This window comes from Haliotis rufescens, unplaced genomic scaffold (genome assembly GCF_023055435.1).
Source record: "Haliotis rufescens isolate VD_foot unplaced genomic scaffold, xgHalRufe1.0.p SCAF_10, whole genome shotgun sequence".
NCBI classification, from domain to species: domain Eukaryota; kingdom Metazoa; phylum Mollusca; class Gastropoda; order Lepetellida; family Haliotidae; genus Haliotis; species Haliotis rufescens.
In genome coordinates, this window is record NW_025963780.1 from 3,153,405 (window position 1) to 3,225,493 (window position 72,089).

Genomic DNA, 72,089 nt, shown 5'->3' on the forward strand with positions numbered 1-72,089 from the left:
AAACTCTTTCAGATGTCTGTTCTTGACGATGTAATTTAGCTGATTCATGAGATTCGACACACTTATCCCATAACTCTACACAGCCATCCATATCCTCCCCCACAGCAGAAAAATCGTCTGACACTAACTGGTGAATCAAACTGTTACGACCAAACATAACAAAATACGGAGCAAAACCAGTGGTGCGATTTAACAACGAATTATGTGCTAATACAATTTCTGGCAAAACTCTGTCCCATGTTTTCTCACACTCTGCTGTTTTCACTAACGAAGTTTTTAATGTTCTGTGAGCTCTTTCGACTGGATTAGCTTGTGGTCTAGCAACTGGAGTATAACTACATCTATTTCCCCAATTGGAAGTAAACATACTGAACTCTTTTGATGTAAAGACAGTACCATTATCCATATGTAAAACCCTTGGCGGACAAAATATGGAAAACAGACGTTCCAAGTAATACATGCGACCTTTTTTCAGACCATACTGCTATTGTTCAAACTATACAACCCTTTGATTAATCGTCCCATCAAAACCACTTAATTTTGAGTGTCGGTTTGCAGATCTCCAGAGATGTAGATATAGATGGTGCTGTCCTTGGTATTTCTAGTTATATAAGGGATACATATTTTCAATGACCTATTTTTTTATCCAGAAATTACAAACATATGTCATGGAATTCACGTTTTGTGCGACTTTATCTAAGTAACGTTTCATTATTTCATATAGACATATGTGTATGCAATATGTATGGCTATTCACATCCTGAATGATCAAGTGAATTATATCTTCATGATTTAATAATTAGTGCCGTGGACCCATCCGTTAACAGGGTTTCTTTTCATCTTCGATTCAAATTATACAACGTTTTAATTATTCGTCCTATCCAAACCACTGAATGTTGAGTGTCAGTTTGCAGATCTCCTAACAGAGATGTAGATATGCTGTCCTTGGTATTTCTAGTTATATAAGGGATACATAATTATGAGAACTAGGTGATCGATGATGTGCTATGCATTTTTAACGAATGTGTACATGTCTTGTTAGTAACACAATTGTACAGACCTTAAATGAAAAGAGAACATCAATGTCATTTAGATGTTTCACCGTCTCCTTAATCTGCTGTATGTCCGCAGTCTCGTCCCTTCCCTCTTTGTGGGGAAGGAAGATTTCCACTCTGTATATAAGAGCATGTCTATCATCGGAACCGCCGAGAACGGACAGGGGGAGACACACCATGGTGATCACACCAGCGACGAACAGGAGCATTGTTATTTACAGCAAGTTGTTATATAAAGTCTCAGGATTCCGTGAGTTAAGCAGTGAGGCAAACTGGAATAATTATAAGTGATAATTGCCCTTTCACAATCTCGTCATAGGAACTCATGTTCTGAACAGAATTGTCATTTCCTAGCATCAACGGACCAGTCACGTTCTAATTTTGTAGATAATACGCATAATGAAATGTTCAAACAATATTTTCGAATTCCACTTTCTAAAATGTCACAATTGTTGTCCTCATTTATCGACAATGAATTATTACTCTTTCAGGAGATTTGGGGCCAGATCACCACAGCCATAAAAGCAATGAGCGCTTAATATTGTTATCTTATTTGAAAATATATATCTTGAAAAAGTGATGGAGACTGTCACAGAGTGACTTAACAGCACTCTGGACAACGCACAGTATTGAGAACATATCGTTTAGGAAATCTGGACTATTTAACATGATGTAATCCATGCGTAACAGCGGTCAGTTGTACCATTGTCTTAACACAGCATTTCACATTATGACATTTATAGCCTTAATCCATTTCCCCCTGGGCCGTGTCTGTCCAACCATAAGCCCCATGTCCAGGGCAACGCCATTGTCTCTTTGTCTGTCTACTGTTGTCCAATAGTGTATATATATGTTTACATCTTTACTGTTAGTTAGTCTGGTATTCCGACAGCACCTGTATGTACAGCCGCGAGAAGGATACGCCTGCTTGCTGGACTTCACATGTACATGTTGAGTTGGAATCTCCGCTCGACATATTTCTATTAGTAATTGTATTTTGTTTTATTGCCGACTAAAGAAGTTTGGACTCAACGTATTTTTCGTCTTCAATCTGAGCTAATTTCCCCGTCAATATACGCGTTGACAGAGACCATAACAAGGCTTAGTTTCAGGGACAAACCAAATCTGCAAGGCTCTAATTTGATGAAATTTCTGTAATCGTGTCAATGTCAACAATCATTTCTGTTTAGATGCACTTGCCACACAGCCAGAATATTTCTGACCCTACCTGTCACCCCTCTGGGTATCCCTCCTTCTCTCCCCAGTGTGGCACAGCTGACGCAACCAAGATTGTTGCTTTTGTATAAACATGACGCAATTTCAAATGCTAGGAATTTTCCACTTCTCCTTATCGAACAAAGTAACAAACCTCATCTAACGCTATAACTCTTTTCTGATTGAGACGGATATGCTTATATTAAACTTTAAAACTGCAGTCAGCATGTTCACAATCAGGGACACTTCCTAAAGCCTAATCCTAGTATACTGTGTAACTTGGATCACAGCTGGCATTCATTTAGACAAGAGACAGAAAGTTCCAGGGGTGTCAGTGGGGTTCACCCTCATCACATGTAAACACCAGTGGACAGGACAAGATTAACTGATAACAACAAACCAGAATCTCGCTTTTGAGCCATGCAGATTTCGCCAGACACTCGAGCGCTCACGCTCTATATACGATCTCTATTCATGTAAAGATGGCTTATTGCCTCAATACACCGAAAAAAAAGAAATAGTTGATAGATAAATAGCAATGTAAATTACCTTGTCAGTCTGTGGCAGTGTTGGGCGATTTCTATTGGCAGGTATATATGCATGGAAGTCTACGTGCTCATAAATATACACGTCAAGTATGCAGATAGGAAGATAAAATACACGCTGATCACCCAACATCACCATTAATACTGTTGTAAAATGAAATATATGACCTACTGGAACTATCGTCAGAATCGAATCGTGCGAGGTGACCAATAAAGGTGTTTGATAACATCTCAACCTGTTGCTTGAAAGGCACACACCATTTCATGGATATGAAGGATCTTTCTCATATGTCACACACAAACACGCACGCACGCATGCACACACACACACACGCACGCACGCACCCACGCACGCACGCACCCACATACACACACACACACACACACACACACACACACACACACACACACACACACACACACACACACACACACATACATACATACATACATACATACATATAGCTCTGAAGAATGATTGTTGTAATGCACGGTGGCTTTCTTCCAGTGCACATAAGATTAAATGCGTTAAAATTTATTACAAATATCATATACTCAGGAGCGATTACAGTCACCTGCAAAGGATGGGTTTCCTTATGTTACTTCTATATAACTCCCAAGTAGTTTGCGCGTACACATGGATGGTACATACTGAACATCTCAAAAACGGTAAGAAATGTGAGGCGTATCACATGCGAAACATATGTTGCAGACAGAGAAAGAGTCGGTTCTTTACAGGCAGTCGTTGTTTGTTTGTTTGTTGTTTAACGTCACACTCAGCAATATTCCAGCTTTAGGACGGAGGTCTGTAAATAATCGAGTCTGGACCACCGTTGTGTGGCAGGCGTACTGCTGGGCGGTATCAGTCAACAAATTAAACACACTTTTCTATGCATTTCGTGTGACTAGCGGATGCAGGACATTCTTACCTTGTTCTCGAACACATGGTGTCATTACTAATTTTCACTTATTTGTAACCCAGCCTAAGCGTTGTATGCGCCACTGTAAACGCATTCGACAATGATTATAAGTCAAACGTGCTGGTCTCTCGGCGACGATGCCACAACGTCGCAAACGGCGTTGAACTGTCTGTCTATTAGCACTGGTAGCATGATACGAGTAGCACTGATAGTAGCACTTATTATTTTATTGAATTGAATGTCTCTGAATAGTCTTTGTTTACTCCAACCCTGCATAGAAGCCTGCATCATCCAGGGTGTGGTCTGATATTCCGTACAAAGTCTCCGACATTTACCTCAATAGGCGACCCGTGAAGATTCCGGGGTGGAATATGTCTTCAGCAACCCATGCTTGCGGTAAAAGGTGACTATGCTTGTCGTAAAAGGCGACTAATGGGATCGGGTGGTCAGGCTCGCTGACTTGGTTGATGCATGTCATCGATCCCAATTGCGTGGATCGATGCTCATGATGTCAATCACTGGATTGTCTGGTCCAGACTCGATTATTTATAGATCGCCGTCATATAGCTGGAATACTGCTGAGTGCGGCGTTAAACATCAAACCAACCAACCAACCTTGATAGGCTTTGTGGTTGCATCTCCAGTGTTGACAAGTCTGTCGAGTTGTGCTCTTGTTGTACAAGTAACCTTCAAAAGGAACATGCTGTGTGCCTCATGACCCAAGCAGACAGACAGTTTAAGGATTTTACGACTGCTTCAGCCTTTGGATATGTCGCAGTCGGGGCCAGCCGGGTTTAAGTTCAGGGTGGTGTGTGGCGTCGTTGGTTTGTCGATGGGGTGGGGTGCAGTGGCTTTGGCCTTGACGTAGGGGCTGGTTAAAAGAGTTCTATGAATTAGCGTGGCTGGTTAAAGCGCACTTTTGGGCGCGGACGTCGTAGAAGACAGTCCGCGCTTGAAAGTTCAATCCCGATCCGAATATTGATTCGTGGGGATTTATAGATAGCGCTTATGAACAGGTAATTTGTCCCCGTATCCGTGGCCGGTTGCTTTTTATTGGGCGGATAAAATCGCCTGTTTGCACGTTCTGCCGTCCGTTCCTCGTTGGTTCCTCTCTCGTTTTTCAGCGGATTATAGCCTGGCTCTCAATCCCATTATGACACGGAACATCAACAAATCCCTACCAAGCGAACTTGTTGGAGTTATCCAACCACTCCTTGATTACAGAGTCGCCACCTACGCCCTAAATACGGACTTTACCTGTGGCACCAAAGTTTCCTAGTTGATCACTTTCTACACCCTACAGCCTAAAAAGCCCGGGAACGCCAGGGACAGGGCCTCAACCGACCCAAAGGTAGCCCAGGGGACCAACCAGATCTTCAACCAAGTACCTACTACTGTGGACATAGAACCTGGAAAATATTAACAAGCCCTCGCCTGACTAACTCTCGAATAGAAGTCCAGCCTCCACACCAACCCATCCCATTTATTGAGTGAGTGAGTTGGGTTTAACGCCGCTTTTAACACTATTCCAGTTATATCGCGGCGTGGCAGCTTAATGTGGGAGGAAAGCCCGAAGTGATGCAGGTCTCAGACGTTTACCACTTCGGTGAAACCCACGAGCACGGGTATGGTGCTGACAAACCTAGAAACATAATCGGGGCGAACCGTGATTCGAACCCACAATCATAGGTTTCTGGCGTGCCCAAGGGACGCAACTCTGCAAAGCGAATCGCGGCGCCTTAGACGACTGGGCCACCCGTGCCCCCTTCCCATTTACTGCTCATGGCCAAGATAAAAAAAGGAAAAAGAGCGAGTACGCCCACCCATTCCACCCTAATAGACGATTCCACCAGCCCTATGAAGTTCCCCCAACCCATCCACACACCCCCTCCCCCCTCTCCCCTCTCCTCCTTAACTGACTGTTAAAAACACCCAGACCTCATCCGGAAAGCAACCTAATCTATCTAGTACTCTACCCCAAACAGATCCACCCCATGGAAAAAGAGGACCCAATCCCTGAGACTCGCCAAGAGACTTATAGACTCAGCAGACCAAGTACTGTCCAACAACTATCTTCTTCCTACCCCACTTGTCCTCCAAGCTCCTGGTATTAAAATCTACAAAAGCTCCCACGAGCGCCCCATGTTTAAGTATTGGAGAAAACACGCTCACGAGGTTTTGGTAGACAGAGCATGCCCTGGGGAGAGGGAAAAACCAAGGGGGCGATGCTTATTAACCGAAAAAAGAAACTTAAAACAACATTTATCAACATTTTTATGTTTCGAACATACTTTCCACGAACCTTAGGAAACGCGCGTAAAATATCTGTTGCTGGCGTACGGATCTTGAAAAGGACATTCTAAAAACCAGTGAGGCTTATCAACACCTCTGTAGCCCCGTGGTACACTCACTGGGCTACAGATATGAAGGTTGCGAGTACGATCCTCGGGAATATAAAGAAAACATTTGACATTTGATTTTACATTTCATTACATGTTACAAGCTGAACGGAAGTTATATTAATGAAATACCCAGGACATTATATAAAATCCCAGGGACATTACAACGTCCCTGTTTATGAGATTACACTTTTTTTATTTTTACAACTTTTTTTCAAGAAAGTACTATAGTACAACCCCTTGTGCGAAATACGCGACATGCGGAAAGCTCTTAAGTCTCCAATTAGGAGAAGAAGAAGGTAATTTCTTTTCACTTGGCTTTGACACTCAACACTGACGTATCCTTCCAAGCGCGCATGATGGGGGACTTCAGCCAGGCTCTACCGAGGGAGTTAGTCTCCATCCTGGAACCGCTTCTGGCGTACCGGTTTGGGGACTTCTCCCTCCAGATGTCCCACAGTACAAATACCTCAACCCTCTCCATCGTCTGTAATCTCAATCAATGAAAGAGGCCTCTGGACAAGGCTCCGGCTAAATCCAAGCCTAAGGAGGAACTGACTCCCTCTGCTCCACGCCCGGCGCAGAAAGCCAGTCCTGAGAAGAAGAAGACCACTTCAGCCTCCAGCATGGATATTGAGGTAACCCTTCCTCCGACCCCCCAGCCCCCAGCCGCAGCGAAGGATCTCGCTCCCCTCGAATCCAGAGGGGAGGAGCCCTTCCGCTCACCTGAGGGCACCGGCCGCGGGAGAAAGAAGAGGAAGAGGAGAGATATCTCCTCTCCCGAAGCTATCTCCCGACCCCTACCTCGACCAAGTCCACGGAATCACAGACCGCCACACTAACAGGCCCCCTTCTCAACGTCAGTACCACCCGGCCAGACCGCGCCCTTCGAGGTACCAACTGAGAAGGAACATCCCCGTGTCGACTTTTCCCGGATTGCTGACCAGGGCACACTTCCACAAGGCGATCTTATGGGGGTTACGATCATCTCAGCGCTTAGATCGCTTTGTGCAACCAATCAATCAATCAATCAGTTATTCTCAGAAACCACAAAAGGTGGTACAAGAGCATATTAAAATATATAATTATGCATATGTACAAAAAGCAGACAAGATGGCAATTAATAACAACATGTGGTTACCTAGCATGTTTAATACTAATGGACATTTTTACAATAAATCTCGATAAAAATTTAAGATCCTGTGTGTTTGTTGTTGATAAGAGTTTTACAAATTTTATAATATTTGGCCATTCAGTATAATATGATGAGAGAAATGTTCGCCTCTCTCTTTTAAAATAAATACATCTGAATAAGTAGTGAAATTCATCAGCAATAGATGGGGAATTACATAATTTACAAGTTCTATTTTCCTTTGGAATATTTTTCCATTGGCCAGTCTCATTAGGTAAATTATGATTACAGGTTCGAAATCGTAGTATTGGAATTGCTATTCGTTTTGGCAATAGAAGATATTTATCGAGAACCGGAGTGTCCTTTAAATGTTTATAGTATAAGCCTTTAGAACTAGAATTAACGTCACTTCTCCATTTCTGGAGAAAGTGATCTTTAAGTATTTGCTCTACTTCTGACACTAGCCACTTTGTTGTGCAAATTGACGGATTGTTAAATACATAAGATAATCCAATACTGTCTAATATATCCATAACACATCTAACCCAGGGATTTGTTGATGCAATAGTCTTGTTCCCATTAATTGACAGATATTGATATAACAGCTGTGAAAGTTTATACACGCCAGTTTGATATGTTAATTTGTGCCAGAAAGATATCATTCGTTTACAAATTATTATTGCAAGTGGGCCCAGATCCTGTGACCAGCACAAAGACCATCCCGCCCCATTGACAACAGCCTTGGGAAACTGTACACCAGGGCACGCCCACGCCCACCGCTGGTCATGGTCCAATACATGGAGGCGGAGAGGTGTGAACACGATATTCACAGCTACCAGGACCTCTTTGTGTCCTGGTTGACTGTGATATCAAGACAAGCCCTGCGTACATCTCCAACACAGCCGCCCAGCTGACTAGCAGACTGTACCAGCCCATCAGCGACAACCAGGAAGCTCCTGGCCGGCCTACTCTACTAGTCACTCACAGGGCTCTTGTCCAACACACGCACACCAGCTGACGCCTTGCCTTCAACCGCTTGACCCCACCCCAACCAACCCAAGCCCACTTTTTTCCCACTTTATTATATTCATTTATTACACCCCACAGAACCAGTCAACGGCTCTTTTTAGAGCTATTCAACTGTTACAAAAGAAACTTGAAAACATTGAAAAATACTTGCTTTATCTAGAGTCATATATTTTATGACACTGCGTAACTCTGTGTGTGGTTGTGTTGTGTTGAAGTAGGTATGGTCGTGGTAGGTGTGGGGTGTTGTTGGTGTGATTGTCATGTGTGTGGATATATTGTGTTGTGTTGAAGTAGGTATGGTTGTGATGTGTGTGGGGTGGGGTGTGTGTGCTTGTCATGTGTGTGGTCGTGTTGTGTTGAAGTAGGTATGATTGTGGTAGGTGTGGGTTGTTGGTGTGAGTGTCATGTGTGTGGTTGTGTTGTGTTGAAGTAGGTATCGGTGTGGTAGGTGTGGGGTGTGGGGTGTGGGGTGTGGTGGTTGTGTTTGTCATGTGTGTGGATATATTGTGTTGTGTTGAAGTAGGTATGGTTGTGGTGTGCGTGGGGTGGGGTGTGTGTGATTGTCATGTTTGTGGTCGTGTTGTGTTGGAGTAGGTATGGTTGTGGTAGGTGTGGGGTGAGGTGGGTGTGATTGTCACGTGTGTGGTCGTGTTGTGTTGAAGTGGGGTATGGTTGTGGTAGCTGTGGGGTGTGGTGGGTGTGATTGTCATGTGTGTGGATATATTGTGTTGAAGTAGGTATGGTTGAAGTAGGTATGCTTGTGGGAGGTGTTGGGGGTTGTTGGTGTGATTGTCATGAGTACGGTTGTGTTGTGTTGAAGTAGGTATGGTTGTGGTAGGTGTGGGGTTTGGTGGGTGTGATTGTCATGTGTGTGGATATATTGTGTTGTGTTGAAGTAGGTATGGTTGAAGTAGGTATGCTTGTGGGAGGTGTGGGGGGTTGTTGGTGTGATTGTCATGAGTGTGGTTGTGTTGTGTTGAAGTAGGTATGGTTGTGGTAGGTGTGGGGTTTGGTGGGTGTGATTGTCATGTGTTTGGTTGTGTTGTGTATGGTATAGGTGTGGTGGGTGTGGTGTTCATGATGGGTTTGGAGTGTAGAGGGTGTGTGGTGGGGTGTGGGTTGTGGGTTGTGGGTTGTGGGTTGTGATGGGTGTGGGTTATGGTGGATGTGGTGTAGTGGGTGAGGGTTGTGGTGGATGTGGAATGTGGTGGGTGTGGCTTATGATAGGGTTTGGGTAGTGGGAGTGATGTGGTGGTTGTGTTGTCGGATGTGGTAGGTCTGGTGAGTAGTGGTTGTGAATCACTGTTGGTTGTGAGTTGCGAAGGGAGTAGAGTATATTGGTTGTGTGTTGTGGTGTATGTGTAATGTTGTGATGAGAGTACGGTGGGTTGGTGTGTGTGGTGTGGTGTGGTGTGGTGTGGTGTGGTGTGGTGTGGTGTGGTGTGGTGTGGTGTGGTGTGATGTGGTGTGGTGTGGTGTGGTGTGGTGTAGTGTGGTGTGGTGTGGTGTGGTGTGGAGAGTAGTGGTTCTGCGTTGTGGTAGGTGTGGGTTATGTTGGGTGTTGAGTGCGGGGATTTTCCATAGTGGTGTGAGAGTTGCGTAGAGGCTTTTCGCTTTGTTGGATGAGTTGCGTTGTGGATGTTCGTTTTGGTGAAAGTGTAGCATAGTGGTTGTTCGTTGTGGTGTAAGAGTTGCGTAGAGGCTGTTCGTTGTGTTGAATGAGTTGCGTTGTGGTTGTTCGTTTTGGTGTGAGAGATGCATAGAAGCTGTTCGTTGTGGGGTTGGGCAGTTGCGTTATGATTGTTAGTATTGGTGGGTGTGACGTGTGGCGTGTGGCGTGTGGCGTGTGGGATGTGTGTTGTAGTGCGTGTGGGTTGTGGTGGGTTATGGTGGGTGTTGGTTTTGGAGGATGTGGAGTGACGTTGGTGTTGGTTGTGAGGATTGGTGGCGGTGTGGAGCGTAGTGGTTGTTCGCTGTGGTGGATGTGGCCTAAAGTAATGTGGGGTGTAAAGTGTGTGTGGGTTGTGGAGGATGTGGAGTGTAGTGGGGTTGTGTTGTGTTGTGTTTGGGGTGGGGGGAGGTGCAGAGTGTGCTTTGTGTGTTGTGCGCAGTGCATTGTTGTGGATGCGGGTTGTGTCTTGTTGGTGGGGTGTGTGCTGGGAGTGTGAGTGCAGCGTGTAGTATGTTGTGTTTGTAGTGTGTGTGGGTTATGGTGGGCATGAGGCGTAAGGGATGTGTGTTGTGGTGGGTGTAAGGTGTTTGATGTGGTCGGCGTGGAGCGTTATGGTTGTGGGTCTTGGGTTATGGCGAGTGCTGAGTGGTGTTTGGTTAGTGTTGTTGTGTTGTGTGTTGTTGGTGTGTAGGTTATGTTGTGTGTAGTGGTTGTAAGTTGTGTGTAGTGGTTGTGGATTGTTGCGGGTGTTGCATGTGTGGTGTGTGTGGTGGGTATGGTAGATGTGGTGGTTGGTATGCCAGGCTTCTAATGAACCGATATATGTATGCGTTGTATATGTCAAATACAAAGTTCGACTCTTTATGAAATTCGTGTGAGTAAAGGGAATAATTAGAAATGACAACACAAACAATACAACTGCATTCAGAACATATTTTATGAAAAGCTTATCGACATCATAGTAGCAGCATCCTAAATGGTTGATTTATTTTTAAGTATCTTTGCATGAATTGAAAAAGACATGGACTTAGATTTCTGGGGCACAAACAATTCTTTATCTCCAATCCAAAATTTTCCTTTTTATGCTATGTTAGCTCATGTGTTTCACCAATGTCATGTCAAAAACAGACAATACACAATATAAACTATAAGGACAATACCATCCGGGTTCCTCCTAACCCTAACCCTAGCCCAAGCGCATAGGAAACCGGATGAACTTATAGAACGTAAAAATGAAAGAGAATTAATTAAAAAAACATATACAGAGCATACCTGCCACGAAATATATTATTTTGCAAAGCCATGGTACCTTTTAAATCTAGCAAGACAGAAAACGGACGGGTACATGCTTAAGTGCTGTGTGCGATGCGAGGAGCAGCGTGGTACTAAAATATTTATTAAAGTATAATTATAAAACTATAAAGGTTTATCATCAGTGTTATATAAACACCCTGCCAATAATATTTGGTTTCCACACATTGATAACGTCTCCGACATCCGCCGTTTTAGGCGTTCCACTCGTTGAAATTCTCTTGTATCATGTTCAGTCTATTATACCACGACCATGTAAATATACATTAATGGGTATATCATGTGAAGAGTCTATGATTAGTTCCATGGCTACAATTATTGTTTGCTGAATGAGTTCTGTCCTTCGGTATATTTGGTCAAATCAATCGTAAAGCAAAGCATAGATGATCAAGTTTTTCAGTCATGGATGTCTGACATTAATGCATCTTCAAATGGTGCCATGTATAAGGAATTTACAACGGAGTTGAAACTGGAACCATACTTTCACATTTTACCGAGAAATAGATGGATAAATTTATTACTTTTTAGAACGTTCAATCATCGCCCCCTATTGGGGTTAGACGCTGGGACTGTACCCAACAAACAGAAAGGAAATTCAATTAATGTCATCTCGATAAAAGGGAGAATGAATATTATGTTGTCTGTCTCACATTGTACCCATTCAAAAAAACTCATTTTATTGTACATAACAGCGTCATAAATTGCGTTATCAACAGCAGAAAAGCCAGCGTTTTAAGAAAGCTTAAGAAAACACGTCAATATGGGATTCCGTTTCTCCACACGTCCCAAGTACATCGTGTTGCTTTAAGTGTCTCTCTTAACAATTCATTCGAGTTACACCCTGTGTCTTTCTTACACAAACGTCATACGTAAAATAAGAGCACGATGACCTTCTAGTAGATAAGCAGTGTTAAGACAAAATACTTTTCAAACGAGTAAACCCCGGTCTCACTCGATACTTATTACGTTGGTCATTCGCTGTGCAGAGTTGCCTCCCTTAGGCGTGCCAGGACCCTAGAGTCTGCATCAGTTCGGGTTTTCTTCCCACGCCAAGCTGATTTAATTGAAATACTGTTCAAAGTGGCGTAAAACCAAACTCATTCCGAGATTTCTGTATAGAATGTTTTGTTAAGGGTTATCTTTTTATTAAATCATTTGGTAAATGACATTTTTCTCTGGACAACCAGTGGTTGATATCAGCATAGTTTTGCTTAACTAAAGGTTTGTGTATCTTTTCACACAGACCACACCATGGTAATGGAAAATAAGCCTTTAGCTTATCCTTTTCTCTCAATAGTTCTATGTAGGCTTTATCATTGTTTAAAAGAAAGTTCAAATAATAACCTAGCTCTCTTATGGTTGCAAAGTCTTTTGTGTCTATGATGTAACCACTTCCATAAAGGCTCTTGTAATTTGGGTCACCACGTACCACTGGAATCACATCATGCAGAAATGTTTTGAAGAATTTCTCGGTAACATAATTCTCACAAAAGGAATTTTCAAAAGCAAGAAAGAATTTATAGGATTTCAACTTTTCATAGCAATCTCTGCCGCATTTGCCATCACCACACCTCCCGAACACATCTATATCTACATACTTCTGTAATTCGTTGACGTATTTCTCTCTTTGGCTATGTGAAACGCAACGACTTACGAACCAAGCGACACTGTTCGTTTTTTCTTTCACCAACTTTTCATAATTTTTCCCTTTCAAACCGGATCGCCGTTTTCGTACCATTCCATAAGGCCTCCATATATCCGAATCTGGACGATAGCTTATTGTCCAGTTAAAAGCGTCTTTCCATTCGGAAGGTATGGTTAAATATGTCGGTGGTTCAAAGGAAAAGAGGGCAAACATCTGATTGGCTGATCTAGGTGGTGGCGCACCCTGGTGTAGATTAAATCCATCAACAAGCACCACATCTGCTTTAGCGAGATCTCGACGGTCGTATGATAAAGTACACATTTTGTATTTACAACCCCCGAACAGTTCTGAACCTTTTTGTCTTGGAATCCACGCTGGTGCATTGAACCAAACAACGTCTTTAAACTTCTTTGGTCTGCGTGTTGTGTGTGTCAGTGTCGTTACTTCTGTGATCTTTACGTTCAAAGAGGTCTTCTTGTAATCAGATGTGCTGACATTCTTTGCGTGAGTGATGACGTCTTCAGACTTTTCGTTCAATTTTCGCTCGATCCACTGGTTCCGAAGTAATGGACTTTCTTTAAGCGAATTTTGTTGAACTTTTTCTGTAAACTCGCCCTCATTAGGAGCAATTTGGTTAGCTGAACCTTTACTTTCGATTTGTTCAAGTCTGGATATTTCGCGGAAGCTGAGGACGAAAGTTGCCACTGCGAACAGCGTAGTCACGTACACGTGATACTTTCGAAACTTCCTGTATACAAACCGAATAACCTGAAATATAAACAAATAAGGATATAGCAAAAATATTGGGGCAATTGAAATTACCAATAACGACATTTATGGCAATCGCTTAAAGCTTCTTGAAGACAAAACAGTAAGATTTTAACGATGTGTTGGGATGGGGTGGAGTCATCGTCCCGAGGCAAGGGAGTTACCTGACTAGTAAAGTCCACCTATGGAGTTATGTACTAACGAGTCTATGCACAATCCAATCAAAATCGCGTAACGAAATCGACATGCGGTTCATAAACATAGCAACTGCCGGTCAGATTTCGACCGACTGCAGAATTTGTAGAGCATGTGTGCCGTCAAATGGGCGTCGACAGATATTTGCAAAGTATTTTCATGGTTTTCATCAAGGTGCGCAAGTGATTTGATGCACTTCGCGAGACAGGACCCGTTTTATCATGATTAAAATCGGGATTATCGATTAAACCGTCTGGACCAGGAGCCGGCATTTTGTTTGAAGCAAATGCAAGTGATATGAGAGGTGGAATCTGATTGGACCATAGGCGGGACATAGAAGGGACGTAAGTCGGGCCATCGAGCCACGAAATTCAAGCCTAGCTCGGCAAGGGTGGAAACTGGGCTTTCACAGTCAGTTTACTCCCTTGCCTTGGGAAGATCGGGTAGAGTGAGGGCAGAATAGGGTGTGTATAGGGTGTAGTTAGGGAAAGTTTCCTCATTTTTCATGAATCATAAATATCTATTAATGTTTAGAAGATATATTGATAGAAAAGAAGTTGTGAAAAGCTCATGGCATTTTGCGCTCTGATATTTTGAATTTTTATTTGTTGTTTAAGGAGAATAGTGATGATTGCAAGCGTAGGGATAACAACATAAACAACAGTTTAAACTTCATCTGCCAGTATTGGAAATTATCTATGGATTTAATAGCACAAGTTCACTTGGGAGGGGACACTCTCACAGACCGCAGTGTCTATATTTAATATAACATGCAGCTCATTTTATTATCACCCCCTCTCGGTTGGCCATACTCACGCCCTTTTTCAACTGCAGACAGATTAAATAAAAATATTGGCAAAGCCCTTCAACAACGGAGCACTGACAAGTCTGGGAGTCTGGGAGAGTTGTCTCCCTTATAGTTAACGAACATGAATGATGAAAGAGGTTGTAACTCAGTGAGTGAGTGAGTATGGTTTTACGCCGCTTTGAGCAATATTCCAGCAACATCACGGCGGGGGACACCAGAAATGGGCTTCACACATTGTACCCATGTCCGGAATCGAACCCGGGTCTTCGGCTTGACGAGCGAACGCTTTAACCACTGGGCTACCCGACCGCCCCACCAAACACGTCTACAGTTATATCATGATATATTGTCACTTGCACTTACCCTGTCCGAACAAGTGAACATTATCGTTTGCACTCTGAAAGACCTGAGTTTATACATTACATCATGATTTGCCCTTCATAATGTCGTACTCCTACCATAACACCTTATCATTTGAACATTAAATCCCCTCTCTTTGTACCATAAGAAAGATACAACAAAGAAGATAATTTGTCACAATAACGCATGTGTAGGCCATACGAATATTACGACACGCCCTCCACGGTCCCAGTACAAACACATCATCCCCTAGGAGTACAGGTTTACTCTGACTTTGAAGTGAATTTGTCCTTGTGTTTGTGGCTATGTGGTGAATGGCGTCTGCATGCCTTGTTGATCTCATTAAACAGACCAAGCAGACCCCTCAGGTGAAGTGAGCAAATTTTGCTTCTTGTGAAGAGTGAAGAAATTCAAACTTTACGTCACACTGTATTTCAGTCACAGTGTCGATCGCAGGGAAGAGGTGAGGTCAAGTGAAATGGGGATCCCTTATATATCGACGTGTATGTGTGTGGCTGCTTGTACTAGTTCGGATTTATCCTGGTTTTATAATGCTTGAGCACTGAGATACCATGCTGCAGTTTAACATGGATACCCCATCCAGACACTAAGCTGAATGCAAGCCGATCAGTCCATATCCCCTCAATGCCGAGCGCGGATGGGGTGTTACACTCCCACCCCAACCCCAACCCCCATCCCCTCACACACACACACACACTCACACACACACACACACACACACACACACACACACACACACACACACACACACACACACACACACACACACACACACACACACACACACACACACACACACACACACACACACACACACACACACAGAGACGTTCAATAAATTCATGTCCATTAATGCCTGTTAACCTTTGTCGTAAAGTGAATAATAGATAAGAAATCTCTGCTGAAGGCAGAGTCGATTGTACAATGGTACGGCTGAATCGCAATCAAATAGTGATGATACCAGGTGTTTGCGAAGAAGGTGAGCGTATCCTGTCCAACTGGTGGCACCCATAACAAATACATGTAAAGGCGAGTCAATTCTTCACCTGAACAAACACGGGAACATATGGTACAAGTCAAAACAAAGAATTGTATCAGACATCAAGGAATTGATTTCTCTTTAGGTTAAGTTCTCAACAGTGACTCATGCCCAAACGCGTTTGAACAGTAATGGATGGCTTTAAAAGCGCAGTATAAATGTAAATTTTGAAATTTGAAGGAAATAGAAACTTACCTTGTTTAGAATCACAACTATATGGATTACACAGTGCATACACGTAACCCGCTTAACAAGATTAGAACAGTAAACTACGTTTATAACGAACATGCTTATAACGAACTGACGGATATAACGAACTATTTTTTTGTCCTATCCATTTGCTATATATATTACGTACATTTGCTTATAACGAACTACGGATATAACGAATTAAAATTAGTGGTCCCTTTGAGTTCGTTATAACCGTAGTTTACTGTATTATCATAAGGTTAAAATGCATGTAAACAACATCAGAAAATCGTAACAAATTAAACCTTCAATGATGTAGTTGCATTGTACATACCGTTCGTGACAAGGAACTTTGTGTTTAGAAGGGGATTGATAGAGAAAGGATTTTTATATTACATAATGTAAATATAAAACGTCAACGCCAGAGAATAACCAGTCTCAATTATCCACCGAACAGGCGTAACAGTCAAAATAGCGGTGAAACTTATATGAAAGGATCACTGAGATTGCGATGGTACCAGGTGTTCGCTACAATCTATCAACACATTACTTACAATTTATCCAATACATATTTACAGTACATATGTAGTTCACACCAAAGGCATGGGTACAATGTGTGAAGACCATTTCTGTGTCCCCCGCAGTATGACTGCCGGAATATTGAAAAAAGTGGCGTAAAATCCAACTCGCAAACATGAAGTGTCTCACGGAGACGTTAAAAGGCGGCACTTGCTGTTATCCAATCTGATGCTGGACATTAAAACGAAGACTGTCCGTCTACGAATCAGTGTAATGTGTCTGAGTGAGGTATCCATGTTAAACTGCGGTATGCTTGTACCTCAACGAGCTCGTACAACTAACCCGGCATACGTCGCTGTGTAAGTGCATTAATCTTGAACTCGACATTAAAGCCCATTTTACCTCCCGGCTCGTATGCAGTCGGAAAGGACGGGCCAAATTCTACAAATAACCAGGTCAATATACCATAAGGTCCATGGAATTCGTTTCCTATTCTTCTCCTGGCATTTAATCGTTAACTGCTGCGCAAAAGAAAGCATTCACTTGAAAATGGAATTTTGCCAAAGAAAAAAACGTTTTAAAAAAGTAGCTGAAAACAGTCGTCAAATACTGCAAATTTAGGTACAAAACACAACTTTGATACTCATTTCAAATACATCATCAACGAACACTGGTATTCATTTCTTCTATGTTTCATGTTTAGCCGGGGGCACGGGTGGCCCAGTCGTCTATGGCGCCGCGATTCGCTGTGCAGAGTTGCGTCCCTTGGGCACGCCAGAAACCTATGATTGTGGGTTCGAATCCCAGTTCGACCCGATTATGTTTCTAGGTTTGTCAGCACCATACCCGTGCTCGTGGGTTTTACCGAAGTGGTAAACGTCTGAGACCTGCATCACTTCGGGCGTTCCTCCCACATTAAGCTGACACGCCGCGATATAACTGGAATACTGTTAAAAGCGGCGTAAAACGCAACTCACTCACTCACTCACTCACTCATGTTTAGCCACTATCAACCATGGGTGTATACTTTCTTTTGCCCGGCAATGTTTTACTTACTGGTAATTACTCCTGATACCTCATCCCGACTGGCTGACCATTCGGGAATAAACTGTTTAACATATTCCAGAACTTAACCACATCTCAGTCCGGAAGACCATTCATCGGAAAGATTGACAGAAACTAAACACTGTCAGCCTTAATGAGGTTAATAATTAGTATGCTGACGTCAGGTTAAACATTAACAGAAGGTGTGTGGTTGCAAAGTATGTAACATATCGTGAACCAAGAAAGCCAAGAAATCTCCCCTAAAAAGCAGAGGCCATTGTACGATTCCGACTGTATCATGAGCATGTGTTTGTGAATCACTATCAAATAGTGATGACACCAGGTGTTCGCGAACACTCAGTCCCTTTGATACATTTAACCGTACATTTACCTGTTGTGATCGATCGTCGTCAACTCGGGATAAGATTTGATCAATGTAACTTATCTGCACTATAAGTGAAACCCACGAGCACAGGTATGGTGTTGACAAACCTAGAAACATAATCGGGGCGAACCGAGATTCGAACCCACAATCATAGGTTTCTGGCGTGCCCAAGGGACGCAACTCTGCAAAGCGAATCGCGGCGCCTTAGACGACTGGGCCACCCGTGCCCCCCCTCCCCCACGCCCCTTTCTTCGAACACGAAACATATTTCGATGGTGGCTTTTACGTCGAGTTCACGAAATTTCATTATACAGATTTTAACTTGATACTTGCCAATATCATAACAATTACATACAATATCATGCAGGGTGACAATTTTTTGGTATAAATGGATGGAAACTGAACAATTATGAGATAATTAAACATTTCTTCATCACAATCGTTTAAGAACTTACCCCACGGCCCTCCATGTAAACAACCCGACTCGGCATCCTCTTGCAAGACTTACAAGATCGAAAACGGACTAACAGTCTCTTTTAACACTAACCATTAAGCAAGCTTACGTAAACTTAACGGAATGCAAGAAAACGGAAAATATCTTTGCATGGCTGAATTTGTATACGTACTGCACTCTTATAAACCTCTTGTAAACATGTTTACAAACAGCACCTGGCTTTGTTAGATGAAATCATTAATTCACCAGCTCAGTTATGAATAGCTTATTATAATAAATACAAACCGGTATTTCAAGCAAGGGGTGCGTCACAACTATACATCAAGTACCTGGGAAATATTTGATTACATCACTGGTCCCTCTTTACCTTTCAATCAAGTTTTTACCAGCAATGCCTGGTTAAGAAAATCCAGAAAACGTATCGTAGGAATTTACCTAACATGACACGTACCTTGTCAACATGATGCGCGATGCTATCCTATACTTTATTATAACCATGCAGTATGCATACGTCATATACCCACTCCGCACTAGATGTAACAGAACCGGTGGTCAGACTCAGTGACATAGTAAATCACTGGATCGTCGGGCCCAGCGTCGATTTTCTATGCAAATAGTGTGAATGGCGGGTTCGACCAGTAGAACAGGTCACGGTCTCCCTTTCGCGAACGCTTGTCATTATCAGTGAATTTCACAGATCCATTTATATAATTTTGATCACCATGTTGCCTTTTACGCCCCATTGAATCTATTTAGTCAGGTATTTGAGACTGATCATTCTCTGGTGTTGACGATTTTTGAGTTTCCTACGCTTGCCGTGACTGTCGATTGGTAATGTTTGCCGCAGTAGTCTTTTGGTAAAGTCTGCTGCAATATAGTTAATTGAAAATGCTTGTCTTAAGAGCCTACTGATAATGCTTGTCTTAAGAGCCCACTGATGATACTTGTCTTAAGAGCCTACTGATATTGCTTGTCTTAAGAGCCAACTGATATTGCTTGTCTTAAGAGCCTACTGATAATGCTTGTCTTAGGAGCCCACTTATATTGCTTGTCTTAAGAGCCTACTGATAATGCTTGTCTTAAGAGCCCACTGATAATGCTTGTCTTAAGAGCCTACTGATATTGCTTGTCTTAAGAGCCCACTGATGATGCTTGTCTTAAGAGCCCACTGATATTGCTTGTCTTAAGAGCCTACTGATAATGCTTGTCTTAAGAGCCCACTGATATTGCTTGTCTTTAGAGCCTTCTGATAATGCTTGTCTTAAGAGCCTACTGATATTGCTTGTCTTAAGAGCCAACTGATAATGCTCTGTCTTAAGAGCCCACTGATATTGCTTGTCTTAAGAGCCTACTGATATTGCTTGTCTTAAGAGCCTACTGATAATGCTTGTCTTAAGAGCCCACTGATATTGCTTGTCTTAAGAGCCCACTGGTAATGCTTGTCTTAAGAGCCTACTGATATTGCTCTGTCTTAAGAGCCCACTGATAATACTTGTCTTAAGAGCGTGCTGATAATGCTTGCTGCTCATGATGCTTGTCTTAACAGCCTACTGATAATGCTTGTCTTGAGAGCTTGCTGATATTGCTTGTATTAAGAGCCTACTGATAATGCTTGTCTTAAGAGCCTACTGATATTGCTCTGTGTTAAGAGCCCACTGATAATGCTTGCCTTAAGAGCATGCTCATAATGCTTGTCTTAAGAGCCCACTGATAATGCTTGTCTTAAGAGCGTGCTGATAATGCTTGCTACTGATGATGCTTGTCTTAAGAGCCTACTGATAATGCTTGTCTTAAGAGCTTGCTGATATTGCTTGTATTAGGAGCCTACTGATAATGCTTGTCTTAAGAGCCTACTGATATTGCTTGTCTTAAGAGCCCACTGATAATGCTCTGTCTTAAGAGCCCACTGATATTGCTTGTCTTAAGAGCCTACTGATATTGCTTGTCTAAAGAGCCTACTGATAATGCTTGTCTTAAGAGCCCACTGATATTGCTTGTCTTAAGAGCCCACTGGTAATGCTTGTCTTAAGAGCCTACTGATATTGCTCTGTCTTAAGAGCCCACTGATAATACTTGTCTTAAGAGCGTGCTGATAATGCTTGCTACTCATGATGCTTTTCTTAACAGCCTACTGATAATGCTTGTCTTAAGAGCTTGCTGATATTGCTTGTATTAAGAGCCTACTGATAATGCTTGTCTTAAGAGCCTACTGATATTGCTCTGTGTTAAGAGCCCACTGATAATGCTTGCCTTAAGAGCATGCTCATAATGCTTGTCTTAAGAGCCCACTGATAATGCTTGTCTTAAGAGCGTGCTGATAATGCTTGCTACTGATGATGCTTGTCTTAAGAGCCTACTGATAATGCTTGTCTTAAGAGCTTGTTGATATTGCTTGTATTAAGAGCCTACTGATAATGCTTGTCTTAAGAGCCTACTGATATTGCTCTGTGTTAAGAGCCGACTGATAATGCTTGCCTTAAGAGCATGCTGATAATGCTTGTCTTAAGAGCCCACTGATAATACTTGTCTTAAGAGCCCACTGATATTGCTTGTCTTTAGAGCCTTCTGATAATGCTTGTCTTAAGAGCCTACTGATATTGCTTGTCTTAAGAGCCAACTGATAATGCTCTGTCTTAAGAGCCCACTGATATTGCTTGTCTTAAGAGCCTACTGATATTGCTTGTCTTAAGAGCCTACTGATAATGCTTGTCTTAAGAGCCCACTGATATTGCTTGTCTTAAGAGCCCACTGGTAATGCTTGTCTTAAGAGCCTACTGATATTGCTCTGTCTTAAGAGCCCACTGATAATACTTGTCTTAAGAGCGTGCTGATAATGCTTGCTGCTCATGATGCTTGTCTTAACAGCCTACTGATAATGCTTGTCTTGAGAGCTTGCTGATATTGCTTGTATTAAGAGCCTACTGATAATGCTTGTCTTAAGAGCCTACTGATATTGCTCTGTGTTAAGAGCCCACTGATAATGCTTGCCTTAAGAGCATGCTCATAATGCTTGTCTTAAGAGCCCACTGATAATGCTTGTCTTAAGAGCGTGCTGATAATGCTTGCTACTGATGATGCTTGTCTTAAGAGCCTACTGATAATGCTTGTCTTAAGAGCTTGCTGATATTGCTTGTATTAGGAGCCTACTGATAATGCTTGTCTTAAGAGCCTACTGATATTGCTTGTCTTAAGAGCCCACTGATAATGCTCTGTCTTAAGAGCCCACTGATATTGCTTGTCTTAAGAGCCTACTGATATTGCTTGTCTAAAGAGCCTACTGATAATGCTTGTCTTAAGAGCCCACTGATATTGCTTGTCTTAAGAGCCCACTGGTAATGCTTGTCTTAAGAGCCTACTGATATTGCTCTGTCTTAAGAGCCCACTGATAATACTTGTCTTAAGAGCGTGCTGATAATGCTTGCTACTCATGATGCTTTTCTTAACAGCCTACTGATAATGCTTGTCTTAAGAGCTTGCTGATATTGCTTGTATTAAGAGCCTACTGATAATGCTTGTCTTAAGAGCCTACTGATATTGCTCTGTGTTAAGAGCCCACTGATAATGCTTGCCTTAAGAGCATGCTCATAATGCTTGTCTTAAGAGCCCACTGATAATGCTTGTCTTAAGAGCGTGCTGATAATGCTTGCTACTGATGATGCTTGTCTTAAGAGCCTACTGATAATGCTTGTCTTAAGAGCTTGTTGATATTGCTTGTATTAAGAGCCTACTGATAATGCTTGTCTTAAGAGCCTACTGATATTGCTCTGTGTTAAGAGCCGACTGATAATGCTTGCCTTAAGAGCATGCTGATAATGCTTGTCTTAAGAGCCCACTGATAATACTTGTCTTAAGAGCCCACTGATGATGCTTGTCTTAAGAGCCTACTGATAATGCATTTCTAAAAAAGCCTACGGATAATGCTTGTTTAAGAGCCTACCGATAATGCTTGCTTAAGAGCCTACTCATAATGTTTATCTTAAGAGCCTAGTGATAATGTTTGTCTTTAGAGCCTACTGATAATGCTTGCTTTAGAGTCTTCGGATATTGCTTGACATAATAGCCGTTTAGAATGAGTAGGCAATGTATAACATAGCTGATTGTGTCACCATATTATACCGATGCGTTGGATCGTCAACCTCGCCGGGCCCAGATATTACTGAGACGAAACATATTCATACAGAAATGTTAGCTATAAAGTATGACCGTCAGACAAGAGGAACTGAAGGACACACAATGCTGTATAGGTGAAATAGACGGGCGATTGGGCTGACACAGTGACAGTCAGGCAAGAGCGACTGAAGGATGTACAGTGCTGCGAGGCAGAAGGACGGAAGACAGTGAGCTGACACACTGACAGTCGTGGGACAGAAGGATAACTTATATCACTTTTTTACTGTTCATCGACAATGACTCCTCAGTGCCCAGGACTTGCCCAGGCACATGATCCATGACGTGACTATTGTTGGTACATGTATATGAATCTCGGCCTATTGATGGGTGTTTCAATACGCATTTTCGACTTCGCATCAATGGTATCAATAGAATAAACCAGGTCAATAGCTTGCTTGAGTCACACCCCTCATTGATGGATGGTGGTACCTTCACATTCACCAGGGACATGGTAGTGTGTCTTGCCATTGAGGAGTCTGTATTGCGTTTTGGGCGATACTTCGTGGCTAGCCCCTATTTTGTGACGTTCCCGGAAATGTACTGGGGTTGGTATTTGTGGGTTCACGGGATAATGTACACTGACACGTTGTACACGATTTAACCTGGAAGGAATATTAGCAAAGCGAGATAAAAGTTTCGGATTTCTATGATATATACTATATATGTTTGTATGGCATTGAATACAACGTTCAAATATTCCTTTGTGTGACGGGCGTTGTACGATTGGAGGGATACACCCTCCATTTTATTTGACGAGTTAGTATCACTCCAGCTAAGTACCATTCTTGCGTCAGTGGGTGAACAATCCCGCCTCTCACTCTTGCCTAAATTGTAAAATGTAAGGGTCATCCCATTCGTGTGGATTTGATCGAAAAACGTAAATTGTCAACGAAAATGCTTGAATTGTGGGCATATAGATGACATGGTTTGTAAAATCCTATTAATCACTAACTTAGAAACACCCTATGTCACTCACTCATCCTATCAATGTATCATCCTGTATGTATGTGTGTGTGTGTGTGTGTGTGTGTGTGTGTGTCTGTGTGTGTGTGTCTGTGTGTGTGTGTGTGTGTGTGTGTGTGTGTGTGTGTGTTTCTGTCTATGTGTGTGTATTATCGGCTTTAGATGGGGAAGTACATTATAACCACATCTGCATGTTAATTAACTGTTGGATATTTACATGAAAACAGGAAATATGATAATTGGTTGTAATGGAGAAAGACATGTTATATTGCTAATAACTACACGCTTATGCAGAAATAATTTGTAAAACTTTACATCTCGCTTGCCTGACACCAGCATATGTCCGGACTAGTACAAGCAGTCATATATATGCGAATTTGTCTTGAATTCGACGTTAAACCTCATATTTCCTCACCACTTCATGTAATATTTTCCGCTCACTAAATCTAACATATAGCTCACCATTCTTGTTCCATATATATTTCACTAACTTACTCTCATACATACTCTACCATCTTACTCTCACATTTATACCACTAACTTATCTCAGATATGCCACTAACTGAGTCTCATATACAGTCAAATACCATTGTGTCGAAGTTTAAGGTACCAACGTAAACATTTCGAGTTATCCGCGGTTAGAAACAACTAAAACATGATGAATAGAGAAGGAAATTGCAGGGACCAAGCTTTTATTTCGAGACAGCCGTAAGCTCATCACATCAAAGCTCGACACAACGGTGTTTGACTGTGTATAACCTTGTTTCACATTTAATCAACTAGCTTAGTCTCATGTATACCACTGATCTATTCTCATATATATATATACGAATACGAATCTCAAATAGATAGATAGATGTACGTTACACTACGTTTAAAACGAGTGGGTGAGTGAGTTGGGTTTAACGCCACTTTTAACATTATTCAAGTTATATCACGGCGTGTCAGCTTAATGTGGGAGGAAAGCCCGAAGTTATGCAGGTCTCAGACGTTAACCACTTCGGTGAAACCCACGAGCACGGGTATGGTGTTTACAAACCTAGAAACATAATCGGGTCGAACTGGGATTCGAACCCACAATCATAGGTTCTGGCGTGCCCAAGGTACGCAACTCTGCACAGCGAATCGCGGCGCCTTTGACGACTGGGCCACCCGTGCCCCCACGGTTAAAACGAACTGAAAGGGACCACTTCTTTTAGTTCATTATAACCGTAGTTCAATGTTAGATTTAGCGCCACTTGCTTTTGAGAGGGTGGGTGGGTTAGGGGGTGGGTATGGGGGTTGTAAAAACCGGTTGCTTCAAGTTATACGACTAACCTATTCTCAGATAGATATGATATATATATATATATATATATATATATATATATATATATAGATAGATAGATAGATAGATAGATAGATAGATAGAGTCCAAAAGTCCAAAAATAAGCTGTTCAATTTACTGTATGTATTTATATATATGATATACTTTCCACCTACCAAGTCTCACATATTCTGGTGTGTGTAACCTCTTTTGTGTCAAATGTATCGTGAAATGCCTGACTAGAGCTAATAGCCTTTACTGATAAATTCATAATCTTCCGCTTTACAAATCTAAGAATAGCTTCGCAAAGGCATCAAGAAAGGAGGAGACACTCGTCCACTCTCTACAAAACAATCTTACCTTCATTTTGCCTGACCATGCGCCGTCCAGTCTATACACAACACATACAGTCACCGTTCCTCTGTCAGGTCCTCGCCATTCCCCTGCTTCTCGCCATCCAATGTTCACTGTAGGATAGATGTACAGCAGCGATCGCTTGTCGACGTATTGTCAGTTCTCACTGAGTAGCACTGTCTGGTTACACTGACTATTATCTTTCTTCTTTACATCGTGGCAATTATGTGTGACGTTCGTTATGGACGAATGTTTCCGTTAGAAAATGAGAGATAAAAAATAAATATAGTGTTGTAATAACATGAAAGAGATTCAATTATCCCCAAATTTCTTTTCGTACCAAACGGTATTTGTGTAAACGGCTTCACGCACCACTTCATCACAATGCATACACCAACAAAGATTAAGGGGTTAAATTTATATCAGCAAATTATACAAAGAATTTTGGGTGTAACTTCGTGTTATTGTGACTTAGCTGGGCATGTCAATTGCTAAATATTTGATTTTAAAGTGTACTTGAATTCAATCACTGAGTGTCTGGTCCAGGCTCGATTATTTACAAACCGCCGTCATATATCTGGAATATTGCTGAGTGCGATGTTAAACAACAAACAGACAAACTAACATTGTCAAACTTTTTCATGAAACCTATTCAAGCGTAGCGACATACCGCGCCCTTCAGATACATCATATTAAGATCCTGCACCTGAAGACCCCGTTCTGATGGCCGTAGTTATAATGTACTTGGAAAAAATATAGAGGGCCGTTAGCTCTCCATGGTCGACTCATAATTTTCCACTGCGAGGTTTTCAGAGTTTTCAGAGTGTGACTGTTCAGTTGAGTTTACAACACGTCAGCGTTAGAAACCAAAGACTTGAATCAACCGGTTTAGTATTGTGTGGAATGTATCGTGAAATGCCTAACTACGTTTAAAACGAACTAAAAGGGACCACTTATTTTGGTTCGTTATTACCGTATTTCATTCGTATACCATTCACATTGGTGAAACCGGTTGAGTAAATTATGCAGCTCATCTTTGGACTATTGGACTTTTGTATTTTACATCACATTCACGATACATTCCACACAATAGAGGTCCTATACACCAGATACACCAGTATATGTGATCTACCTATCTGTCTGTCTTTCTGTCTATCTATCTATTTGAGAATAGGTTAGTCGTATATATATATGAGAATAGAACAGTGGTATACATGAGACTAAGTTAGTTATATGTGAAACAAGGTTATACACAGTCAAACACCATTGTGTCGAGCTTTGATGTGATGAGCTTACGGCTGTCTCGAAATAAAAGCTTGATCCCTGCAATTTCCTTCTCTATTCACCATGTTTTGGTTGTTTGTCTATCTATCTATCTATCTATCTATCTATCTATCTATCTATCTATCTATCTATCTATCTATGTAACATGAGTTGAACATTAACATTTAAACTTCAACATCAACTTATTTTATGGGCGTTTGGTGTGTTTTGTATGCTAAAGATGGACCATCCATAACAGACGAACAAGATGAATAATGTAATACAGCGTGCATCGAATACATTCACCATTATCCGTACCCTGTAATATAAACGAGCTCGACTCAATAAATGCGAAGCACACGTGTTATCATGAATATAACTCTGCAGCATTATTGCCAATGAACACGTCATACATCTACACAAGGCCAGAAAGAAGAAAGACGGGAAAATTCGACTGACGCTGTCAGAATCTCAGCTCGAGGTAGCTTGCTTCAGAAAATATTTTTAAACGTTTTGTGGTAGACATTGTGGAGGGCATTTCCAAGTTTAATGCATCAGTGACAAATATTGTGATGTCAAATACAATTCCCTAGTTTGACTTGTACTATATTTCCAATATTTTCAAGTGACCAAATGCCGCCTACAAGGTCAAGTGGTAGAGCGGAAGGTCGGGGGTTCGATCCCCGGCCGCGTCATACCAAAAGACGTGGAAAGATGGTACTTGTTGTTACCCTGACTGGAACTCAACATTACTAAAGCAAGGACTGGTCGGCTCGGAGTTAGTATCCTGTGATCTGAGTGTCTGAGTATTCATATTAAACTGGGGCATGGTATATAGGTGACCTGGACTAGTACAAGCAGCAACGCACACACACATACTGTACGCACTTTTATATACGTTGCTATATGACTGAAATAATCTTGAACGCGGCGTTAAATTCACCTCACCTCAGGTGACCAATTGACTTGCCTTTGCAAGTCGGAATCTGGTTGTAGTAGATGTTTCTTATGATTATGGAAATGTTTTTGTCGCTTTTATTCATGAGGAAAGCACATCATCACAACATCAATGACATCACAATATATATGTTTACCTGTTGGCTTCAAGGCGCGACTGTCAATATATGTGACTCTCTCTCTTCACCCACTCTTCCCTAAAGCGTATTAAAAACTTGAATGATAAACATTATCTTATTACGTTCATTTGTGTTTACTGCTGTATTTCTCCTGATCACACTAAGAAAATATGCAAATTCGAATACAGTAAACTAGGGTTATAACGAACTAAAAGGGGCCGCTCATTTTAGCTCGTTATAAGCGTAGTTCGTTATACACCATATATACAGCAAATCGACGGGACCCCCAAACACTTAATTATATCCGTCACTTCGGTATAAGCGTGTTCGTTATAAACGTAGTTTACTGTACTCATTTTGAAACCTACTGAGAGTCAAACGCTCGTCTACTAATCCCTGTCTACCACATGTGAGGAAATATATTTCTCTAACTTTTATTTTCATGCCCATAGGCTCATATGCCAAAACGTTTGCGTACTAGTAACAAGCAGAGATTGCTGCAGAGCATCAATTGTTCCCACCATATAATGTAAGGTGCAGAGGAAGGAAGTGTAAGCTATGGGAGGAGGGAATTGGTGTATAAGTTCAAATTGGTTGTTAATAATGTAGTTTTCTTTGGAAAGCACAATAAAAGCAACGGTTTCTTTAAATGGTCAACACAAGAAACATCCTGGGACGAAAACTGGGCCTGTCGGGCAGAATTTGATATATACCCACTATATGTACCAATAATAACAAAAATAATTGATTAGAAGTCATATATAGATAACACAACAAATATCATTCTTAAACATGCTTTGGCACCATGTATCAATATTTCTTTGCAAAATGTTGGTTGGGTTTAGTAAAATAAACTTTTTAAATAGTGAACACAAAAAAATGTAATGAATCCACTGTGAATAAACTTCATTTCAAATGTAAAAATGCACGCATTCATTAAGGGATTCCAATTTATCTAACAGCAAGTTAATAACATACAGGTTGGTCAAGTCATTTATACATATTGAGAATTATCTTACATATTGTAAAAACAAAGGTCATGGGTCACATTTCTCAAAACTTCGTTTAAGTAATCACGAACTAAAAATTGAAACTGGTAGATATAGAAAAACACCAGCCCAATTGGAACAGCGTCTCTGGGAAACGTGTGATGTCTCAGAAGATGAGCAACATTACCCACTGTTTTGTATAAAATACGACAAAGAAAGAGAATCACAAATAATCCCTAATCACGATAAAGAATTTGGTACACTCTGTTAAAAGGAACAGTTCTTAATAATTTTACCAACATTTATCCAGAAACAAGTTCCAAGATCAGTTACCATATCAACAATTACAAACAAATTCCTTGTATGTACAACACTACCATAGTTTTGCGCAATATTGTTTCCATATAATTATAATACACTTGCTTTGAAATAAAATCGTTATAATGTACCTCTTTTGTATGTTGAATGTACCTGTGTGTTTTAATTGTCACTTATTCCGCATATATTCTGTAGTTTGTGATATATTGATACTGTTTTTTTCATGGAATGTTACGCAATACATATCTCATCTACAACATCTTTGTTGTTTTCCTCCCACATCAAGCTGATACGGAGTACTAATCAAAACGGCGTTAAACCAAACTCACTCACTCACTCTTGTGTACGGTTCCGTTTGGTTAACTGGATTTGTGTTGGGATTACTTCCGGTTTAGATTTGAAGTATGTTTAGAAGAATGTTAATATATCATGCAACCGTATTATTGTTTAGGAAAATAATTGCAAACTACAGATCAACCTGTTGATTTCCTATACATCCAGGAACAAAGAACATATACGGGTGTTTAATCTCTGCAGGAAGTTAAAAAATACTGCCAAAGCAAAAAACCATGCTGAACCGTAAACCGCCGCTTTAAACGGTATGAATAATACATTACATACAGTGAACCACTTGAAGCAATTCTGTGCTCAACCATGCACAGCAAGCGCCATACATGTGATTATGAATACAACTAATTGCAAATTTCTCATATCAAACCCGTTGATTTACATGTGTTGTTTATTGACCAAAGTCGCACTTTATAGAAGCCTGGTATTTAATCGTTTTGAACATCCTCCCTGGAACCTTTCTCGATGGCTGCTTGAATAACATAGGTATACGATATATTGCGGAGGTAGTGCGCAATGGAGCTGTTCGGGTAAGGGAGATAATCACTCACTCTCAGTGATACAGCTTGAATAAGATACGATGTACAGCATTGCAAGGTCAGTGCGTGATAAAGCTCCATACTACGCCTATAGCTAAAGGAGATGATCGCTCAATACGCAATAGCTTATTCTTACAAAATATAGACCGGTAACTTTAGCGTTATAAGAGATATATATTTCCCCTAAACATTTTTAGCTATTTTAAAAACAAAATGAACACATTACATGGGTTATCTGCATTACGAAATGCAGTCTCAAGTCTCAAAATAGCAAGACGATTTTGAAGTATCTCGCTGGAAAAGAATAGCATCAACATTTCATGCACATGACTTGTATGTTTCGTTTCGGTAACTGCTTGGCTTGAAATTTCAAATAAACTAACATGTCGACATACATGCTATAAAATTAACTTTTCCCGTATAAGGGTGAGTGAAAACAGTTTTTCGCCGCTTTACATTATTTACACTTTTCACAGCGTGGGACACTAGAAAGGGGCTTGAAATATTGAAAGTATCTGGGGTATAAAACCCGAGATTTCGGCGTAACGGGCACAACTTTTACAACAAGGTGTTCTTGTACACTCGTCACAAACGCATGCAAAGGCAAGTCAATTGTTCCCCTAAAACCTCGAAAACATTGGGTATAAAGTCATTATACGGTATCCCATCCGACATCATGTTAACATCATAATTAAAGCTTCATATGAATAGTGCCATAAAACCAACAATAGTGCTATCTTGTACAAAAAGCCACACACACAAACGCACAGTCACAAAAACACACAGACGCAAACACAGAATCACAAACACACACAACTCACAGTCACACACACTCACACAGTCATAAACACACACACACATACAACATACAGAGTATAAATAAACACAGTCGCAAACACACACACAACACAAAGAGTCACAAACAAACACAGGCGCATACACAGTCATAAGCTCACACAACACAGACAGAATCACAAACACACACAACACACAATCAGAGACACAAAAAGACACAGACACACAACACAGTCATAAACACACACAGACATACAACACACAGAGTATAAATTTAAACACAGCTGCAAACACACACACAACACACAGTCACAAACACACAGAGACGCACACAAACAGCCATAAGCACACACAACACACATAGAATCACAAACACTAACAGCACACACAGGTCCTCAAACACATACAACACACAGTCACAAACACACGGACACGGGGTCACAAACGCACACACAGAGGGACACAAGAACAAGGACACAGGGTCACAAACGCACACACACACACACAGACACACACATCACACAGTCACAAACACACGGACACAGGATCACAAACACACACACACACACACAAACACACACACACACTCAGACACAAACCAGGGCACAGGGTCACAAACACACTTACACAGAGACACAAACACACACAAAACAGTCACAAACAAACGGACACAGGGTCACAAACGCACACACAGTGAAACACAAACACACACACACACGCACACACGCGCGCACACACGCGCGTATGCCCCCGTAGTAATAGAGTTTTATCGTGCAGGTAATGCTCTCCCATTCACAGCATGTTAGGCATTCAGAGAATATACACTCAATAGTTGCTTGCATGGCATTGTGCCGTCACTCGAAGCGCACTCACCCAACACACTGTGCTAATCACTGCAGGTGTAGGCATGAATCATTGTGTATGCTATTCTACTTACAATCAACATCCCTTACATTGGGGACCGACCAGTTTATGTTTATTATATATTCTAAATATAAAATAGTGAGTATGATATTGTGAATTTGGCACCAATTACATATGTAAAATGGTTTCTTCTTAATGGGTGAGGCGAAGGTTGAAATGTACAATATCATGCACATGACATTCATCCATCCATTCATCCATCAACCCATCCATGCATGACACAGACACAGGCACAAACACAGACACAAACACAGACACACACGCAGACACACAGACACAGACACACACACACAGACACACACGGTCACAGACACAGACACAGACAGACACAGACAGACACAGACACACACACAGACACACACACACACACACACACACACACACACACACACACACACACACACACACACACACACACACACACACACACACACACACACACACACACACACACACACGTTTGTGTGTGGGGGCATTAAGTCCCAAAACTGTCCACACATATTTTACTTACGATTGTCCGGATGAAGGCATTGTACAATCTGTCAATTATTTTATGAACGTTTCAGTTAATCTACATCGTGTGACACTTCAATAAAATATTTCTTCGTTTCTTCGCTTCGTTAAATATAACGGTGTTCAGATTTGGAACATAAAAACCGAATGTCAAAAAGTGGATATTGTGTCTGTGCTATAATAATAACGTAATTTTATATACAAATCTGTGATTTACCGATTGCGAAACGGAGGCCATTAAAACAATTTAACCAATCATTTCCACAGAATCGACTTGATAGTTAGTGACATTATTTCTGTCACTCTCTATGCGGACTGTTCTTTGCATGACATTAACTGCTGCGTGTATGCTGCTATTCAAACCCTGTGGTAACTCCATACAGTTTCTAAAGACAATGACAAAAGGGAAATAAACAAAATCCCCAAAAGAAAACCGGTTCCAAGTAAAACTAAATGAAACAAGGAAATATATATTCTGGAGAGACCTGTGCTTGAAATAACGTTCTTTGGAGCAATCAATGTCAAAACGCCAAAAATCAATTTGGAAAAAAGTAAAAACAAAATATAAAACAACAAAAGAGAAATTCCAAATCAAATTCTTAACAATCTGAAGGCAAAGTTAAATGTTTGAACAGAAAGAAAAAGAAAGTGGGACAAGAAAAATAGTTTCATGAAATAATATAAATTGTTGAACACTAATGAAAAACGGGTAATTAAATGCAACCAATGGCAGTGACGAGAAAAGATCCACCATGAATTCCAATGACAGTTGTGTTCTATACCTCGAGAAGGGTGGAGGATTACCATGATATTGCACACGACAAAATAATGTTGTGTTTCATTGCAGCTGATTGTTTGAAAAATAATTAAGAAGTCCAAATCTAATACTGCGCTAGGGCCTTATGGCATTCGAAACAAGTATTGGAAACTGTTCCCGTGTGCCCACACACCATCACTTTACTGTTTAAATCCTCTTGTGGATTTTCCGCCTTGGTTGTGCAAGGGTTCAACAACTCTTCTCTCAAAGATAGATCATTTTGACTGATCCGAACAACTTCCGCCCAATTACTTTCTCTGAACACACAATACAACATATTTACAGGGTCTTATTGATCTTGTGTCATCATACTGCGCTTCCAATGACATTATTTACTTGGAGCAGAAAAGCGCCAGGAATGGATGTTGGGGATGTACGGATCAATTGCTGGTTCAGAAAGAATCCTTGAAGAGGCTAAAACTTACCACAGTAACTTCTGAATGGCTGATGACAGCCGGACTTTGCCGAGCGGTGTCGGATATAAAGTCGGGGAGTGGAGAGGTCACTAGACCGTGACACGAGCAATAGAGCGCCGCGGTGACACAGGGTCACCCAAACCCTCTTTGCTGCATTTTTTATTTTAATCTGTTTATATTATTAATTGATGATGATGGAAACAAGACATTTCACAATTTTCCTAAACGAACCAAGGATGTGCATTTAGGACATAATCTCAATGTCAGTGGTGATTTTGTTGATGGTTCTGTACTGCTTGACGGCCCACACACAACACACACAACACAAACATCAAGCAACGCCAGAGAATACCAGTTATCAGTCTCGGTAAGCCGCCAAACAGATTCCCTTGGGTGTAAAAGGCAAAATAGCGGTGAAACGTGAATGGATCACCGAAAATGAAATTGAAAAAATGTTTCCGTGTTATTCATGTTTAGTGCTACAAGAATTACGTGTATACTTCGGTCCAAACATTCTCTAAATACCAGTATTCCATTCTGGTGCAGGATGCATGTAGGCTTGGAATGACTAATTCATATCTACAAATTTTGTGAAGAAATGCCAATTCCTAATAAGTGAGTGAGTGAGTTGGGTTTAACGCCGATTTTAACAATATTCCAGTTATATCGCGGCGCGTCAGCTTAATGTGGGAGGAAAGCCCGAAGTGATGCAGGTCTCAGGCGTTTACCACTTCGGTGAAACCCACGAGCACGGGTATGGTGCTGACAAACCTAGAACCATAATCGGGGCGAACCGAGATTCGAGCCCACAAGCATAGGTTTCTGGCGTGCCCAAGGGAGGTAGCCCTGGACAGCAAATCGCGGCGCCTTTGACGACTGGGCCACCCTTGACCCCCAAATCCTAATTAACATGGTCGACTGTCCATCAAGAATGTAGCAGTTTGAATATAAGGGATACATGATATTTGCCTTGAAATTGAAATCGAATACAATACGGTTGCCTCTTGATGTGGCTGATGACGGGTAAGGATTATATCATCTTTCAATACAGATAATTTGAAGTCCGTTCATATTTGAGACATAAAACGTCAACGCCAGAGAACAATCAGTTCCCATCATCTGCCGAACCAGATGTCATTTGGGTGTAAAAGGGCAAAACAGTGATGAAATGTAATGGATGCATCACTGAAAGACAGAAATGACACCCGGTGTTCGCGAAAAGGGTAAACATGTCCTGCTCCCGAAATTAGCACCCGCACTCACACATAAAAAAGTTAGAGCTTGCTGTTGCCCAACCCCGCTTCCAACCATACATCTGCCACACGGCGGCGGCTTGAAAACAGTCGAGTCTGCCCCAGACAATCCAGGGATAGTCACAAACTAAAATACGTCTTTAGAGATCCTGGACATCTGTCTAGAGAAGACCTATTGTGCTCCATGCACTGTATGCTTACTGAAGTAAACCAACGTGTTATGCTCCAATCTCCGCAAGGGGCGGTCGGGTAGCCTAGTGGTTGAAGCGTTCGCTCGTCACGCCGAAGACCCGGTTTCGATTCCCGACATGGGTTCATTGTGTGAAGCCCATTTCTGGTGTCCCCCGCCGTGATATTGCTGGAATATTGCAAAAGGCGGCGTAAAACCATACTCACTCCAATCTGTGCAATGAGTTGGCGAACAACTGATCCGATGAAGCGTCAGTAAATCCTATTATCACGACTTTTCATATTATCAACATTTTCTTTTGACAGCCGAGCATAAAAGTTTTAGAATATTATATGCAGGCGGGGGTAACAAAGCATTTTCACTTTCCACAATAATGCATCTGACATTACCCATTACATCCTCCCAGAAATTTCATATTGAGATAATGTCTATTTGTATATCATTTAACACAATATCTTGACAAAAAGTTTGGCTTCCATAAACATGTATAGGTTGCATTCACTGCACACTATAAAATGTTAGTTACTGTTGTGGAAATTGCAGCTCATTCAATTCAAATATTTTCTTGTAAACAAATTGATAACAGGCGCAGCCACTGAAGATTTAGTGTCTTTTTCAAGGAAATGTTTGAGTTTAAAGATTCAGATATTTCGTTCCGCAGCACGTTTAAAGATATAAATATTCGTCAAAATATGTATTCAAATTTACAATGACTCCCAATTCTCAGCTTTGCGTGTTAATACCAGTTCAGGTATAAACTACACGTAATAAGACGGATGCACTGTTTGGTGTGTAAGCCAATGTTAAAGCATGGGAGTTGTGATCACATTAACGCCAAGATCGCTTTGTAGAATGAAGATAATAGAAACATGGTCAAGATGCTTGAACGTTGATTTATCGAAAAATATCTGATCCGAAGAATTAGAACTGCAGTTGTGAAGACGTGAATGAAAGTTGTTTTTGCCGCAGCCAGCATTATTCCATTAATATCAAAGCAACTTCTAAACATCAAGTCAAATAGTCCTACGCAATCAACCGAACCTGACCACCCAATCCATTTTACGACAAGCTAAGGACCAATTCAATCTCAAAATCCCCGTGGGGTCTCATGCAAAAGCGTTCGCATTTCTGATATACCCCGCCTAGATGTTGCTGAAATATTTTCAAAAGCGGCACTCACTCACTCAAACTGAGAGTCTTGCCCTATGATTTGATACACTGGTCGGGCACACTGGTAACTGTGCAAAGATGCAAACCCTAGACGTGCCAGGATCCTATTATCTTAGGTTAATATAAATGATTCGTCCTAATTGTGATCCTTAGTTTGTCATCAATATTTCAATTTTGATCTACAAAAGTGGCAAACGTCAACGGCTTGCAAAACGATGGTTTTATAAGGACAGGGCCTTGGGTATACATGGGGGTACGAGTAAATCTTTCTAGTTTATTATCTCGGCAGTTTCATTCAATACAAGCTGGAACACAAGCCCCGCCAAACACTTTTGGGATATCAAAGTACCCCAGGTATACCGTCAGTGTTAAACGTCAGTAAAATCTTTCAAATCTGTGAAACAGAAATAATTCCAATTCTTTTATATGCAGCTGTTTGTTTGTTGTTTAATGCTGCACTCAGCAATATTCCAGCTATACGACGGCGGTCTGTAAATAATCGAGTCTGGACCAGACAATCCAGTGATTGACATCATGAGCATCGATCCACGCAATTGGGATCGATGACAGGCATCAACAAAGTCAGCGAGTCTGACCACCCGATCACGTTAGTCGCCTCTTACAACAAGCACAGTCGCCGTTCACAGCAAGCATAGGTTGCTGAAGACCTACTCTAACTCGGAACTTCGAGGGGTTTATATGGAGCTGACGTATGGGGTTTACATCAGTTAGACTTTATCGATAGAGTAAGTACAGTCATTTGCACGTAAAAGGTTATTGTGTGATAAGATAAACACATCAAAATGCAGTTGTATATAGTGAATGCTGTAGGTTTCCATAAAATATATGTATAAATGTCATGTGACATATACAAGTAAACATTATCTACTGTTCACGCAGATTTGCACTACAGGCCTGTGGCCTGTCGGTATTTCTGCAATAAAGACTTGACTTAACGTTGGACATCTGCATTACTTTAGACATCGGCATTACTTTGGACAACGGCATTACTTTGGACAACGGCACGTCAAGATATTGCTGAAATATAGGTCAAAGGCGTTATTCATCCTCTGATATTGAAATTGGATCGGATGTTTAATAAATGTGAATGAACCTTAAGGTTTTCATTGAATAAACGCTAATTGACAAACGTTGCACGGCTAAATTTTAAAAGTGGTCAATCGGCGTTACACCAAAGCCTTTTTGGTGTATTGTATCGATGTTCAAACGTTACCCGTGATCTTTGTGTATGTATCAGTCGTGGTGTCGTGTGCAAAAAGAGGTTCATGGAAATACATAAAAACTAACACAGGGCTTTATCTAAATCGATTTTATACTGATGCAACATGTGTTCATAATGGACATAACGCTGCGCAAGGTGTCTCGACAGTGATCAACCCTCAAGCTGAAAAGTGATAGTGAGTTACCGCGACGACTGTACTTTCTATGCTGAACATATTGTGAAAAGGGAAAGAATAACGGTGGTCTGTCGTTGGCTTGTTGGATAGCTAGTAAGGTAAGGATACGGATGTCATATTGTTTGCTTATTTCTGTACAGTGATACTAAAGTACATCTACACTGACTTTGTGTTCTTTTTTATTTTATACGTTTTTCACAACATAATGTTTTAAGGAGAGCCAGTATGTCCAGCGATCAAACAAAATTCCAGTATTTTCTGGAACAAATGATTTTAAAACATCACAATCCATAAGTTAGTGGAAAATATCGAATTATATTTTACTGGAATATATCGGATTAAAGTTTGTATTAAATATATTCGAAAGTAAGTGGAATATATATCAGATCATGTTATTGGAATATATATATATATATATATATATATATATATATATATATATATATATATATATGTCACGTGATCAGCAGTTCTGACAGTCGTGTGTTCGGTGTTTGTAGATAACCTGTGCAAATAAGTGACACAAGGACTCAAACAGGTAAACTTTTGCTATAATCGCGTGTGTGAATTTGGTGTGTCAGTTTTCAATTACTTAATGCTAATTTGCCTTATCCAATGTTTCTTGCATTCTTCTATATACACCCGGCGGGGTCGACAGAGGATGACAATTCAGAAGATAGTGGTCTCGACCTATTAGAAGATAAACCTGAAGAGTTAAAACATGAATATGGAGTTGATTCTTCGTTTATCATATGTGGAGATTTTAATGCTAGAACAGCCTCTGAACCAGATTATATTCTGGACTATGACCCCAAATATGTACCTGTTGATGAAAAATTATATCATGAAGATTCGTTTGTTAAACCAAGATTATCTTGTGATAATGTAGTAAACAATTATGGAAAGCAACTTCTTGCTTTGTGGAAAGCCATGAATATGCATATTGTTAATGGTCGTACAAATGGCGACACTCCAGGTAACTTTACTTTTATTTCAAATATAGGAACTAGTGTTGTTGACTATTTTATCATTAGTACTGCCTCATTTACTAATCTCCATGATATGACTGTATTGCCGCGAACAGAGTCTGATCACTTGCCACTGGAATGTAAGTTAGAAAACATTTTTGCTTTTCAAAGTTCGGATTGTAATTTAGTGAATATTCCTGTTGAGAGAATCTCAAGATTTAGACTGCGAGATGAGTCTCACTTGAAGTTTGATATCTTAATTTCAACCAACTCTTTGAGTTTGATGATGGAAGAATTTGTAATGTTATTAACTGAGGATGTCAATGCTGCAGTAGTTAAATTAACTGAATTATTTGGACTGTGTTGCTCACAAGTTGGTTATGACAGCACAGAGCACAGATAATCAACCACCATGGTTTGATGAAGAATGTTATAATCACAAGGCTGAAAAGTACAAATGTCTATATAAGTTAAGGAAATTTAAGTGCGGAAAGAACATTAATGATTATATATCGGCCAAATCCACCTTTAAACATTGCTTTAAGCAAAAAAAAGAGTTTATATGACAGTAAAACAGCTAATGATATAAAAGATGCCGCCTCCCAGAGTAACTGTAAACAGTTTTGGAAATCATTAAAACGCCTTCTCTATAGTGATAAAGGCAAATCACCTATTATCCCAGAAGTGTGGCATTCCTTTTTTAAGAATTTGTTAAACCCGAATCAACGAACTGATCATATGCTGTTTGATCAATCCGTTTCAGATTTTATTGAAAGCCATTCATGTCACGATTGTAACGAATTGCCATTTAATGACGAATTGTTATCTAGTCGTATTACTGAGAAAGAGATCCAGGTCACTGTTGCGGACTTAAAGTTGGGAAAAGCACCAGGAGAGGACGGTATACCGCCTGAATTTTTAAAACTTTCTAATAATTATTTTCTACCACTTCTAAGTCTTGTTATTTAACAAAGTTCTTGATAGCGGAGTGTTTCCTGAGGTATGGAATCTTGGGATGATAATGCCATTAAACAAAAGTGGAGTTAAAACAGATCCTAACTACAGGGTCATTTCTCTTTTGAACATATTAAGGAAGGTGTTTACGTCTATTCTAGAAAAAACACTTCAGAATCTAGATAGAGGTAAATGAGCTTATTTCCGAATCCCAAGCAGGTTTCCATTCTCAATATTTTACCACTGATCATATATCTTTATGCTGCATGCATTATGTTCCAAATATCTGTGTAAGCCAAAAGGCAGATTTTGTTGTGCATTCATTGATTTTAGAAAGGCGTTTGATTATATTGACAGGAAAAAAATGTTATATTTACTCCTTCAGAAAGGATGCCATGGTAAAATGTACAATTTGTTAAAAAGTATGTATGCATCTGTAAAAGCAGGTGTAAAGATTGGTTGCTTTAAAACTTCTTTTTTAACACCTCTAGTTGGGTAAGACAAGGCTGCGTTTTGAGCCCTGTCTTATTTATATTATGTATTAATGAGCTTGTGTTGGAAATGTATGTTGCTTGCGATCATGGTATATTTGTTACCCAAAATATTGAAGATCTGATGTTACTCTTATTTACCGATGACATTGTACTTTTCTCGTATACTGTTCGGGGCTTGCAGAGACAGCTAGATGTTTTAAATACACTTGCTTGATAAAGGTGTTAGGATCTACACCGAAACGTCGCACTAATTGTAATAAAGAAGTTGTTCATCCAAATGTTATTGTATTTAGAAATGGAGGGATAATCACCAAGTATGAAGCATGGACACTGGATAATGTGAAGATAAAGAGGGTGACGTACTATAAATATCTTGGAATAATGTTCTCCTCACAGTTAATATGGTCTAAAAGCATGTGAAACCCTTGCCTTGCAAGCACGGAAGGCAAGGGGGCCAGTTTTTCATTTGTTTACTAATAACAGATTTATTGATTTCTCGACTGCTTGGAAAATATTTGACAGTAAAATCACTCCAATATTGATGTATTATGATACAATTGAAAAGATACAAACATGCTATGTTAAACGTTTTCTTGGTGTGTGTAAATTTGCATCAGACAAAGCTATTCTGGGTGAAACTGGACGTCGTTGTATGTTTATAAATACGCAAATAAGGGTAATTAAGTACTGGATTAAACTTTTGAGAATGAATGCAAGTCGATACCCCTTCCAAAGTTATGTTATACTTAAAGTATTAGATGATAATGGAAAAGTCAATTGGGCATCGTATGTGGGGCAAATGTTATTTAGTAGCGGTTTTGCGTATGTGTGGTTATTCCAAGATGTTAGTGATAAGAAGATGTTTTTATCTGCATTTAGAAGACGCTTAAGAGATTTATATATTTCCAATCATGGTACCACAGTTTAGAGTCGTCTATTTTTTAGTGCATTGTGCTAATATTAAATCTCTTCTGCAACCCGAGTTATACATAACAGTACTCAGAGACAAACGATTAGTTAGAGCAATGTGTAAATTTCGAATATCTCTTCACAATTTTCGAGTCAACATTATTCGTAAAAGATCATTGTTAAATATACCTCATACAGAATCTATATGTAAAGAATGTGACTTTCATTTAGTAGAGGATGAAAAACATGTCTCTTTTTGTATGTAAGATATATATTCACTTGAGAAATACTTTTTTTTACCTCATTACAGAAATATTATAAAGGTAATATTATGTTTACAAATTTATTTAAATCAAGTGATATTAATGTACTACGCTTGATAGGTTTATATTTATGTAAATTATTTAAAATGAGATCGACAGAGATGTAACACTCTGGACATGTGACCTAAAATGTTATTTATCTTACAACTGTACTATGGGAATTACGAAATTAACTTGATTGCACCGGCACACACACAGACACACTGACACACAGGCAACCAGTCGAACATACAGTGAGGTGAACTGGGGCTCAACGTTCAACATTAATGCACTTATATATCGACATGAACGTGTGTGTGTGTGTGTGTGTGTGTGTGTGTGTGTGTGTGTGTGTGTGTGTGTGTGTGTGTGTGTGTGTGTGTGTGTGTGTGTGTGTGTGTGTGTGTGTGTGTGTGTGTACATATACTAAAATACATTGGGCGTTCTTTTAATAAGGTGATCTAAACGCAGTCTCTACGCTGGTGTGAGGACGCTATTCTTCCCTATTATAATTCTCTGGTTTTAACAATACCCTTACTCGTGGACTTCAACAAAGTGGTAAACCCTACGGCCTGCATGTAACTATAACTATAAAACTCAACGTCAGAGATTAACCAATCTCCCTTTTCGCCGAAACAAAGTTTCCAATGGGCGTAAAAAGGCAAATGGCGGTGAAAAATATATCAATGGAACACTAATAAGCAGCTGTGATGACACAGGTTTTCGTAAAAATGAACTATATACATCTCTATGTAGTAATGGTGATCTAGGGTCAAGAAGACAGCACACCCAAAGCATTAATCAAGTGACATATTTAGAACAGAAAATCAATATAACTGAGACTATTTGTGACATATTATATATGAATCGAGTTTGTATAAAATGATACAGTTACTATTTCAGAGAAACCTTTATCCAAACAGTTGAGACCTACTGTTACAAGGTGATTTCCAAATTGAAACGCAGTGATTAAACCTGAAATCGGTTCGCTCAGAACCAACTTGTGTAATCAGTAAATGACTAATGCAAATAAACTTTGATTACCCACTATATATTTTGGGTAATCAAAGTTTACTTACGACGATATGATACAGGGACAAAACATCATATCCTTAGTTCGATGGATTAGCTTTAATTATCAAAAAGGAACAAAGAGGTCTAAATATGCATAAATGGTATTGGTTAAATAACAAAATATGACCCAATCATTTGTCGGATCTTTGCGCTGACTGAAAACAATGTTATCATGAATGTTTGTGTTATTTTCGTGAAGAACGGAGTGGCATTAAACTATTTAACAAACTATTTTGATCAATTTACACTGATGATCACTGATCTCATTTGTAAGATATTTTGAAGTGTATCCATCTTGTTCATGTACACAACTATATTGTTCATCTAAAAGATGTCATAAATTCGGCCATTTTGATTAGACAAGAGGAAATATTACTCAGGATTGTAATGTTGAATTTGAATCATGACATTTGCTCGAAAAAGTCTTGAATTTATATAGATGTCAATATAAGAGGTAGGAATGCCAGAAAAGGATTGCAAATGATAATCATGCATGGAAAACAAACATTCACAGACACATCCCATCTATGTCCCATTTGGGCTGCAATTATCTGCCAACTCAGGACCCAGTTGGAGCCTATGGACAAATAAGAAAGGGTCCACAAAGGGCTACCCAGTTAGGACCAATTTCCGAACCCAAATCACATTAAAGTGGGCATATACATATACGATAGTTCAATATAGTACATGTGCACATGTAAAAGTACGGAATAATTATATGTTGTTTGGAGATACATCCATCGCATGAGACAATAAGTCGGATTTTACAGATTTACATGGACAATATTTGGAATATTTGAACATGAACAAACTGACCAAAGCTATTTTTTCTAAGGAAATTTAGATGAAGACAACACAAACGTATGGTAAAATATTCATCTTGGGTCAAGGGCTTACTAATGGCTATATTTTATCTCAAAGTGGAAATAAATAGCTAATTTCACTCATTTTTCGCATTGCTTCACTTTAATGTCACTTGTTTCTTTAAAAACCATTTATGACATTATAAAATAGTATTTAGTTAAATATAAAACTATTTTATAAATGTAAGCACATGTGATGACACATCTATGGGGTAAGTCGGACAGAACATAGACAAAAACCTTTTATAGGGACTATGTTGAGAATGTAGAGGAAAAAGGCTTCACTTTAAGCAATCTGTTTACTTTAAATACCACGATCTGTGACACCATAAAGTGACATTTAGGTAGATATGGAATTATAAGCTTCTTTAAGAGTTAAAGTGATAAGCTGCGCTTTCCAATAGTAACATACATTTACAAGCTGAAGATGTGTATCCACGATTTAAGCAGTATGCCATCAAGCAATAAATGCGACAAATAGCAAAAATGAGAGGGATAATCTCGACGTGTATAGATTAAGATATATTGGGATTTCCTTTAATAAGGTGTTCCACAGGCAAGTTCCACACTGGTGTGAAATCACAATTGTAAGGATTTTTAAACTAGTTTTAAAGTTTTCTTTCGTAATAACGTTATGTGATCAACCCTCAAAAGGGCTGTTTAGCAAATGTCTTGAACATCAGCTCTGTTGTCAATACTTCATTGAGTCAGGATCGCTCTGCTCCGAGCTGGAGTCTGCATCCAACTGTGCGATGTCGTATCTAAGCTCTGTAATTTGTTAGCTTTTTCACAGGCATACTGATAGAATGACCAGTAGGAAGAGGTTAAGACCTTATACAGCGACACTTGACACCAATTTGCCAATCACAATGCTCATCGCTCTGACACGACGATTATCACAATTGCATATTCAGGGTATTCGTATGCACAATTCGATATGTTGTTGTTTTACCATTATGATAGAGTGTTCCTTTCTTATTGAGAGTGCACTGAAATCAGTATATGTGACAGGTGTAAATGGCTATGCTTGTACAATTGTAAGATAATATCTTTCTCCCGTAACTGTCATTTAAGCTGGTTCAGTGTTGTTATCTCATGCTTTTCAATAGTATCGTACATCTGCAAAATGAAAATTAGTTTCCACGATTTGAACAGTATGCCATGAAGCGAAAAATGTGGAAAATAACACGAATAAGAGGGATAATCTTAATGTACATAGATTAAGACATATTGGGCTTTCTTTCAATGAATTGATCTATAGTGAATTTCCACACTGGTGTGAAATCACAATTGTAAAGATTTTCAAACTATGTTTTCAAGTTTTCTTTCGTGATATGTGGTCAGCCCTAAAAAGGGCCGTTGAGCAAATGTCTTGAACATGAGCTGTGTTGTCAATACTCCATTGAATCAGAATCGCTCTCCTCCGAGCTGGAGTCCGCATCCAACTGTGCGATGTCGTATCTAAGCTCTGCAATTCGTTCAGCTTTTTCGCAGGCATACTCGTAGAATGCATTGCGAACCCCTTCCACTGTTGCCATTCGGAGCCTTAAGTTGTAGCGAAACGAGCGGTGGTTTTCTTGTCGTGCTTTGTCATAACGAGTCTGCAATCCCTCCAGCTTGTCATTAAGAAGGACCACTTGTTCACATGCCTTTTTGAACTTCATCTCAGTTTCGTAAAGACGCGTGTTGATGTCAAATCTAGATCTCTCCATTTGGATGCTTCTTAGCTATAGGTCTGATAATATGATGGCCAGTAGAAAGTGGTTGGGGCCTTATATAGCCACACTTGACACCAATTTGCCAATCACAATACTCATCGCTCTGACACGGGACTTATCTCAGTTGTATATTCAGTCATGTGAATCAAGAGCCAATCAGAGGCAGGCTGATACTCTTACTCATGACTGTCACTACAGAGACTATCAACCAGACTCGAGTTTATACGATTGATTGGCATGCAATTTCTCCAGAACACCATCTTAGACAATTCTAACAGCAATTCCCATGTAAAGAGAGCATATTTAACTGCTCACAAATCCACTTTGTTTCATTGGGTGTCTGATCAATATCCCGAAACTAGCCAAATGCGGATTTAAAAGCAAGGCAATGAAGGCGAAAGTTAGCAAAATCTATATGACAGTGTAAGAGAAACTGGACGTTAGACTGTCAGCTTGGGGTGTGTTGTTTGTCCTAGCCCACTTCTCTTGGTGATTGAGACTAACTTAATCAAGTATTGTTTCTTTGACCAATTCTTTCCACCAATCAATTTATTTAGGTTAATTGAGAGAAGAGAGTTCTTTCTCAGTGTCTAATGGATTGATCAGTTAGAGTTAATCTGTCAACAATTCTATATTGTCTGAGAGAGAGAAAAGGTATAAAAGACAGTTATTGCTACAAATTACTACGGATCTTTGTAAACTGGTACTTGCAAAAATGGCCGTTCTGTGTGAAAAGTCTGATTTACAAAGCGTTCTCGTGGAGAAAGAGAAGAAGTTTTATCAAGCATGTGCCCAAGTTCGGCTTTTGAATACTCGCCTTGAGGAATTAGAGGCCCGTTGCGAAAAGGCCCAAAGAGCCAGACAACTGTCTTTTCGTTATAACCATCGTCTGCGTATGACGACCATGGAAGGCGTTCGTAATGCTTATTATGAATACGCTTGCAGGAAGGCACAGGAAATCGTAAAGGTTCGTCATTTCCTGTTGGAAGAAAGAGAGGATCTCGAATGATGTTCAGCATGAGTCGTTGACACAGAAGCACTAAAAGGCTCTTTTAAGGGCCATATAACTATCACAAAAGAAACTGATAAACATGAAACAGTGCTGGTTTACCCGGAATACATTATAAAGAAATGGTTAATACCATTGTTGAAAGATGGTGATGAAATATTGTTCTTCGTACCATTGGAACTTTCAGCTGGGAGCAATGCCTGTAGAAGGCTTGATTTCACAGCATCTTGAAACAACATAGATTTTCCTGATTGAAATAATGTAGCTTCTCGGTGACACGTGTTAGGAATAAAAGATGAATCGAAGATGCCTTTATTTTGATAAGAGCTATACTCAAGTGAGACCACTATCTGCAGGTCTCCAACAGTAACGAGTCTAATTTGGTGTACCACACGTGGAGAAGATTAACAAACACACATGTTTGTGCTGATAGACAAGTGATTAACTTCTGGTGAACGTTGTCGAATGTAACATACCATTTTCTAGTCTTTTTGATGTTTCTGAGATCAAATGTACAAAGGAATCCTCCTATTATGGAAGACTGAACTGTGTAGGGGTAGGTGAAAACAGACAACTTTAATCTTACAGTTTTATAACACTCATCAAATCCGATTTTACACGTTGGGTGACGGTTTCCATTTAGTTTGGTCCTGATGCAACATGTTATAGAGTTAATTGTTTCCACCTGTTGGTGAATGTATTGAACCATGAATGGAAAGAGTACCGTATTTCTGAAAGGGCCAGTTTATAGTAAGAAGTCATAGCGAAACCAGTGGTTATTTTTTATATAAATTGCTGTAAACATGCAAGAAGAACCATTACATTGAGCATTTCTTTGAAGCTTTCACAATTTAATGACACAAAGAGTATTCATATACACAATTCGACATGTTGTTGTTTTACCATTATGATAAGGTGTTTCTTTCTTTTTGACGTGCACTGAAATCCATTTATGTGACAGGTGTAAATGACTATGCTTGTAGTATTGTAAGATAATATCTTTCTCCCGTAACTGTCATTTAAGCTGGTTCAGTGTTGTTATCTCATGCTTTTCAATAGTATCGTACATCTGCAAAATGAAAATGAGTTTCCACGATTTGAACAGTATGCCATGAAGCGAAAAATGTGGAAAATAACACGAATAAGAGGGATAATCTTAATGTACATAGATTAAGACATATTGGGCTTTCTTTCAATGAAGTGATCTATAGTGAATTTCCACACTGGTGTGAAATCACAATTGTAAAGATTTTCAAACTATGTTTTCAAGTTTTCTTTCGTGATATGTGGTCAGCCCTAAAAAGGGCCGTTGAGCAAATGTCTTGAACATGAGCTGTGTTGTCAATACTCCATTGAATCAGAATCGCTCTCCTCCGAGCTGGAGTCCGCATCCAACTGTGCGATGTCGTATCTAAGCTCTGCAATTCGTTCAGCTTTTTCGCAGGCATACTCGTAGAATGCATTGCGAACCCCTTCCACTGTTGCCATTCGGAGCCTTAAGTTGTAGCGAAACGAGCGGTGGTTTTCTTGTCGTGCTTTGTCATAACGAGTCTGCAATCCCTCCAGCTTGTCATTAAGAAGGACCACTTGTTCACATGCCTTTTTGAACTTCATCTCAGTTTCGTAAAGACGCGTGTTGATGTCAAATCTAGATCTCTCCATTTGGATGCTTCTTAGCTATAGGTCTGATAATATGATGGCCAGTAGAAAGTGGTTGGGGCCTTATATAGCCACACTTGACACCAATTTTCCAATCACAATACTCATCGCTCTGACACGGGGATTATCTCAGTTGTATATTCAGTCATGTGAATCAAGAGCCAATCAGAGGCAGGCTGATACTCTTACTCATGACTGTCACTACAGAGACTATCAACCAGACTCGAGTTTATACGACTGATTGGCATGCAATTTCTCCAGAACACCATCTTAGACAATTCTAACAGCAATTCCCATGTAAAGAGAGCATATTTAACTGCTCACAAATCCACTTTGTTTCATTGGGTGTCTGATCAATATCCCCAAACTAGCAAAATACGGATTTAAAAGCAAGGCAATGAAGGCGAAAGTTAGCAAAATCTATATGACAGTGTAAGAGAAATTGGACGTTAGACTGTCAGCTTGGGGTGTGTTGTTTGTCCTAGCCCACCTCTCTTGGTGATTGAGACTAACTTAATCAAGTATTGTTTCTTTGACCAATTCTTTCCACCAATCAATTTATTTAGGTTAATTGAGAGAAGAAAGTTCTTTCTCAGTGTCTAACGGATTGATCAGTTAGAGTTAATCTGTCAACAATTCTATATTGTCTGAGAGAGAGAAAAGGTATAAAAGACAGTTATTGCTACAAATTACTACGGATCTTTGTAAACTGGTACTTGCAAAAATGGCCGTTCTGTGTGAAAAGTCTGATTTACAAAGCGTTCTCGTGGAGAAAGAGAAGAAGTTTTATCAAGCATGTGCCCAAGTTCGGCTTTTGAATACTCGCCTTGAGGAATTAGAGGTCCGTTGCGAAAAGGCCCAAAGAGCCAGACAACTGTCTTTTCGTTATAACCATCGTCTGCGTATGACGACCATGGAAGGCGTTCGTAATGCTTATTATGAATACGCTTGCAGGAAAGCACAGAAAATCGTAAAGGTTCGTCATTTCCTGTTGGAAGAAAGAGAGGATCTCGAATGATGTTCAGCATGAGTCGTTGACACAGAAGCACTAAAAGGCTCTTTTAAGGGCCATATAACTATCACAAAAGAAACTGATAAACATGAAACAGTGCTGGTTTACCCGGAATACATTATAAAGAAATGGTTAATACCATTGTTGAAAGATGGTGATGAAATATTGTTCTTCGTACCATTGGAACTTTCAGCTGGGAGCAATGCCTGTAGAAGGCTTGATTTCACAGCATCTTGAAACAACATAGATTTTCCTGATTGAAATAATGTAGCTTCTCGGTGACACGTGTTAGGAATAAAAGATGAATCGAAGATGCCTTTATTTTGATAAGAGCTATACTCAAGTGAGACCACTATCTGCAGGTCTCCAACAGTAACGAGTCTAATTTGGTGTACCACACGTGGAGAAGATTAACAAACACACATGTTTGTGCTGATAGACAAGTGATTAACTTCTGGTGAACGTTGTCGAATGTAACATACCATTTTCTAGTCTTTTTGATGTTTCTGAGATCAAATGTACAAAGGAATCCTCCTATTATGGAAGACTGAACTGTGTAGGGGTAGGTGAAAACAGACAACTTTAATCTTACAGTTTTATAACACTCATCAAATCCGATTTTACACGTTGGGTGACGGTTTCCATTTAGTTTGGTCCTGATGCAACATGTTATAGAGTTAATTGTTTCCACCTGTTGGTGAATGTATTGAACCATGAATGGAAAGAGTACCGTATTTCTGAAAGGGCCAGTTTATAGTAAGAAGTCATAGCGAAACCAGTGGTTATTTTTTATATAAATTGCTGTAAACATGCAAGAAGAACCATTACATTGAGCATTTCTTTGAAGCTTTCACAATTTAATGACACAAAGAGTATTCATATACACAATTCGATATGTTGTTGTTTTACCATTATGATAAGGTGTTTCTTTCTTTTTGACGTGCACTGAAATCCATTTATGTGACAGGTGTAAATGACTATGCTTGTAGTATTGTAAGATAATATCTTTCTCCCGTAACTGTCATTTAAGCTGGTTCAGTGTTGTTATCTCATGCTTTTCAATAGTATCGTACATCTGCAAAATGAAAATTAGTTTCCACGATTTGAACAGTATGCCATGAAGCGAAAAATGTGGAAAATAACACGAATAAGAGGGATAATCTTAATGTACATAGATTAAGACATATTGGGCTTTCTTTCAATGAAGTGATCTATAGTGAATTTCCACACTGGTGTGAAATCACAATTGTAAAGATTTTCAAACTATGTTTTCAAGTTTTCTTTCGTGATATGTGGTCAGCCCTAAAAAGGGCTGTTGAGCAAATGTCTTGAACATGAGCTGTGTTGTCAATACTCCATTGAATCAGAATCGCTCTCCTCCGAGCTGGAGTCCGCATCCAACTGTGCGATGTCGTATCTAAGCTCTGCAATTCGTTCAGCTTTTTCGCAGGCATACTCGTAGAATGCATTGCGAACCCCTTCCACTGTTGCCATTCGGAGCCTTAAGTTGTAGCGAAACGAGCGGTGTTTTTCTTGTCGTGCTTTGTCATAACGAGTCTGCAATCCCTCCAGCTTGTCATTAAGAAGGACCACTTGTTCACATGCCTTTTTGAACTTCATCTCAGTTTCGTAAAGACGCGTGTTGATGTCAAATCTAGATCTCTCCATTTGGATGCTTCTTAGCTATAGGTCTGATAATATGATGGCCAGTAGAAAGTGGTTGGGGCCTTATATAGCCACACTTGACACCAATTTGCCAATCACAATACTCATCGCTCTGACACGGGACTTATCTCAGTTGTATATTCAGTCATGTGAATCAAGAGCCAATCAGAGGCAGGCTGATACTCTTACTCATGACTGTCACTACAGAGACTATCAACCAGACTCGAGTTTATACGATTGATTGGCATGCAATTTCTCCAGAACACCATCTTAGACAATTCTAACAGCAATTCCCATGTAAAGAGAGCATATTTAACTGCTCACAAATCCACTTTGTTTCATTGGGTGTCTGATCAATATCCCCAAACTAGCAAAATGCGGATTTAAAAGCAAGGCAATGAAGGCGAAAGTTAGCAAAATCTATATGACAGTGTAAGAGAAATTGGACGTTAGACTGTCAGCTTGGGGTGTGTTGTTTGTCCTAGCCCACCTCTCTTGGTGATTGAGACTAACTTAATCAAGTATTGTTTCTTTGACCAATTCTTTCCACCAATCAATTTATTTAGGTTAATTGAGAGAAGAAAGTTCTTTCTCAGTGTCTAACGGATTGATCAGTTAGAGTTAATCTGTCAACAATTCTATATTGTCTGAGAGAGAGAAAAGGTATAAAAGACAGTTATTGCTACAAATTACTACGGATCTTTGTAAACTGGTACTTGCAAAAATGGCCGTTCTGTGTGAAAAGTCTGATTTACAAAGCGTTCTCGTGGAGAAAGAGAAGAAGTTTTATCAAGCATGTGCCCAAGTTCGGCTTTTGAATACTCGCCTTGAGGAATTAGAGGTCCGTTGCGAAAAGGCCCAAAGAGCCAGACAACTGTCTTTTCGTTATAACCATCGTCTGCGTATGACGACCATGGAAGGCGTTCGTAATGCTTATTATGAATACGCTTGCAGGAAAGCACAGGAAATCGTAAAGGTTCGTCATTTCCTGTTGGAAGAAAGAGAGGATCTCGAATGATGTTCAGCATGAGTCGTTGACACAGAAGCACTAAAAGGCTCTTTTAAGGGCCATATAACTATCACAAAAGAAACTGATAAACATGAAACAGTGCTGGTTTACCCGGAATACATTATAAAGAAATGGTTAATACCATTGTTGAAAGATGGTGATGAAATATTGTTCTTCGTACCATTGGAACTTTCAGCTGGGAGCAATGCCTGTAGAAGGCTTGATTTCACAGCATCTTGAAACAACATAGATTTTCCTGATTGAAATAATGTAGCTTCTCGGTGACACGTGTTAGGAATAAAAGATGAATCGAAGATGCCTTTATTTTGATAAGAGCTATACTCAAGTGAGACCACTATCTGCAGGTCTCCAACAGTAACGAGTCTAATTTGGTGTACCACACGTGGAGAAGATTAACAAACACACATGTTTGTGCTGATAGACAAGTGATTAACTTCTGGTGAACGTTGTCGAATGTAACATACCATTTTCTAGTCTTTTTGATGTTTCTGAGATCAAATGTACGCAGGAATCCTCCTATTATGGAAGACTGAACTGTGTAGGGGTAGGTGAAAACAGACAACTTTAATCTTACAGTTTTATAACACTCATCAAATCCGATTTTACACGTTGGGTGACGGTTTCCATTTAGTTTGGTCCTGATGCAACATGTTATAGAGTTAATTGTTTCCACCTGTTGGTGAATGTATTGAACCATGAATGGAAAGAGTACCGTATTTCTGAAAGGGCCAGTTTATAGTAAGAAGTCATAGCGAAACCAGTGGTTATTTTTTATATAAATTGCTGTAAACATGCAAGAAGAACCATTACATTGAGCATTTCTTTGAAGCTTTCACAATTTAATGACACAAAGAGTATTCATATACACAATTCGATATGTTGTTGTTTTACCATTATGATAAGGTGTTTCTTTCTTTTTGACGTGCACTGAAATCCATTTATGTGACAGGTGTAAATGACTATGCTTGTAGTATTGTAAGATAATATCTTTCTCCCGTAACTGTCATTTAAGCTGGTTCAGTGTTGTTATCTCATGCTTTTCAATAGTATCGTACATCTGCAAAATGAAAATTAGTTTCCACGATTTGAACAGTATGCCATGAAGCGAAAAATGTGGAAAATAACACGAATAAGAGGGATAATCTTAATGTACATAGATTAAGACATATTGGGCTTTCTTTCAATGAAGTGATCTATAATGAATTTCCACACTGGTGTGAAATCACAATTGTAAAGATTTTCAAACTATGTTTTCAAGTTTTCTTTCGTGATATGTGGTCAGCCCTAAAAAGGGCTGTTGAGCAAATGTCTTGAACATGAGCTGTGTTGTCAATACTCCATTGAATCAGAATCGCTCTCCTCCGAGCTGGAGTCCGCATCCAACTGTGCGATGTCGTATCTAAGCTCTGCAATTCGTTCAGCTTTTTCGCAGGCATACTCGTAGAATGCATTGCGAACCCCTTCCACTGTTGCCATTCGGAGCCTTAAGTTGTAGCGAAACGAGCGGTGTTTTTCTTGTCGTGCTTTGTCATAACGAGTCTGCAATCCCTCCAGCTTGTCATTAAGAAGGACCACTTGTTCACATGCCTTTTTGAACTTCATCTCAGTTTCGTAAAGACGCGTGTTGATGTCAAATCTAGATCTCTCCATTTGGATGCTTCTTAGCTATAGGTCTGATAATATGATGGCCAGTAGAAAGTGGTTGGGGCCTTATATAGCCACACTTGACACCAATTTGCCAATCACAATACTCATCGCTCTGACACGGGACTTATCTCAGTTGTATATTCAGTCATGTGAATCAAGAGCCAATCAGAGGCAGGCTGATACTCTTACTCATGACTGTCACTACAGAGACTATCAACCAGACTCGAGTTTATACGATTGATTGGCATGCAATTTCTCCAGAACACCATCTTAGACAATTCTAACAGCAATTCCCATGTAAAGAGAGCATATTTAACTGCTCACAAATCCACTTTGTTTCATTGGGTGTCTGATCAATATCCCCAAACTAGCAAAATGCGGATTTAAAAGCAAGGCAATGAAGGCGAAAGTTAGCAAAATCTATATGACAGTGTAAGAGAAACTGGACGTTAGACTGTCAGCTTGGGGTGTGTTGTTTGTCCTAGCCCACCTCTCTTGGTGATTGAGACTAACTTAATCAAGTATTGTTTCTTTGACCAATTCTTTCCACCAATCAATTTATTTAGGTTAATTGAGAGAAGAAAGTTCTTTCTCAGTGTCTAACGGATTGATCAGTTAGAGTTAATCTGTCAACAATTCTATATTGTCTGAGAGAGAGAAAAGGTATAAAAGACAGTTATTGCTACAAATTACTACGGATCTTTGTAAACTGGTACTTGCAAAAATGGCCGTTCTGTGTGAAAAGTCTGATTTACAAAGCGTTCTCGTGGAGAAAGAGAAGAAGTTTTATCAAGCATGTGCCCAAGTTCGGCTTTTGAATACTCGCCTTGAGGAATTAGAGGTCCGTTGCGAAAAGGCCCAAAGAGCCAGACAACTGTCTTTTCGTTATAACCATCGTCTGCGTATGACGACCATGGAAGGCGTTCGTAATGCTTATTATGAATACGCTTGCAGGAAAGCACAGGAAATCGTAAAGGTTCGTCATTTCCTGTTGGAAGAAAGAGAGGATCTCGAATGATGTTCAGCATGAGTCGTTGACACAGAAGCACTAAAAGGCTCTTTTAAGGGCCATATAACTATCACAAAAGAAACTGATAAACATGAAACAGTGCTGGTTTACCCGGAATACATTATAAAGAAATGGTTAATACCATTGTTGAAAGATGGTGATGAAATATTGTTCTTCGTACCATTGGAACTTTCAGCTGGGAGCAATGCCTGTAGAAGGCTTGATTTCACAGCATCTTGAAACAACATAGATTTTCCTGATTGAAATAATGTAGCTTCTCGGTGACACGTGTTAGGAATAAAAGATGAATCGAAGATGCCTTTATTTTGATAAGAGCTATACTCAAGTGAGACCACTATCTGCAGGTCTCCAACAGTAACGAGTCTAATTTGGTGTACCACACGTGGAGAAGATTAACAAACACACATGTTTGTGCTGATAGACAAGTGATTAACTTCTGGTGAACGTTGTCGAATGTAACATACCATTTTCTAGTCTTTTTGATGTTTCTGAGATCAAATGTACAAAGGAATCCTCCTATTATGGAAGACTGAACTGTGTAGGGGTAGGTGAAAACAGACAACTTTAATCTTACAGTTTTATAACACTCATCAAATCCGATTTTACACGTTGGGTGACGGTTTCCATTTAGTTTGGTCCTGATGCAACATGTTATAGAGTTAATTGTTTCCACCTGTTGGTGAATGTATTGAACCATGAATGGAAAGAGTACCGTATTCTGAAAGGGCCAGTTTATAGTAAGAAGTCATAGCGAAACCAGTGGTTATTTTTTATATAAATTGCTGTAAACATGCAAGAAGAACCATTACATTGAGCATTTCTTTGAAGCTTTCACAATTTAATGACACAAAGAGTATTCATATACACAATTCGATATGTTGTTGTTTTACCATTATGATAAGGTGTTTCTTTCTTTTTGACGTGCACTGAAATCCATTTATGTGACAGGTGTAAATGACTATGCTTGTAGTATTGTAAGATAATATCTTTCTCCCGTAACTGTCATTTAAGCTGGTTCAGTGTTGTTATCTCATGCTTTTCAATAGTATCGTACATCTGCAAAATGAAAATTAGTTTCCACGATTTGAACAGTATGCCATGAAGCGAAAAATGTGGAAAATAACACGAATAAGAGGGATAATCTTAATGTACATAGATTAAGACATATTGGGCTTTCTTTCAATGAAGTGATCTATAATGAATTTCCACACTGGTGTGAAATCACAATTGTAAAGATTTTCAAACTATGTTTTCAAGTTTTCTTTCGTGATATGTGGTCAGCCCTAAAAAGGGCTGTTGAGCAAATGTCTTGAACATGAGCTGTGTTGTCAATACTCCATTGAATCAGAATCGCTCTCCTCCGAGCTGGAGTCCGCATCCAACTGTGCGATGTCGTATCTAAGCTCTGCAATTCGTTCAGCTTTTTCGCAGGCATACTCGTAGAATGCATTGCGAACCCCTTCCACTGTTGCCATTCGGAGCCTTAAGTTGTAGCGAAACGAGCGGTGGTTTTCTTGTCGTGCTTTGTCATAACGAGTCTGCAATCCCTCCAGCTTGTCATTAAGAAGGACCACTTGTTCACATGCCTTTTTGAACTTCATCTCAGTTTCGTAAAGACGCGTGTTGATGTCAAATCTAGATCTCTCCATTTGGATGCTTCTTAGCTATAGGTCTGATAATATGATGGCCAGTAGAAAGTGGTTGGGGCCTTATATAGCCACACTTGACACCAATTTGCCAATCACAATACTCATCGCTCTGACACGGGACTTATCTCAGTTGTATATTCAGTCATGTGAATCAAGAGCCAATCAGAGGCAGGCTGATACTCTTACTCATGACTGTCACTACAGAGACTATCAACCAGACTCGAGTTTATACGACTGATTGGCATGCAATTTCTCCAGAACACCATCTTAGACAATTCTAACAGCAATTCCCATATAAAGAGAGCATATTTAACTGCTCACAAATCCACTTTGTTTCATTGGGTGTCTGATCAATATCCCCAAACTAGCAAAATGCGGATTTAAAAGCAAGGCAATGAAGGCGAAAGTTAGCAAAATCTATATGACAGTGTAAGAGAAACTGGACGTTAGACTGTCAGCTTGGGGTGTGTTGTTTGTCCTAGCCCACCTCTCTTGGTGATTGAGACTAACTTAATCAAGTATTGTTTCTTTGACCAATTCTTTCCACCAATCAATTTATTTAGGTTAATTGAGAGAAGAAAGTTCTTTCTCAGTGTCTAACGGATTGATCAGTTAGAGTTAATCTGTCAACAATTCTATATTGTCTGAGAGAGAGAAAAGGTATAAAAGACAGTTATTGCTACAAATTACTACGGATCTTTGTAAACTGGTACTTGCAAAAATGGCCGTTCTGTGTGAAAAGTCTGATTTACAAAGCGTTCTCGTGGAGAAAGAGAAGAAGTTTTATCAAGCATGTGCCCAAGTTCGGCTTTTGAATACTCGCCTTGAGGAATTAGAGGTCCGTTGCGAAAAGGCCCAAAGAGCCAGACAACTGTCTTTTCGTTATAACCATCGTCTGCGTATGACGACCATGGAAGGCGTTCGTAATGCTTATTATGAATACGCTTGCAGGAAAGCACAGGAAATCGTAAAGGTTCGTCATTTCCTGTTGGAAGAAAGAGAGGATCTCGAATGATGTTCAGCATGAGTCGTTGACACAGAAGCACTAAAAGGCTCTTTTAAGGGCCATATAACTATCACAAAAGAAACTGATAAACATGAAACAGTGCTGGTTTACCCGGAATACATTATAAAGAAATGGTTAATACCATTGTTGAAAGATGGTGATGAAATATTGTTCTTCGTACCATTGGAACTTTCAGCTGGGAGCAATGCCTGTAGAAGGCTTGATTTCACAGCATCTTGAAACAACATAGATTTTCCTGATTGAAATAATGTAGCTTCTCGGTGACACGTGTTAGGAATAAAAGATGAATCGAAGATGCCTTTATTTTGATAAGAGCTATACTCAAGTGAGACCACTATCTGCAGGTCTCCAACAGTAACGAGTCTAATTTGGTGTACCACACGTGGAGAAGATTAACAAACACACATGTTTGTGCTGATAGACAAGTGATTAACTTCTGGTGAACGTTGTCGAATGTAACATACCATTTTCTAGTCTTTTTGATGTTTCTGAGATCAAATGTACAAAGGAATCCTCCTATTATGGAAGACTGAACTGTGTAGGGGTAGGTGAAAACAGACAACTTTAATCTTACAGTTTTATAACACTCATCAAATCCGATTTTACACGTTGGGTGACGGTTTCCATTTAGTTTGGTCCTGATGCAACATGTTATAGAGTTAATTGTTTCCACCTGTTGGTGAATGTATTGAACCATGAATGGAAAGAGTACCGTATTCTGAAAGGGCCAGTTTATAGTAAGAAGTCATAGCGAAACCAGTGGTTATTTTTTATATAAATTGCTGTAAACATGCAAGAAGAACCATTACATTGAGCATTTCTTTGAAGCTTTCACAATTTAATGACACAAAGAGTATTCATATACACAATTCGATATGTTGTTGTTTTACCATTATGATAAGGTGTTTCTTTCTTTTTGACGTGCACTGAAATCCATTTATGTGACAGGTGTAAATGACTATGCTTGTAGTATTGTAAGATAATATCTTTCTCCCGTAACTGTCATTTAAGCTGGTTCAGTGTTGTTATCTCATGCTTTTCAATAGTATCGTACATCTGCAAAATGAAAATTAGTTTCCACGATTTGAACAGTATGCCATGAAGCGAAAAATGTGGAAAATAACACGAATAAGAGGGATAATCTTAATGTACATAGATTAAGACATATTGGGCTTTCTTTCAATGAAGTGATCTATAGTGAATTTCCACACTGGTGTGAAATCACAATTGTAAAGATTTTCAAACTATGTTTTCAAGTTTTCTTTCGTGATATGTGGTCAGCCCTAAAAAGGGCCGTTGAGCAAATGTCTTGAACATGAGCTGTGTTGTCAATACTCCATTGAATCAGAATCGCTCTCCTCCGAGCTGGAGTCCGCATCCAACTGTGCGATGTCGTATCTAAGCTCTGCAATTCGTTCAGCTTTTTCGCAGGCATACTCGTAGAATGCATTGCGAACCCCTTCCACTGTTGCCATTCGGAGCCTTAAGTTGTAGCGAAACGAGCGGTGTTTTTCTTGTCGTGCTTTGTCATAACGAGTCTGCAATCCCTCCAGCTTGTCATTAAGAAGGACCACTTGTTCACATGCCTTTTTGAACTTCATCTCAGTTTCGTAAAGACGCGTGTTGATGTCAAATCTAGATCTCTCCATTTGGATGCTTCTTAGCTATAGGTCTGATAATATGATGGCCAGTAGAAAGTGGTTGGGGCCTTATATAGCCACACTTGACACCAATTTGCCAATCACAATACTCATCGCTCTGACACGGGACTTATCTCAGTTGTATATTCAGTCATGTGAATCAAGAGCCAATCAGAGGCAGGCTGATACTCTTACTCATGACTGTCACTACAGAGACTATCAACCAGACTCGAGTTTATACGACTGATTGGCATGCAATTTCTCCAGAACACCATCTTAGACAATTCTAACAGCAATTCCCATGTAAAGAGAGCATATTTAACTGCTCACAAATCCACTTTGTTTCATTGGGTGTCTGATCAATATCCCCAAACTAGCAAAATGCGGATTTAAAAGCAAGGCAATGAAGGCGAAAGTTAGCAAAATCTATATGACAGTGTAAGAGAAACTGGACGTTAGACTGTCAGCTTAGGGTGTGTTGTTTGTCCTAGCCCACCTCTCTTGGTGATTGAGACTAACTTAATCAAGTATTGTTTCTTTGACCAATTCTTTCCACCAATCAATTTATTTAGGTTAATTGAGAGAAGAAAGTTCTTTCTCAGTGTCTAACGGATTGATCAGTTAGAGTTAATCTGTCAACAATTCTATATTGTCTGAGAGAGAGAAAAGGTATAAAAGACAGTTATTGCTACAAATTACTACGGATCTTTGTAAACTGGTACTTGCAAAAATGGCCGTTCTGTGTGAAAAGTCTGATTTACAAAGCGTTCTCGTGGAGAAAGAGAAGAAGTTTTATCAAGCATGTGCCCAAGTTCGGCTTTTGAATACTCGCCTTGAGGAATTAGAGGTCCGTTGCGAAAAGGCCCAAAGAGCCAGACAACTGTCTTTTCGTTATAACCATCGTCTGCGTATGACGACCATGGAAGGCGTTCGTAATGCTTATTATGAATACGCTTGCAGGAAGGCACAGGAAATCGTAAAGGTTCGTCATTTCCTGTTGGAAGAAAGAGAGGATCTCGAATGATGTTCAGCATGAGTCGTTGACACAGAAGCACTAAAAGGCTCTTTTAAGGGCCATATAACTATCACAAAAGAAACTGATAAACATGAAACAGTGCTGGTTTACCCGGAATACATTATAAAGAAATGGTTAATACCATTGTTGAAAGATGGTGATGAAATATTGTTCTTCGTACCATTGGAACTTTCAGCTGGGAGCAATGCCTGTAGAAGGCTTGATTTCACAGCATCTTGAAACAACATAGATTTTCCTGATTGAAATAATGTAGCTTCTCGGTGACACGTGTTAGGAATAAAAGATGAATCGAAGATGCCTTTATTTTGATAAGAGCTATACTCAAGTGAGACCACTATCTGCAGGTCTCCAACAGTAACGAGTCTAATTTGGTGTACCACACGTGGAGAAGATTAACAAACACACATGTTTGTGCTGATAGACAAGTGATTAACTTCTGGTGAACGTTGTCGAATGTAACATACCATTTTCTAGTCTTTTTGATGTTTCTGAGATCAAATGTACAAAGGAATCCTCCTATTATGGAAGACTGAACTGTGTAGGGGTAGGTGAAAACAGACAACTTTAATCTTACAGTTTTATAACACTCATCAAATCCGATTTTACACGTTGGGTGACGGTTTCCATTTAGTTTGGTCCTGATGCAACATGTTATAGAGTTAATTGTTTCCACCTGTTGGTGAATGTATTGAACCATGAATGGAAAGAGTACCGTATTCTGAAAGGGCCAGTTTATAGTAAGAAGTCATAGCGAAACCAGTGGTTATTTTTTATATAAATTGCTGTAAACATGCAAGAAGAACCATTACATTGAGCATTTCTTTGAAGCTTTCACAATTTAATGACACAAAGAGTATTCATATACACAATTCGATATGTTGTTGTTTTACCATTATGATAAGGTGTTTCTTTCTTTTTGACGTGCACTGAAATCCATTTATGTGACAGGTGTAAATGACTATGCTTGTAGTATTGTAAGATAATATCTTTCTCCCGTAACTGTCATTTAAGCTGGTTCAGTGTTGTTATCTCATGCTTTTCAATAGTATCGTACATCTGCAAAATGAAAATTAGTTTCCACGATTTGAACAGTATGCCATGAAGCGAAAAATGTGGAAAATAACACGAATAAGAGGGATAATCTTAATGTACATAGATTAAGACATATTGGGCTTTCTTTCAATGAAGTGATCTATAGTGAATTTCCACACTGGTGTGAAATCACAATTGTAAAGATTTTCAAACTATGTTTTCAAGTTTTCTTTCGTGATATGTGGTCAGCCCTAAAAAGGGCTGTTGAGCAAATGTCTTGAACATGAGCTGTGTTGTCAATACTCCATTGAATCAGAATCGCTCTCCTCCGAGCTGGAGTCCGCATCCAACTGTGCGATGTCGTATCTAAGATCTGCAATTCGTTCAGCTTTTTCGCAGGCATACTCGTAGAATGCATTGCGAACCCCTTCCACTGTTGCCATTCGGAGCCTTAAGTTGTAGCGAAACGAGCGGTGGTTTTCTTGTCGTGCTTTGTCATAACGAGTCTGCAATCCCTCCAGCTTGTCATTAAGAAGGACCACTTGTTCACATGCCTTTTTGAACTTCATCTCAGTTTCGTAAAGACGCGTGTTGATGTCAAATCTAGATCTCTCCATTTGGATGCTTCTTAGCTATAGGTCTGATAATATGATGGCCAGTAGAAAGTGGTTGGGGCCTTATATAGCCACACTTGACACCAATTTGCCAATCACAATACTCATCGCTCTGACACGGGACTTATCTCAGTTGTATATTCAGTCATGTGAATCAAGAGCCAATCAGAGGCAGGCTGATACTCTTACTCATGACTGTCACTACAGAGACTATCAACCAGACTCGAGTTTATACGACTGATTGGCATGCAATTTCTCCGGAACACCATCTTAGACACTTCTAACAGCAATTCCCATGTAAAGAGAGCATATTTAACTGCTCACAAATCCACTTTGTTTCATTGGGTGTCTGATCAATATCCCCAAACTAGCAAAATGCGGATTTAAAAGCAAGGCAATGAAGGCGAAAGTTAGCAAAATCTATATGACAGTGTAAGAGAAACTGGACGTTAGACTGTCAGCTTAGGGTGTGTTGTTTGTCCTAGCCCACCTCTCTTGGTGATTGAGACTAACTTAATCAAGTATTGTTTCTTTGACCAATTCTTTCCACCAATCAATTTATTTAGGTTAATTGAGAGAAGAAAGTTCTTTCTCAGTGTCTAACGGATTGATCAGTTAGAGTTAATCTGTCAACAATTCTATATTGTCTGAGAGAGAGAAAAGGTATAAAAGACAGTTATTGCTACAAATTACTACGGATCTTTGTAAACTGGTACTTGCAAAAATGGCCGTTCTGTGTGAAAAGTCTGATTTACAAAGCGTTCTCGTGGAGAAAGAGAAGAAGTTTTATCAAGCATGTGCCCAAGTTCGGCTTTTGAATACTCGCCTTGAGGAATTAGAGGTCCGTTGCGAAAAGGCCCAAAGAGCCAGACAACTGTCTTTTCGTTATAACCATCGTCTGCGTATGACGACCATGGAAGGCGTTCGTAATGCTTATTATGAATACGCTTGCAGGAAAGCACAGGAAATCGTAAAGGTTCGTCATTTCCTGTTGGAAGAAAGAGAGGATCTCGAATGATGTTCAGCATGAGTCGTTGACACAGAAGCACTAAAAGGCTCTTTTAAGGGCCATATAACTATCACAAAAGAAACTGATAAACATGAAACAGTGCTGGTTTACCCGGAATACATTATAAAGAAATGGTTAATACCATTGTTGAAAGATGGTGATGAAATATTGTTCTTCGTACCATTGGAACTTTCAGCTGGGAGCAATGCCTGTAGAAGGCTTGATTTCACAGCATCTTGAAACAACATAGATTTTCCTGATTGAAATAATGTAGCTTCTCGGTGACACGTGTTAGGAATAAAAGATGAATCGAAGATGCCTTTATTTTGATAAGAGCTATACTCAAGTGAGACCACTATCTGCAGGTCTCCAACAGTAACGAGTCTAATTTGGTGTACCACACGTGGAGAAGATTAACAAACACACATGTTTGTGCTGATAGACAAGTGATTAACTTCTGGTGAACGTTGTCGAATGTAACATACCATTTTCTAGTCTTTTTGATGTTTCTGAGATCAAATGTACAAAGGAATCCTCCTATTATGGAAGACTGAACTGTGTAGGGGTAGGTGAAAACAGACAACTTTAATCTTACAGTTTTATAACACTCATCAAATCCGATTTTACACGTTGGGTGACGGTTTCCATTTAGTTTGGTCCTGATGCAACATGTTATAGAGTTACTTGTTTCCACCTGTTGGTGAATGTATTGAACCATGAATGGAAAGAGTACCGTATTCTGAAAGGGCCAGTTTATAGTAAGAAGTCATAGCGAAACCAGTGGTTATTTTTTATATAAATTGCTGTAAACATGCAAGAAGAACCATTACATTGAGCATTTCTTTGAAGCTTTCACAATTTAATGACACAAAGAGTATTCATATACACAATTCGATATGTTGTTGTTTTACCATTATGATAAGGTGTTTCTTTCTTTTTGACGTGCACTGAAATCCATTTATGTGACAGGTGTAAATGACTATGCTTGTAGTATTGTAAGATAATATCTTTCTCCCGTAACTGTCATTTAAGCTGGTTCAGTGTTGTTATCTCATGCTTTTCAATAGTATCGTACATCTGCAAAATGAAAATTAGTTTCCACGATTTGAACAGTATGCCATGAAGCGAAAAATGTGGAAAATAACACGAATAAGAGGGATAATCTTAATGTACATAGATTAAGACATATTGGGCTTTCTTTCAATGAAGTGATCTATAGTGAATTTCCACACTGGTGTGAAATCACAATTGTAAAGATTTTCAAACTATGTTTTCAAGTTTTCTTTCGTGATATGTGGTCAGCCCTAAAAAGGGCTGTTGAGCAAATGTCTTGAACATGAGCTGTGTTGTCAATACTCCATTGAATCAGAATCGCTCTCCTCCGAGCTGGAGTCCGCATCCAACTGTGCGATGTCGTATCTAAGCTCTGCAATTCGTTCAGCTTTTTCGCAGGCATACTCGTAGAATGCATTGCGAACCCCTTCCACTGTTGCCATTCGGAGCCTTAAGTTGTAGCGAAACGAGCGGTGGTTTTCTTGTCGTGCTTTGTCATAACGAGTCTGCAATCCCTCCAGCTTGTCATTAAGAAGGACCACTTGTTCACATGCCTTTTTGAACTTCATCTCAGTTTCGTAAAGACGCGTGTTGATGTCAAATCTAGATCTCTCCATTTGGATGCTTCTTAGCTATAGGTCTGATAATATGATGGCCAGTAGAAAGTGGTTGGGGCCTTATATAGCCACACTTGACACCAATTTGCCAATCACAATACTCATCGCTCTGACACGGGACTTATCTCAGTTGTATATTCAGTCATGTGAATCAAGAGCCAATCAGAGGCAGGCTGATACTCTTACTCATGACTGTCACTACAGAGACTATCAACCAGACTCGAGTTTATACGACTGATTGGCATGCAATTTCTCCGGAACACCATCTTAGACAATTCTAACAGCAATTCCCATGTAAAGAGAGCATATTTAACTGCTCACAAATCCACTTTGTTTCATTGGGTGTCTGATCAATATCCCCAAACTAGCAAAATGCGGATTTAAAAGCAAGGCAATGAAGGCGAAAGTTAGCAAAATCTATATGACAGTGTAAGAGAAACTGGACGTTAGACTGTCAGCTTGGGGTGTGTTGTTTGTCCTAGCCCACTTCTCTTGGTGATTGAGACTAACTTAATCAAGTATTGTTTCTTTGACCAATTCTTTCCACCAATCAATTTATTTAGGTTAATTGAGAGAAGAAAGTTCTTTCTCAGTGTCTAACGGATTGATCAGTTAGAGTTAATCTGTCAACAATTCTATATTGTCTGAGAGAGAGAAAAGGTATAAAAGACAGTTATTGCTACAAATTACTACGGATCTTTGTAAACTGGTACTTGCAAAAATGGCCGTTCTGTGTGAAAAGTCTGATTTACAAAGCGTTCTCGTGGAGAAAGAGAAGAAGTTTTATCAAGCATGTGCCCAAGTTCGGCTTTTGAATACTCGCCTTGAGGAATTAGAGGTCCGTTGCGAAAAGGCCCAAAGAGCCAGACAACTGTCTTTTCGTTATAACCATCGTCTGCGTATGACGACCATGGAAGGCGTTCGTAATGCTTATTATGAATACGCTTGCAGGAAAGCACAGGAAATCGTAAAGGTTCGTCATTTCCTGTTGGAAGAAAGAGAGGATCTCGAATGATGTTCAGCATGAGTCGTTGACACAGAAGCACTAAAAGGCTCTTTTAAGGGCCATATAACTATCACAAAAGAAACTGATAAACATGAAACAGTGCTGGTTTACCCGGAATACATTATAAAGAAATGGTTAATACCATTGTTGAAAGATGGTGATGAAATATTGTTCTTCGTACCATTGGAACTTTCAGCTGGGAGCAATGCCTGTAGAAGGCTTGATTTCACAGCATCTTGAAACAACATAGATTTTCCTGATTGAAATAATGTAGCTTCTCGGTGACACGTGTTAGGAATAAAAGATGAATCGAAGATGCCTTTATTTTGATAAGAGCTATACTCAAGTGAGACCACTATCTGCAGGTCTCCAACAGTAACGATTCTAATTTGGTGTACCACACGTGGAGAAGATTAACAAACACACATGTTTGTGCTGATAGACAAGTGATTAACTTCTGGTGAACGTTGTCGAATGTAACATACCATTTTCTAGTCTTTTTGATGTTTCTGAGATCAAATGTACAAAGGAATCCTCCTATTATGGAAGACTGAACTGTGTAGGGGTAGGTGAAAACAGACAACTTTGATCTTACAGTTTTATAACACTCATCAAATCCGATTTTACACGTTGGGTGACGGTTTCCATTTAGTTTGGTCCTGATGCAACATGTTATAGAGTTAATTGTTTCCACCTGTTGGTGAATGTATTGAACCATGAATGGAAAGAGTACCGTATTCTGAAAGGGCCAGTTTATAGTAAGAAGTCATAGCGAAACCAGTGGTTATTTTTTATATAAATTGCTGTAAACATGCAAGAAGAACCATTACATTGAGCATTTCTTTGAAGCTTTCACAATTTAATGACACAAAGAGTATTCATATACACAATTCGATATGTTGTTGTTTTACCATTATGATAAGGTGTTTCTTTCTTTTTGACGTGCACTGAAATCCATTTATGTGACAGGTGTAAATGCCTATGCTTGTAGTATTGTAAGATAATATCTTTCTCCTGTAACTGTCATTTAAGCTGGTTCAGTGTTGTTATCTCATGCTTTTCAATAGTATCGTACATCTGCAAAATGAAAATTAGTTTCCACGATTTGAACAGTATGCCATGAAGCGAAAAATGTGGAAAATAACACGAATAAGAGGGATAATCTTAATGTACATAGATTAAGACATATTGGGCTTTCTTTCAATGAAGTGATCTATAGTGAATTTCCACACTGGTGTAAAATCACAATTGTAAAGATTTTCAAACTATGTTTTCAAGTTTTCTTTCGTGATATGTGGTCAGCCCTAAAAAGCTGTGTTGTCAATACTCCATTGAATCAGAATCGCTCTCCTCCGAGCTGGAGTCCGCATCCAACTGTGCGATGTCGTATCTAAGCTCTGCAATTCGTTCAGCTTTTTCGCAGGCATACTCGTAGAATGCATTGCGAACCCCTTCCACTGTTGCCATTCGGAGCCTTAAGTTGTAGCGAAACGAGCGGTGGTTTTCTTGTCGTGCTTTGTCATAACGAGTCTGCAATCCCTCCAGCTTGTCATTAAGAAGGACCACTTGTTCACATGCCTTTTTGAACTTCATCTCAGTTTCGTAAAGACGCGTGTTGATGTCAAATCTAGATCTCTCCATTTGGATGCTTCTTAGCTATAGGTCTGATAATATGATGGCCAGTAGAAAGTGGTTGGGGCCTTATATAGCCACACTTGACACCAATTTGCCAATCACAATACTCATCGCTCTGACACGGGACTTATCTCAGTTGTATATTCAGTCATGTGAATCAAGAGCCAATCAGAGGCAGGCTGATACTCTTACTCATGACTGTCACTACAGAGACTATCAACCAGACTCGAGTTTATACGATTGATTGGCATGCAATTTCTCCAGAACACCATCTTAGACAATTCTAACAGCAATTCCCATGTAAAGAGAGCATATTTAACTGCTCACAAATCCACTTTGTTTCATTGGGTGTCTGATCAATATCCCCAAACTAGCCAAATGCGGATTTAAAAGCAAGGCAATGAAGGCGAAAGTTAGCAAAATCTATATGACAGTGTAAGAGAAACTGGACGTTAGACTGTCAGCTTGGGGTGTGTTGTTTGTCCTAGCCCACTTCTCTTGGTGATTGAGACTAACTTAATCAAGTATTGTTTCTTTGACCAATTCTTTCCACCAATCAATTTATTTAGGTTAATTGAGAGAAGAGAGTTCTTTCTCAGTGTCTAACGGATTGATCAGTTAGAGTTAATCTGTCAACAATTCTATATTGTCTGAGAGAGAGAAAAGGTATAAAAGACAGTTATTGCTACAAATTACTACGGATCTTTGTAAACTGGTACTTGCAAAAATGGCCGTTCTGTGTGAAAAGTCTGATTTACAAAGCGTTCTCGTGGAGAAAGAGAAGAAGTTTTATCAAGCATGTGCCCAAGTTCGGCTTTTGAATACTCGCCTTGAGGAATTAGAGGTCCGTTGCGAAAAGGCCCAAAGAGCCAGACAACTGTCTTTTCGTTATAACCATCGTCTGCGTATGACGACCATGGAAGGCGTTCGTAATGCTTATTATGAATACGCTTGCAGGAAAGCACAGGAAATCGTAAAGGTTCGTCATTTCCTGTTGGAAGAAAGAGAGGATCTCGAATGATGTTCAGCATGAGTCGTTGACACAGAAGCACTAAAAGGCTCTTTTAAGGGCCATATAACTATCACAAAAGAAACTGATAAACATGAAACAGTGCTGGTTTACCCGGAATACATTATAAAGAAATGGTTAATACCATTGTTGAAAGATGGTGATGAAATATTGTTCTTCGTACCATTGGAACTTTCAGCTGGGAGCAATGCCTGTAGAAGGCTTGATTTCACAGCATCTTGAAACAACATAGATTTTCCTGATTGAAATAATGTAGCTTCTCGGTGACACGTGTTAGGAATAAAAGATGAATCGAAGATGCCTTTATTTTGATAAGAGCTATACTCAAGTGAGACCACTATCTGCAGGTCTCCAACAGTAACGAGTCTAATTTGGTGTACCACACGTGGAGAAGATTAACAAACACACATGTTTGTGCTGATAGACAAGTGATTAACTTCTGGTGAACGTTGTCGAATGTAACATACCATTTTCTAGTCTTTTTGATGTTTCTGAGATCAAATGTACAAAGGAATCCTCCTATTATGGAAGACTGAACTGTGTAGGGGTAGGTGAAAACAGACAACTTTGATCTTACAGTTTTATAACACTCATCAAATCCGATTTTACACGTTGGGTGACGGTTTCCATTTAGTTTGGTCCTGATGCAACATGTTATAGAGTTACTTGTTTCCACCTGTCGGTGAATGTATTGAGCCATGAATGGAAAGAGTACCGTATTCTGAAAGGGCCAGTTTATAGTAAGAAGTCATAGCGAAACCAGTGGTTATTTTTTATATAAATTGCTGTAAACATGCAAGAAGAACCATTACATTGAGCATTTCTTTGAAGCTTTCACAATTTAATGACACAAAGAGTATTCATGTACACAATTCGATATGTTGTTGTTTTACCATTATGATAAGGTGTTTCTTTCTTTTTGACGTGCACTGAAATCCATTTATGTGACAGGTGTAAATGACTATGCTTGTAGTATTGTAAGATAATATCTTTCTCCCGTAACTGTCATTTAAGCTGGTTCAGTGTTGTTATCTCATGCTTTTCAATAGTATCGTACATCTGCAAAATGAAAATTAGTTTCCACGATTTGAACAGTATGCCATGAAGCGAAAAATGTGGAAAATAACACGAATAAGAGGGATAATCTTAATGTACATAGATTAAGACATATTGGGCTTTCTTTCAATGAAGTGATCTATAGTGAATTTCCACACTGGTGTGAAATCACAATTGTAAAGATTTTCAAACTATGTTTTCAAGTTTTCTTTCGTGATATGTGGTCAGCCCTAAAAAGGGCTGTTGAGCAAATGTCTTGAACATGAGCTGTGTTGTCAATACTCCATTGAATCAGAATCGCTCTCCTCCGAGCTGGAGTCCGCATCCAACTGTGCGATGTCGTATCTAAGCTCTGCAATTCGTTCAGCTTTTTCGCAGGCATACTCGTAGAATGCATTGCGAACCCCTTCCACTGTTGCCATTCGGAGCCTTAAGTTGTAGCGAAACGAGCGGTGGTTTTCTTGTCGTGCTTTGTCATAACGAGTCTGCAATCCCTCCAGCTTGTCATTAAGAAGGACCACTTGTTCACATGCCTTTTTGAACTTCATCTCAGTTTCGTAAAGACGCGTGTTGATGTCAAATCTAGATCTCTCCATTTGGATGCTTCTTAGCTATAGGTCTGATAATATGATGGCCAGTAGAAAGTGGTTGGGGCCTTATATAGCCACACTTGACACCAATTTGCCAATCACAATACTCATCGCTCTGACACGGGACTTATCTCAGTTGTATATTCAGTCATGTGAATCAAGAGCCAATCAGAGGCAGGCTGATACTCTTACTCATGACTGTCACTACAGAGACTATCAACCAGACTCGAGTTTATACGACTGATTGGCATGCAATTTCTCCAGAACACCATCTTAGACAATTCTAACAGCAATTCCCATGTAAAGAGAGCATATTTAACTGCTCACAAATCCACTTTGTTTCATTGGGTGTCTGATCAATATCCCCAAACTAGCCAAATGCGGATTTAAAAGCAAGGCAATGAAGGCGAAAGTTAGCAAAATCTATATGACAGTGTAAGAGAAACTGGACGTTAGACTGTCAGCTTGGGGTGTGTTGTTTGTCCTAGCCCACCTCTCTTGGTGATTGAGACTAACTTAATCAAGTATTGTTTCTTTGACCAATTCTTTCCACCAATCAATTTATTTAGGTTAATTGAGAGAAGAAAGTTCTTTCTCAGTGTCTAACGGATTGATCAGTTAGAGTTAATCTGTCAACAATTCTATATTGTCTGAGAGAGAGAAAAGGTATAAAAGACAGTTATTGCTACAAATTACTACGGATCTTTGTAAACTGGTACTTGCAAAAATGGCCGTTCTGTGTGAAAAGTCTGATTTACAAAGCGTTCTCGTGGAGAAAGAGAAGAAGTTTTATCAAGCATGTGCCCAAGTTCGGCTTTTGAATACTCGCCTTGAGGAATTAGAGGTCCGTTGCGAAAAGGCCCAAAGAGCCAGACAACTGTCTTTTCGTTATAACCATCGTCTGCGTATGACGACCATGGAAGGCGTTCGTAATGCTTATTATGAATACGCTTGCAGGAAAGCACAGGAAATCGTAAAGGTTCGTCATTTCCTGTTGGAAGAAAGAGAGGATCTCGAATGATGTTCAGCATGAGTCGTTGACACAGAAGCACTAAAAGGCTCTTTTAAGGGCCATATAACTATCACAAAAGAAACTGATAAACATGAAACAGTGCTGGTTTACCCGGAATACATTATAAAGAAATGGTTAATACCATTGTTGAAAGATGGTGATGAAATATTGTTCTTCGTACCATTGGAACTTTCAGCTGGGAGCAATGCCTGTAGAAGGCTTGATTTCACAGCATCTTGAAACAACATAGATTTTCCTGATTGAAATAATGTAGCTTCTCGGTGACACGTGTTAGGAATAAAAGATGAATCGAAGATGCCTTTATTTTGATAAGAGCTATACTCAAGTGAGACCACTATCTGCAGGTCTCCAACAGTAACGAGTCTAATTTGGTGTACCACACGTGGAGAAGATTAACAAACACACATGTTTGTGCTGATAGACAAGTGATTAACTTCTGGTGAACGTTGTCGAATGTAACATACCATTTTCTAGTCTTTTTGATGTTTCTGAGATCAAATGTACAAAGGAATCCTCCTATTATGGAAGACTGAACTGTGTAGGGGTAGGTGAAAACAGACAACTTTAATCTTACAGTTTTATAACACTCATCAAATCCGATTTTACACGTTGGGTGACGGTTTCCATTTAGTTTGGTCCTGATGCAACATGTTATAGAGTTAATTGTTTCCACCTGTTGGTGAATGTATTGAACCATGAATGGAAAGAGTACCGTATTCTGAAAGGGCCAGTTTATAGTAAGAAGTCATAGCGAAACCAGTGGTTATTTTTTATATAAATTGCTGTAAACATGCAAGAAGAACCATTACATTGAGCATTTCTTTGAAGCTTTCACAATTTAATGACACAAAGAGTATTCATATACACAATTCGATATGTTGTTGTTTTACCATTATGATAAGGTGTTTCTTTCTTTTTGACGTGCACTGAAATCCATTTATGTGACAGGTGTAAATGCCTATGCTTGTAGTATTGTAAGATAATATCTTTCTCCTGTAACTGTCATTTAAGCTGGTTCAGTGTTGTTATCTCATGCTTTTCAATAGTATCGTACATCTGCAAAATGAAAATTAGTTTCCACGATTTGAACAGTATGCCATGAAGCGAAAAATGTGGAAAATAACACGAATAAGAGGGATAATCTTAATGTACATAGATTAAGACATATTGGGCTTTCTTTCAATGAAGTGATCTATAGTGAATTTCCACACTGGTGTGAAATCACAATTGTAAAGATTTTCAAACTATGTTTTCAAGTTTTCTTTCGTGATATGTGGTCAGCCCTAAAAAGGGCTGTTGAGCAAATGTCTTGAACATGAGCTGTGTTGTCAATACTCCATTGAATCAGAATCGCTCTCCTCCGAGCTGGAGTCCGCATCCAACTGTGCGATGTCGTATCTAAGCTCTGCAATTCGTTCAGCTTTTTCGCAGGCATACTCGTAGAATGCATTGCGAACCCCTTCCACTGTTGCCATTCGGAGCCTTAAGTTGTAGCGAAACGAGCGGTGGTTTTCTTGTCGTGCTTTGTCATAACGAGTCTGCAATCCCTCCAGCTTGTCATTAAGAAGGACCACTTGTTCACATGCCTTTTTGAACTTCATCTCAGTTTCGTAAAGACGCGTGTTGATGTCAAATCTAGATCTCTCCATTTGGATGCTTCTTAGCTATAGGTCTGATAATATGATGGCCAGTAGAAAGTGGTTGGGGCCTTATATAGCCACACTTGACACCAATTTGCCAATCACAATACTCATCGCTCTGACACGGGACTTATCTCAGTTGTATATTCAGTCATGTGAATCAAGAGCCAATCAGAGGCAGGCTGATACTCTTACTCATGACTGTCACTACAGAGACTATCAACCAGACTCGAGTTTATACGACTGATTGGCATGCAATTTTTCCAGAACACCATCTTAGACAATTCTAACAGCAATTCCCATGTAAAGAGAGCATATTTAACTGCTCACAAATCCACTTTGTTTCATTGGGTGTCTGATCAATATCCCCAAACTAGCCAAATGCGGATTTAAAAGCAAGGCAATGAAGGCGAAAGTTAGCAAAATCTATATGACAGTGTAAGAGAAACTGGACGTTAGACTGTCAGCTTGGGGTGTGTTGTTTGTCCTAGCCCACCTCTCTTGGTGATTGAGACTAACTTAATCAAGTGTTGTTTCTTTGACCAATTCTTTCCACCAATC

The 72,089-nt window shown here is 39.7% G+C and overlaps 2 protein-coding genes across 3 annotated transcripts in view; both read right to left on the reverse strand.

Annotated features, from left to right (window-relative positions):
- Positions 1 to 2,846, reverse strand: part of LOC124126780 — an 8,302-nt gene extending 5,456 nt beyond the window's left edge. The window contains exon 1 of the mRNA XM_048391810.1: positions 2,820 to 2,846. The gene's annotated coding sequence lies outside the window, so the exon portion shown is untranslated. The remainder of the gene's footprint in view (positions 1 to 2,819) is intronic.
- An 8,040-nt stretch (positions 2,847 to 10,886) lies between these two features.
- LOC124126776 (glycoprotein 3-alpha-L-fucosyltransferase A-like) lies at positions 10,887 to 25,682 on the reverse strand. Of its 2 annotated transcripts, none has more exons than XM_046490297.2 (2): positions 25,505 to 25,682; positions 10,887 to 13,691 (listed from the first exon to the last, which is right to left on the reverse strand). In XM_046490297.2, the coding sequence occupies exons 1-2, from the start codon at positions 25,508 to 25,510 to the stop codon at positions 12,414 to 12,416; spliced, it is 1,284 nt and encodes a 427-aa protein (XP_046346253.2). In that variant the 5' UTR covers positions 25,511 to 25,682; the 3' UTR covers positions 10,887 to 12,413. The 2 variants fall into 2 exon arrangements, with proteins under 2 accessions (XP_046346253.2, XP_046346252.2); XM_046490296.2 differs by lacking the exon at positions 25,505 to 25,682 and adding an exon at positions 18,707 to 18,882.
- Between the last annotated feature and the right edge of the window lie 46,407 nt (positions 25,683 to 72,089).

Excerpts from the sequence above, each read along its gene's own strand:
- LOC124126776 (XM_046490296.2), bottom strand. The coding sequence starts at position 18,742 with ATGCCGAGTCGGGTTGTTTACATGGAGGGCCGTGGG. Across the intron at positions 13,692-18,706 it reads TTTACATGGAGGGCCGTGGG|GTTATTCGGTTTGTATACAG; the intron begins GTAAGTTCTTAA and ends TTTATATTTCAG.